General features: G+C 37.8%; 2 protein-coding genes across 4 annotated transcripts; one reads left to right on the top strand and one right to left on the bottom strand.

Moving 5' to 3' along the window:
* Window positions 1–6605: 6605 nt before the first annotated feature.
* Window positions 6606–17727, top strand: LOC103722945 (zinc finger protein ZOP1). Of its 2 annotated transcripts, none has more exons than XM_008813699.3 (5): window positions 6606–7072; window positions 15692–15892; window positions 16177–16288; window positions 16888–16983; window positions 17135–17727. In XM_008813699.3, the coding sequence occupies exons 1-5, from the start codon at window positions 6749–6751 to the stop codon at window positions 17506–17508; spliced, it is 1107 nt and encodes a 368-aa protein (XP_008811921.2). In that variant the 5' UTR covers window positions 6606–6748; the 3' UTR covers window positions 17509–17727. The 2 variants fall into 2 exon arrangements, with proteins under 2 accessions (XP_008811921.2, XP_008811920.2); XM_008813698.3 differs by having other exon boundaries at window positions 16873–16983.
* A 16683-nt stretch (window positions 17728–34410) lies between these two features.
* LOC120106490 lies at window positions 34411–39478 on the bottom strand. Of its 2 annotated transcripts, none has more exons than XM_039119416.1 (11): window positions 39192–39478; window positions 38940–39059; window positions 38209–38322; window positions 37965–38081; window positions 37359–37841; window positions 36882–37243; window positions 36687–36786; window positions 36185–36244; window positions 35949–36032; window positions 35755–35871; window positions 34411–34814 (listed from the first exon to the last, which is right to left on the bottom strand). In XM_039119416.1, exons 1-11 carry the CDS (start codon window positions 39216–39218, stop codon window positions 34512–34514), a joined length of 1887 nt encoding a protein of 628 aa, XP_038975344.1. In that variant the 5' UTR covers window positions 39219–39478; the 3' UTR covers window positions 34411–34511. The 2 variants fall into 2 exon arrangements, with proteins under 2 accessions (XP_038975344.1, XP_038975345.1); XM_039119417.1 differs by lacking the exons at window positions 38940–39059; window positions 39192–39478 and adding exons at window positions 38511–38613; window positions 38755–38915.
* Window positions 39479–54442: the final 14964 nt, after the last annotated feature.

Raw genomic sequence — 54442 nt, 5'->3', positions numbered from 1 at the left:
GTATTTCTTTGGAGCTAGTATCATCATTGTTGCTCCTAACTTTTATTTTCTTGCTTGACTCTTCCTTGGTCAAGGCTTTCTTCCTTTTTATCTCTTTCTTACTTTCTTCTTGCTTCCTCTTCTTCTTTGTCTTTAGGAAGCTTTTGAATTTTTCGGTGTTTGGGTATGGATCCTTGTTTTCATCACCGAATTCTTCATTTGTTGTTCTTTCTTCCGGATTGGGAGATTCAACATCGTTTTCTGCAGGCTCACTGTTAGTATGTAATTGAAGCATATGTGAGCTAAACAGAATATTGTCATAAATATTTTCTAAAGTATCCCAGATTTCCTTAGCAGATAAACATGCAGAGATTTTATTAAATTCAGTTTCATGGATAGCACAATATAGTATATTCATAGCATTAGCATTCAATTGTGCTAAGTCTTTTTCATTAATAGTGTGAGAGAGTGAGTGAGGGCCTCTAGTAATGATGTACCATAATTCATAGTTTGAAGCTTGAATGAATATCCTCATTCTAGCTTTCCAATAAGTGTAGTTTGTGCCATTAAATAGAGGTGGTCTATCAATTAATTGTCCCTCTCCTATAGAACATTTCACTTGGGTTGTCATGATCTTTAACTCTTGATTGTGAGATCAATGGGTACTATTAGAGCACCTTGCTCTGATACCACTTGTTGCCCAAGGTGACAATCCAAGAGGAGGGGGTGAATTGGTTTCTTCTAAATTTTTGGTACTTTTAAAACTTTCTTAATTAAGTGCGATGGATGCTCTCTTAGGTTATTTAAGTGAGTTAATCTAATGCAAGAAGAGAAGATAAAGTAAGAGAAAATGAAAGCACAAACACAATGCAAACACACCAATATATAGTGGTTCGGTGCTCTCCTTAGCACCTACGTCCACTCCCCAAGCGTACCCTTGGGAATTCACTATAATCTTGCGGATTACAGTTGGATTGTTTTCCGGGCACACAATCCAAAAACCTTGTTGGTTTTACGGGCTCACCAACGAACCTATACACTTGGTTTTCCGGGCTCACCAAGAACCTTGTTGGTTTTGCGGGCTCACCAACGAACCTATACAACTTTGGTTTTCCGGGTTCACCAAAAACCTTTGTTGGTTTTGCGGGCTTACCAACGAACCTTTGTTGGTTTTGCGGGCTTACCAACGAACCTTTACAAAGTGTTTAAACAAATGAAAAGAAAAGATTTAAACTCCTAGATGAGCATATAAAGCAATATGAACAACAAGAAGAGTTAGAAAGAAATTATCGCTTTGAAGTCGCTTTGCTCTTCTTGGTCAAGGAAGCTTCACTCTTCAATGGGGGAAGGAGCTCTTAATGCCTCTTTGAATCTGCTCAATCCCTTTCTTTGATTCTTGAATGAAGCTCTTGATGAAGCTTGTCTTGCTAGGGTTCTCTCTTGAATGCACTTGATGTATTTTCCCCAAAAGCTTGCTTCCTCTGATGAATACTCCCTCTTAAATACTTCTCCAACCTCCAAATAGTCCTTTCTGACCGTTGGATTGAAGAAACTAGCCGTTTATAGCCGTTGGGAGTCCAAAAAGTATTTCTACACAACTAGCCGTTATGTTCAGCCCGTGTTTGGGTCGGCTCAACCTGTCCTTGGGTCGACCCAACTTGGCCTTGGGTCGACTCAAACATTCCTTGGGTCGACCCTCTCAGAGAACACAGAAACATGAATTTCAACCTTCCTTCACTTGGGTCGACCCAACCATTCTTTGGGTCGACTCAAAGTTCACTTGGGTCGACTCAACTTCTTCTTGGGTCGACCCTCTCAGTAATTCCAGAGAGCCATTTTCTGTCTGTCTTTCTGTCTTCCATTTGGGTCGACCCTCTCAGGGTTTGGGTCGACTCAAAGTTCACTTGGGTCGACTCAACTTCTTCTTGGGTCGACCCTCTCAGTAATTCCAGAGAACTATTTTCTGTCTGTCTTTCTGTCTTGCCTTTGGGTCGACCCTCTCAGGGTTTGGGTCGACTCAAGCTTGGGTCGACTCAACCACTGTGTGGGTCGACCCTCTCAGTAAATCCAGAGAGCATTTTTCCTTTGCATTTTGAGGTTCTTTGGAGGTTGGGTCGACTCATGCCTACCTTGGGTCGACCCAACTCACTATTCATTTGTGCTGTTTTTGCAGGAGTGTGCCAGATGATTCCTTTAAGTCCCGGGGTCGACCCAATCAACCTATGGGTCGACTCAATTCACACTTTGCTGCATTCTCAAGATTAGATCCATCCAAATGAACAAGACCATATATATATTTTCAATTAAGCATATGTACTGAGAGTAATGAACTTATAAATGAAGTATCAATTTAACTTATAGCATGCTTTGGATAATTGTTTGTTAATCATCAAAATAACACTATCATCCTCACCTCCGCTCCCCCGAAATGAAGAGATCATAGACTCTGCGACCCTCCAGCCCTCCATGGTCGATCATGGTGGCCAGCTCTGCAATGGAACCTCAGAGAGCCACTTGTCCTCTAGGATGCTGATTGCCCGCCTATCCTCGATCTCCCACCTGATCCTTGGTGACACCATTGAGGCGCGAGCACAAATCTCTCTCCATATGAAAGAGTACTCTTGCCCGGCATGGAAGGCAGACGGATGAGTCGAAACTCCATACTTCGCCCTTAGTAGTGCTCCTAAGAGACTCTCCGACTCTAGGAGGAACTTGACTGCCAGTATGGTAGCTATAATCTCCCGATGCTCCACCAAAGAATGGACCCCCAATCCCGCCTTTGCTGGTCGATTGGCATATAGTCTCCCAGGCTAGAAGATGGACACCCCTTCTATCACCCTGCCGTCCTAGATAAAGCTTTTGAACAGTTGTTCCATGCACCATAAAGCTGCCATAGGCACCATGATGTTGGATAATAAGTAAATAGGAATGGAGCTCAGGATTGACCATACTAGCGTGACCCTGCCCATCATAGATAGGGCACTCACCGACCAACCCTCTAGTCATTGTCTAATGCTTAGCTCCATGGATAAGCTCTCCCCCCTATGTAACCGTCGTCCAGTAATCGAAACCTCGAGGTAATGTAGAGTCCCCTCCAGCTCTCCTATCTCCAAGATGCTCATAATTGAGGTCTTCATCCCTGGATTAGCCTTCGGGCTGAAGGAAATAGCTAACTTAGCCAGGTTCACCTGTTGGCCTAACACCCCATAGTAGACCCCCAAAATTTTGCAGATGGCCAGCGCTGAATGCCTCGTCGCACGGCCAGCAACAGACAATTATCTGTGAAGAGCAGGTGCGATATCTGAGTCAGGCTTGCTGCCGATGCCTTCACCTCATGTATCACCGACGCATGCCGGAGAGCTCGAGACAACAAGTCCGCACAGATGATGAACAACAGCAGTGATAGGGGACATCCCTGTCTTAGCCTCACCGAAGACTCGAAGAACTGCGACGGGGAGCCATTAATCAATAAGGCAAAAGATGGGGTCAAAATACATCCCTGAATCTATCTGATCCACAGCGGAGGAAAGCCGAATCCCTCCAAGCATTGAGTCACAAAATTTCACCACATTATGTCGTTTGCTTGCTCCATATTGAGTTTGATGCCCATCAAACTCCTGCACCCCAGTGCTTGCTGGAGATCTGACATGAACTCGTGAACAATGAGGACGTTGTCGGAGATGGACTGCCCTCCAACAAAAGCCCCCTGCTAGATAGGGTGCCTCTCGTCCTCCGGACCAAGAGCTTCGCCACTACCTCATATAAAGTGGTACAACAGACAGATCAGTCGATAGTGGCTCGGCTCCATCGAATCCTACCTCTTCAGGATCAATGTGATGTATGTCTGCTTCCACTTCTCGGACATTAATGCCGACGAGAAGAACTATCGTATAGCCGCTGTCACCTCCTGTCTAATGATGAACCAATATCTCCGGGGGAAGACTGGGAAAAATCCATCCGGACTTGTGGCCTTATCCTCGCCCAAGAACCAGAAAGCTTTCTGTACCTCCACATCTATCACTGGACTGACCAACGCCTTGCTCTCGTCCCCCAATATCCTCCGCTCTGGTCTGACCTATAGCCTCCGACCGTAGTTCCCCCTAGCCCTTTTCTCTCTTTTCCTCTTGTACCTCTCTTGCTCTCTATCTCCTATATTTTTTATCTTTATCTCTCTCTAGTCTCTCATTCTCTCTCTTCTCTCAGGAAGCCTTAACGGGCACGAGGAAAGGACCAAATATCTTGCAGATCAATTGACCCTAGGAGGGTCCCAGATCAACGTTGCATGACTAGGGTTCTTGGGACAACATTATGTGATCAGAGGCTCCAAGCCAATACTGCAAATTGGGGAGGGTCCCGAATCAATATTATGCGGCCCTAGGAGTGGGTTTGGGTTAATCTTGTTAGGATCATGTACTAAAATCAATGGATGGTTATAATTATTCTGATGATTAGATCTAGCTCTGTAGGTGAGCAATCGTCTGGGTAAGAAAGTTTTGAACAGACCACTTTGCCTTTGAGTTCATAGATCGAGAAGAGGATTTGTGTACCCAATATTTAAGTATGAGATCAGTAGAGATAAGAAGTCCTATATTCAATCACTTTTATGAATAATATATATATTGTAATATAATGATTTTGGGGTTTGTATCGTTTTTTATATTTGCTTAATAATTTCTGACATATATATTTCGTTAATATATAGACATATAAAAAATCGTTGATTATGGCTATCTGGATTATGGTTTTGGTTATTGGATATATGTTGATTATTTTAGAATTTGGGCAAGAAATATAATATAAAATTATATTTTTTTTTGGTATTAATGAAAATTGAATAATTTGATTGACGAGCAAAAGGATTCAAACTAAACATATTATGGATTGCCTATTACGGGCCAAATCATGACATATTTTGGTCTGCCACTGCGAGCCGAAGCGTAATTATCTTAGATTGCCACTGCGGGCTGAAGCACAATTATCTTAGTTTGCCACCATGGGCCAAAATGCAGATATTTTGGTTTGCCACCATTAGCCGAAGTATGAAATTATGTTTTACCAGTCACGAGCCAAAGCATGAACATGAATAGTCTAAATTAGAAACATAAAAGTTGATTGAAAATATGGAAGATTAAAAATATAAAACCATTGTATGATAATATCTTACATATTTTCAGAAACAGATTATATGTTTGATGACATATATTTATGGATGCATATTTTCATGGATTTCATTGAGCTATGTTGGATAATCGGTGCGAGATTTTTATAATTTTTGTCTATATTTGATGTGGTTTACCACTAATCTTTATTTTAAATTTATTATATCTTCATTCGTGTGAATATGTGAGATTTTTACTAGGCTGTAAAATTCACACCATTTTTTTCTTTCTTCTTTCAAAGTCATAGGATGCGTAGTTTCGGATGGGTTGGGGCATGGAGTTCGAGCATCAAACTTATGAGTTAGTTAGTTAGTTTATTTTCTGATGTCGATGAACATTTGAAGATCATGTAACTAAATTAGTTATTTGAATATGATGGAATTATTTATTTGGATTATTCGGCTATTCATAGTTGAGTTATTGGATATTTGTTCACCTTATGCTTTGTATGATCTTTAGAGCATCACTCTAGGGTTCATGTGGCTGTGTCACGTGGTAGATAGAAGTGATGGGTTCGGGGCGTGATAGAAGTGGTATCAGAGCGAACCTGGCCCTAGCCCATGTGGACTAGGGAACACTGTAGTATGGGCTTATTGAGACTGAGTGGCTGACCAGAGGCTTATCGTGTTGTTTGTGATAGAATATGAATGGATTTAGACTCTTAGTCTGATGTGACATCAGGACTAAGGGGGGCCCAAATAATAACTTCTAGCCAGCCTTTTTGGGTAAAATCCTGGGTTGTTAGAAATGGTATCAAAGCATAGGTTTAAGATCATTGGGGACTATGACATAAGTCAAAGTTGCATAGCGAAAGTGTGGTGGGTTAAGTTATTTTGAAACCAATCAAAAACATTAACTTGAAAGGTCTTATAATAGATGACTTGATTTTTTAGCCAAGAAGGCTTGATTTGAGTATCTTCAAAGCCTTAGGTATGTTAGTTTCGAGGACAAAATTATTTTAAGGGGAGAAAACATAGAGACCCATTTCACAGTGGGCCTGGTCCAGCTCGATTTGGCCTGGGCTGGCTGTTTGGGCCACTCAACATGCCGGCACGTGAGTTGGGGGAGGAAGACTCCCGATGGGAGTCTTCTTTCTTTCCGAGTCCAACGAGAAAAGGAGTATTCAAGTAATGAATGGTTAGAATATAAATAATAACTATCATTTTCATTTGCATGATTTCTCTAAATATGATTTAATTTTCAAAATTTAAAATCTTTTCATCAATTTTCTCTCTAGAAGAGATTGTGCTGTCAAAATATAGTATTTTTGTTCAAGTAAATAATGAGCAGAGAAAATAGTAATATCATTCTTTCTATATCGCCCATTATTTTTCATTACAGCATCATTGTAGAGAAAATCGAGCCTGTTGGCCCACCTAGCCCGCTCCTCTGAGGCTCGTTGAAGTCCTAGCCTAAATGGCAACTTATAGGTCCGTTGGTCTGTAGGGAGAAGGAAAGAACCATAGAGGTCTTTTTAATTCGGACCGGAGAATGATGAGTTGTTATCGGCCATACTCAAGTGGACTTTTCAGTCTATTAATCCAATAGGAACTCAGTCCAAATCTTAGTAGATTATCCAAAGTCTGGAACGGTATGTTTTGAGGGAAATAATGGCAAGTTGTAATTGTTACGATAGCCAACCTTTTATTACAAGGGATATCAAACCGGTCCTTTCCGGTCCGGTCTGGTCCAAGTTCAAACAGAATGGGAACCGGTTTTCCTGCCTTCTAGACCTCTCGTTCCCCCTGTTTCCTCTATTATTATTATTATTTTACTTTTGTGATTTTGGAATTTTAAAACCCAGCTTTCAGCTAGGGTCAGATTCCCCCGAGCAAAACACCCAAGAGGCCCGCGATCCCGGATTACGACCCCTCAAAAGTCCTTCTTTTTCTCGCCAAAAGAAGAAGAGCTCAATCCTTACCAAGATGACAGAGGTGATCTTTCTCTCACGCTCTATCTTTGCATTTCGATTCATGCTATGCTCTGAATTAGGGTTTTCTTTTTGTGCCTCTTTGCCATTTGGATTCAATTATACGGCATTCTATAAAAGATTTGACTTCAACGTACTTCCTTTTTGCATGAATTGACGCACAGGAGTCTTGGAATTTGAACGTTTTAAGAATGGTCGATTAGATTAATTTTTTTTATGGTTAATCTATGATTAGTGGCCATAGGAATGACGAATTCTTTTGTTTAGTGGGATTAACTTCTTGTATGAATGTAAAAGAAGTGAAACTTTTGTCTGTGTTGGGTTTTTTGAAACATTTGTCCTACCGAAGACATATATTAGCTTTATAGTCCTCATTGCAATCTTTAATTCATTGCCTTGAAGAACGTAACTGTATTCAGCTGTTCAAATGAAATTCTAATGTATCTCAGAATCCATTAAAAGTATAAGAATTGTCAATCTCTATATTAGACGAGAACAAAGGCAGGATGATCTTCACTTCTGAGAGACTCTTGATTCGGTTGTAGTTGTCACCTTCTAGCTACGGAGATGAATACCTAATTATTCCTTTAATATCTGGTATGAAAAATAAAATATGTTGTTTATGTGTAAATTACTTATTTTACCACTATAAAGTGCCTAAGCTATGACACTTTATAATAAAAAGGAGAAAAACCCATCATCACTAAAATTTCTTTCCAAAGATTTTATGTGCCAGAGCATGTTATAGAAAAAACAATATAGACAAGGAGATTTGGCCAGAAGAGTAAAACTTGAAACAATTTTTACTGAGATAAAGATGCTAGCCAGTAGTTTGGATAAAAGAATTAGTTCCTATGAGAAAATGTCTTTGTTCTCAATGTTGGAAAAGTACAAAAATAGTACCAATTTAAAAGTTAGACATATCGGAAAAATAAAAAAATATAATACAAAAGAAAAATCTAGACATTAAAATCATTATGAACATGATTTTCTCAACCTTTTTAAGTAATGCGGAGAAAATATATTAATTTCAAGCTGAAACACTTTTATTTGGTCCAAATTATGCATAATGATATGGACTCAATAAGCATTACCAAAAAGGTGCCAACTTAACAAACTGGTAATGTCCTTGGTAGTTGGACCAAGAGATCAAAACCCCACCTTCACCAGGGTTTGGGGGTTTAGAGTTTTTTGGTGGAGGGCTTCCCTCGTTGTCTAGCTCATTGTTACATGCCCTTCTATGAAAAAAGAAATGAAATGAAAAGAAAAGAATAAAAAGAACCTGTTAGAAGTGCTTGTTTAGGCTGTTTGTCTCGATTAGAGATTTTTTTTTGTTGCGGAATCCCATAGTTTGCTTCTCAAATCACATTTATTAGTTCCTGGGTGTATCTTTATTGAGATTTAACCACTTACTTTGGAGTCCTGTTAGGTCCATCTCATTTCACCTTTTCCTCCCATCGTAGATTTTGTTGACCTGTTTCCTGGAGGTGTTTGACTATGTTTTTGATAGCTAATCCTTTTGAGTTTGCATCTCTTAGGTATCTTGCTTTCCTCTTGCTCTCCAACATATTGTTTTGGTCTCCAAACAACCAAACACACCATGATGTAGTGTGATGCTACCTCATGAGCAATTGTTACTTGTAACCAGATCTTTTGGTTAGTCACCCCTTCATGTTTATCTTGAGTTTCACATTAGGAGAGTCTACTTTGATGGATTATATATAGGGTCCATATCTTTGTTAATCATCAATATTTCCTCATCCATTTTTTGGCCTTTCCCAGATTCAACGAAAGTTAGACTATACTAACAAGTCTCTCTGAGGTGGGCTGTTAGCCTATAGGTCAAGCAAATGACTCAAATGAATATTAAAAGAAATCTTCCTTTTCCACAAATTTTATGTTGTCTTCAAGGGATAAAAGAAGGTACTGATAAGATGCAACAATTGCACCAGATGTGATAATTTTTTCTTTTTTTGAAGTATAATTTTGCATTCTTCTAGATTACTAGATTCCTTATTGATAATTTCATGGTCACACAGTTTTTCTTGTGTTTCCACTACTATGACTTGTGGATCTTGTTCCAATTCTGCCACTTCCATTCCTTTAATGAGAAGGAATTTTGTCTTTAAATTTGTAGACGAAATGCTAAACAAATTCCTTTTGATCATATTTAGACAGGCCAAGATAGTGAACCTCTTTAGCTAGCAAATCCATGAGAGTGTTGGAGAGTCAATGGAAACCACATCTTCTGTCTTTGTTTCTTTGATCGAAGTTCTCTTCTTAAATTTGATCATTGGCTAAGAGGTTTCGAAAATAAATGCTGTTTTAGTAATTGTGTGGTTGGTAACAAATTGCCTCATGAGCAACAAATTCATTTATGATAACTCCACAAATCATTCACTCTAACCACCTTTAAAAGATTTTTTATTAATATTGGGTCTAACAAGACTTGTCAACTCAATACTTTACCACGTTTGAGTCAACTTGCTAGCAGACTGAGTTTTTTGCTTGTTGAAAATCATGCTCATATAACTCGAGAAAACCTATTTTAGTTGTTGAACATGAATTTTAGTATGTTTTGAAGGAGAGTAGAGTTGCCTGCTTCACCTTAAATGCTCTTCTGACAATACTTTAACACCTCTTTAAGAATTTTGTGGTGTTATGAGGTTGGATAAGCACTTATGGAAAACGAGTGTTCAGAAGTTTTCTAACCAAAGTGGTGGCAATTGATTGAAGTTTAACTTTCATGATCTAGTTTTTAGTTATTTTATTCTGGATCCAAAACCCTTGATTAAGCCTTCATCAATCCTGCTGAATAACTGTAGATTGACACTTCAGTTTACTTGTTTTGTATAATATATTAGTGCAGTTTTGTAAGCCAAATGATTGATTTTGAATACCTCATTTCCTTTAAATAGTCCTCTTCTTGTTTAATGCAAGATCAGCCACATGCTTGAATGCTCTGTCAAAGTCTCACTCTATTTTGCTACCTATACACATTCTCTTTATAACTTCTTTCCTTGATCTTGCTGCTGATGTAATTTTTGCTACCTTTACACAGTCTCACTCTATTTTGCTGCCTTTACACATTCTCTTTCTAACGTCTTTTGTTGATCTTGTCGCTGATGTAAATTTGTCCACCTTCTTAAGTAATGCAGGCCCTATTCTAGTACACTACATCCAACGTGATAATGCTTTTTGTTACTATGTTTAGAATTCAGTTTGATATTTGAGGCACCATGTTTTCCTTATTTGTGTGGATAGTACAAATCTTGCACTTATTTTTTTTTCTTTTGTTCACCTAGGTATACTTTATGCATCAAGAGTCTCATATTTCTTATATTTAATTTCTTATGGCTGGTTTAAAACTTGTTCGGACCTTCATTTGATATGATGCTTGTAAATTTGTCTTGTATAGTTTTCATGACATAATTTTATTTTTTGGCACCCTTTCTCAAAACATTATTACATGTTCAAGAAGACCCAAAAAGTCCTCAAATCCTTCTTTCTGCTGTTTTCTTCCTAGTTCTCTGACTAGTTCATTTTGACTCCTATGCACCTTAGAAATTGCACATTCCCATAAAAGTACACTTCTCCCTACACTCTTCAGTGAGGATTTTAAAACCACTGTATAAGCCTTACTGGTCACTGGCCGATATGGGACATACTGCAATACAGGGCCCACCAGGACACATGACTTGTACACTGTATGGTTAGGTAAAGGCTGTACATTCGACCATCATGGACCGTAAGTACTAAAGGTTTTTAAGTCCTTGCATGTTCAGGTTAGGCAACCTTTCTTCCTTTATTAACCTAGTAGCGTATTTGGATATACATGCTCTATTCACTTTCTTGGTAAAGATACCAAGCCTTCCTTATGGTTTGCCATATGTCCTTTCTAGGATGAAACTTTAAGCAGTAAAAAATTTGTTATTTGTATACTTGTCCAGATAGATGTCTTTTAATACCACATTCTATTCTCAGGGGCTTCTTGTACTATGGCTCTCATAAAGATAAATCATCGTGATGGACTTTCTTAGCTTTCTGTGCGTATTTTATCAAAATAAAATGGAAGTTCAATTCTATATAAAACAAAAATAAAACCGTTGTAGTCAAAGTTCGCCGAACTAGTACCGGGGCTCGTACCTGTTGGTGACTAGTTTGGCACAGTATAGGTCTATACCTTGCCGTTCTGGGGCTTACCAAAATGGAGGGAGGGAGGGGGAGGGAGATGGGGGGAGGGAGAGCAGGAGGAGGAGAGGACGAAGGAGAGAGAGGGAGAGAGGAGGGAAGAGAGACCGAGGAGACTCGATCTGTCAACGAGGAGCTTTGAGAGCTCCGAATACGGTGACGAAACTGAGAGAGAGGGAAAGAGAGAGGGAGAGAGAGGATGAGGATCTTTGAGCCATTGTCGGGGAGCTTCGAGAGCATCAGATTCAGCAATTAGATTGAGAGAGAGGATGAAGGCTTCCCTGGCCGGGGCCATCGTCATCGTTGTATGGTGGTGTTGTTGACTCGATTGGGATGGTGGCTTCAGGGATTAGGGTTTCTAAATCCAATTGAGAGGAGAAGCTTCGAGAGGGAGGGGCAAAGCGTTTATATCCCGAATTGAAATCTTGAACTGGTCTGGTTCAATATATCCTCGAACTGGCTGGTTCAGCATAGTTCGGCTAACCTTGGTTGCAGTGGTTGAGTAGTTGGCATCATACTTTAGGGATGTAAATAAAACTAAATATGTGACTAACATATTTCCAAAGGTCAATTAATAACTAAATACTGGTTAATAAAACTGTTTGGTTTGTCTAACACATTTCTAAATTTCAGTTAATAACAAATTACTAGTTAATAAACTTTCTGATGTATCTAATGTATTTCTGGGATAGGATGTGTCTATTCAGAAAGACATGTATGTTTCTGGATGTGTGTGTTCAGAAAGACACTTATTAGTCTATTGAAGCCAAGTATCCACAGCCAAAAATGAGATGAACTTTGATACTTCTACCAATCACTGGTGAATCTCAGTGGTTTGATTTCGTTGGTGCAAAATGTAATCAAACATTTGGCTTCATTGTATCCTAGAGACTTATCACATATTCCCTTTTACAGACCAAATTGGTGGAATGAATAAAGCCTTAAGGAAAGTGGCAATGCTACACATCTTGAACCCTTTCCTTAAGAATTATTGATTTTTCTCTCATCTGATCACTTTGAGAGGATTCATAGTACCCATCATCAAACATCTTGCACTGTCAACCATTCAGATCATGCTGAGAGAACTCATAGTAGTCATGGAATTGCTTGCTAAATCCACCAGTAAGATCATCCTGAGAGCACACAATACTCATCATGGAATGGCTTGGTAAATCGATCAAACATCTTGCACTGTCAACCATTCAGATCATGCTGAGAGAGCTCATAGTAGTCATGGAATTGCTTGCTAAGTCCGCCGGTAAGATCATCCTGAGAGCACACATAATACTCATCATGGAATGGCTTGCTAAATCTACCAGTCAGATCTTGCTGAGGAAACCCAGGAGGAAGCCATAGGCTAGAGCTATTAGTAAAGACTAGTGTGGGTGGAGCAACAATATTAAAACCTTGGAGTCCATTATTTTCATTGGAGTGGTACTCCTTGACTCCCAATTTTGATGACCTGATTGTAAAGGGCTTGATAATTTGACAATTCTAGAATTTGGCAGTGCATGGATTGTTTGGCTTCCTTACTAGCCTGCCAAGTACATCAGTCAGATCATGTTGAGAAAACCTATAGTACTTATCATCAAATATCCTACCAAGTCCACCAGTCTAATCATTTTTAGATAATTCATAGTGCTCACCGTTGAATTGTCTGCTAACTCCACTAGTTAGATCTTGCTGAGGAAACCCATGAGGATGCTGTATGCTTGAGCTATCACTGAAGCCATGTGTGGGTAGAGGGCTGATCCAAAACCTTGGATTCAAATTAAAATGGAAATCCAATTTCATATAAAATAATGGTTGAGAGTTCAGCATCTTACCCTGAGCTAGCTTATTCGGTTTCTTACAAAGGTAATTAACCAGATTGATTTATTTAAAATTATTTTAAAAATTTAAATTTAAAATATCAATTAATAAAACTCTCTGGTTTGTCTAGCGCATTTCTAAATTTTAATTAATAAAACTAATATCAATTAATAAAATTGTCTGATGTGTCTAATGTATTTCTAAATATTAATTAATAAAACTATCTAATATGTCAAATGTATTTTTGAGATGGGATGTGTCTATTCAAAACGGTGTATGTATCTTGACATGTCTATTCAAAAAGACATGTATTAGTTATTAGTCTATTTAAGCCAAGTATACACAGCCTGAAAATGAGATCAATTTTGATAATTCTGTCGATCAGCGGTGAATGCTTAGTGGTTTGATTTCGTTGGTGCTCGATGTAGTCAAACACTAGGTGTCATTGCATCCTAGAGCCTTATTGCATGTTCCCTTCTGCACACCAGATTACTGGGGGTAAATAAAGCTTTAAGGAAAGTGGCAGTGCTACATGCCTTGATGCCTTTCTTTAAGAATATCTGATTTTTTTCCCATATGATCCAACATTCCCCTTTCAACTGTAAGTGTTTTCATTCATCAAATCCTTTCCCCTTCGTTTCCCTTCCTATTGCTCTTGCATCTTCTTGAACCTTTCTCCTTTGACCTTTTAGTGCCTGCTTATCATTGTATTCAGGAGTTTCTTCTTCAATCTATCCGTGTCCAAACATCTTTTATATTCTCCTAACTCTTGATGTCTGTTTAGAAGGTTCCTTTTCTGCTGATGCTTCCTTCAATGTTCTGCTGCAGCCTTCACATCTTAAGTATATACATCGTTACGACTATGACTGCGGGCATGCAACACTAATTGCTGTGGATTTTTGTTCAATTTGTTTTGTTTCCTAGTGTCTTTTTTAGCTCCATCATGCGTTTTGTTTCCTAGTGTCTTTTTTAGCTCCATCATGCATGATCATGAGTGGTATAATTTATAGAGGGGAAAGGAAACATGGGTAGCAAGCTTCAAGCTGTTTAGCAACCCCGTACTTGGGATCATGTTCCTCAATGAATGAGTGGTACTCATATGCCATAAATGGGTCAAGAGAAGTCAATGTTAGGATTTGCTATAATGTCCCAGTAGGAGACTATAAATCTCTTTCTTTATGTGGTTTTACTCAGGATAGTTCATTAGATTACAATGAGTTCTTTGCCCTTGTAATGACAATGACTACTATTCATGCAGCAGTACTGGTGCTACTTGTGATTAGTTTCCGTAGGAGGTGGATGTGAACAGTCATCTTTTTGGTGTTCTATTAGAAGTCTACACGCAACTTTTGGCCTTTACACTATTCCTGTTGTTCCTGTTGCACCTACTGTAGTTCCATGGGCTTAAACAGGTCCTTTATGTTTTGTTTAGCACATCCAAAGCACCGTCCTATGTCTTAAGTTTATCTAGAACCATTGTTGTACTCTCCTTAATTTTTGCTGTGAAGATTGCTTTCTATGGAGGTACTTACTATCACCATAGATTCCATGTTTGTCTATTTCTTTTGTTTATCCCTGTTACCTTGATCAGACTCTAAGTGAGGTTTCATTCTATGCTGGTCCTTTTTAGTTAACTATCTTTTAGCTGAACATTGTTTTTAAATGTCCACAATATATTTTCATCAATTACCTGCTCATGAGTTGTCCAGTTTGTAAACTTTGTATCTTCATTAGTTTTTATCTCCCATCTTTATCATTCATTTTATTCTAGTTCATACTTACACTGGTACTGCTTGGGTTCGTAATCTTGTCAAGTATTTCTGCCATTTGTTTCTCTATCATCCTTGATGATAACAAACTTCATCTTGTCATTTTTTTCCTTAATAATCTACATATCAATTGACACATCATCATATATGATAGAGGCATGCTTACATTTAAAGTAATACTTTGGAACCATTTATTATTGTTAATAGGTATACGTTGCTTTAGTTTTATGCTATGGTTGTTATTAAAAAGCCTTAATAGTTTGCTAGATTAGGTTCCTCATTTGTAGTTTTGTGATGGTCTTTCTTTTCCATCTATATCCTGGTTCAATCATGGTTCTTTAGTCCTTGGAAGTAGTGATTGCTAATTTATGGTGTCGGACCTGTTTCATAACTTCATCATTGCTCCTTTTGCTCCCATTCATTGAGCAACACAAAGTATTTTTCGCTCCCTTTACAGATTTCTTTTGTGACTTCACTTTTATTTCTGTTGTTAGCTTGTAATTTTAATTTTGCTAGGACATTTATGGTGAGTTCATCCTTGATGTTCTTCACTAATGCTTTTCATTGCCTGTCTTTGCTTCTTGTTTAACCTTTTCCTCAGATGGTTTTAGGCTCTTAATTTACTAATAATGTAATTTTACTTATTTGATTCTTGCTTCTTCATCATCATATGTGATCAGTTTTCTGGCTAGTATTTCCTGTCAATTATTTTTGACTTCTATTTCGTAGCTTGAGCTAACTACTAAATTCCATGTAATGTCTTCAACTTTATATTTTTATGCTTCTGTCTGTGTCAGCTTTAGAGAGGGAGTTCTTCCCTATTAACTGTTCCTTTTGTATGCATATTACAGTATTGGGTGAGTCAGGGAAATAAATGGTGCGACTTCTGCAAGATCTATATATCCAACAATCCCTTGACCATCAGAACCCATGAACTTGGTCAACGTCATAAGGACAATGTCGCTAAGAGGCTGGCTTCTATGAGAAAGGAAAGTGCTGCCAAAGAGAAGGAACAGAAAGAAGCTGCCCGAGCCCTTGAGCAAATAGAAGCTGTAAGCTTTGGGTGATCCATAAGAGAGAGTTTTTTGAGTTCTTCTTAGATTGCATTAGATTGCATGCTTTTGATTGGTCAGAGAAAATATTGCCTGTTTAGTTATGTAAAGTAGCTTGCTTGTTGCGGAACAAAAAGAAAGTTATAATAATGTTCCAAGTGCAAATTTTTGCTTAAAGATCCATCATTAACTACTGCAATTATTTTTATGTAGAACATTCAGAATAGAGCAATTGTTTGAAATGCTATTGCTATTTTCTTTTCTTGTCTGAAAATTTTCTGCAGAAAGCTAAACGCAGTTATCAGAAGGATTTAGCAACTTTCAAGGAAGCTGCGAAATCTGCTAACCATGCATTAGAGTCCAATGATGCTGCCTGTTCAGCAGCAACTAGAGATGGTAATGTAACCTTTTGTTTTTTGTCTATTTCTAATAATAAGTTAAAGCCCTAGTAATTTACCATGACATATTGGGGGAGTTTATTGTTTTAAAACACAGATCACTACCACTTGCACAGCACGTAATGGGAAAAAAAGCTTGCCTTCTTCTCTTAACGCCCACCATTATTGTAGGGTATCTTAGGGGTTTCTCCTTCACGAGCTTAAATCATTACATGGTAGGTTTTCCTACCTCCCAACTGTCTTTTTATTTCATGGTCGGCTGTTCTCCTCCCCAGAGTTATGTTGCTGTGTATTGGCACCACTCTATATTGTTGACTTTAGTTCAGTTAGAGGCTGTTGACTCTATAAATTTTTATTATTTATAGTTTCATCCATTAAAGCCATATCAATTAGATAAGTTTCAAGGCTTTAGTTATATTACTTCCTAGTTAAAGCTGCTGCTAGTAGATGTTACAAACAACTTATTATCTTCCCTTCATGTTATTAAGTAGATATCAGTAGTGATGATATATTTGCAAAACCAATCTCGTAAGTGACACTTGTCCTGCTGGCTTGCTATTGGCAGTAATACACTTAAAACAGGTTTTCTGGTTGCAGAGTGGGAGTATGATGCTACTTCAGGATATTACTACAACGAAGCTAATGGGTTTCACCATGATCCAAACTCGGGTTTATATTATTCTAGTAATTTGGGTATTAAAATCACAACTGAGCTTGCTTTCAATTTTCTTTAAATATTTGAAGGTTCATTTTTTTTCATTATCATTTTAATCCTTGACCTAAATACTGTTTTTTTCTCTTAATTCTAACGATAATTTTTGTTGCAATGATGTTGCGGAAAAAGGGAAGTGGGTTACACAGGAAGAGGCATTTAAATCTTCTCAAGTTTCAAGACCTGATATGGGCCATTTATATGAATCTAAAAGTGACAAACTTACTTCAAAGACATCACAGACTAAACCTGTTGCTGAAGTTGGTGCTGCTTCCAAATATAAAGGTGGCCCAGCTCCAGGACCGGTCATTTCAACATCTCTAAATCCTATGCGAACCGTTAAAGGTGCTCCATCGTCACTTGCTATTAATAAGAGAAAAAGAGGGGATGAGAAGACAAAGGCGATGACCAAAGAGGAAGAAGCTGCTCTTAAAGCAAGGGAGGCTGCAAGACAGAGAGTGGAGAAAAGGGAGGCACCGTTATTGGGCCTCTATAGGTCATACTGATTTGCTGGTGCAGGAAAATACCTGTTAATACTTATTAGAGTGAATCGAAAGTATGCCCTCAAAATAATATTGACCTACTCTCCTTAATGAAGCTGATCAGAAGTGTATGATGACTTTTCCAGTTATGTTAAAACTTGCATTGCATTTATATTTCTCTTAAATGTGTTTTGTCTATGTTTCTTAAGGAGAATACATTTATTCTGAATGACGATATATGTTGTGAAAATGTTTGCATGGTAACTTGCAATGCTTTTTTTGTCCTCTTTTGACAAAATATTCAGATTTACCTGAAGAATTCAAATGTTTTTAGGTACTGGGGGAGTATGGTTGGCCATCCACACCATATCACACCATAGCAACAAGGGATATCGATTCCTATGCCATGGTGCAGCCAATTTGTGCCTGTACTGCATATTTTGGCATCCATTTTTGTTTTTTGTTTTTGTTTTTTTTCTTGTCTTTTATTGTTTCAATGCTATTTGTTTTGCCAAGTATATTGGATTCTTGACTAGGATGCCATGGTCACATGTTCTGATTTTTTTTTTTTTGTTGCCTGTTTATTACATAATGTCACATAACTTGCAATCAAAAGTACATGCATTAACAATTGAAACATAATTAAGTTACTAGAAGTCATGGGGCCAATAAAGGATAACAACTATTATCAAGATTCAGATGAAAGTCTTACTACTAGGGCTCATTGGACAAGTGAACTAAAGAAAGTTTACATTCGTCATATTTTTGAACAAGAATAAGCATGTTCTGTGATGGTAATGTAGTCCCTCATGTCAATACGAAAAGGAATGCTTGGAGTGCTTGGCAAGTTCATTGGTAGGGTTAGTCCCATCATTGATTTTTTCGGACAAAAAAAGAAAAGAAAAAAAGGGAGGCCTTTAGCTAAAGCTTGTCTAGTTGAGTTCCAATTTCGTGATTCCTCATTTTTCTCACCTCCATAGTTTCTTTTTGGTAGGACTGAAATCGGATCGGATACCAGTATATCCATATTAATATTTGTTTTGTTTGACAGATATAAATATGGATGTTAGTCGAATGCAAAAATTTATAGCTACATTTGTTTTAAACGGATAGAAATACAAATCGTATACTAAAAGTATCGGACAATTAAACTTTATAACCACATAATTAAATATATATTACTAAGTGGATAATAAATCAAATTAATAACATGTCAATATAGTCATTTATTTTTTTTAAAAGTTCATAAGTGCTATATTAAATTAAATAGGGTTACAAATGGAATCGGATACAGATAATTATCTATCCATATCCATATCCTTTTTTTTTTTGACAGATATGGATATAAATACGAATATTAGTCGGATACTCAAATTTCTATCTATATCTAGATAGATTTGGATACGAAAGTGGATCTGGATAAATATTATCCGATCCATTTTCACCCTTACTCTCTAGATTGTTCCACCTTCAAACAGGGGAAAATACCAGTTTGGGCCCACTCTACCCTCACTTGGCATGATTGGGGAGCTTGAGCCCAATTCAAGCTAAACCAAGGTGCACCAGCCAGGTACCTGCACTCAGCCGGTACAGAGCTGGTATTGCTAAGATTTCAATCATGAAGCTGTTGTTCCTCAGCATTTATATAGTAGAATAGAAAAACTTTAGGGTGCGTTTGGTTCGTGACCAAATTGGAATCGGAATCGGAATTGAAATTGCCATTAGAATCAGAATGGATTGGAATAAAAATTAAAATAGTCATATTCCTAAATGTATTTGGTTTATGACTGGAATTGAAATAGAATTCAAATACTAGAGGAGAGTCAGAATTGCCTCCTTGAACTAAATGGCTGGAATGAGACTCACTCATTTCTATTCCCATTTGAGAGTCCAACTCCTCCCACCCAAATATCCCTTTTGCTCTAATAGAGTGCAATGTATAACATCAATTTAAGCTGAGTAATGTTGCGGGCACCATAAATTTGCTATTGAATTCTGTCTCAAGCCTCCCTCGTGGTGCCTAATCCGCAGCATACTTCAGTAAGATTCAAGTAATAAAAATTGAGGGAATGCAATCCAAGTCATTCACGGCAACAAATTTTTGTCAAGGCACCATGACTATAACCATAAATATTGAGCTTTTCCCAACCATTTGAGATTGGCTTTATGAGTCCTGATTGACCATGTAATTTGCATTAATACCTTGATGCCGGCCTATGATTTGTTAAAGTCCTATCAAAAAAAAAAAAAAAAAACGAATTTGGGCTTGAGTTGTTTGATCATTTTGCACTGGACGAGCCTTGGACTAATTATTATTAAAAAATCAATGACAGAGGTGAGAAGAAGTAGAAAAAAGTTCCACAGATGCCTCATGTTTCTTTTAATTATATGTCACTTTTCAATGCCATGTAGCAAGAACATAGGCATGGATACTGAATAAATAATATTAATGAGGTGCTAACAGGTTTACTACATTATTAATAACTTGTTATTGAAAACATAGTAGTCCATTAATACCATGTAGTTTTATTCGAAATATTTCTTAGCAAAAAAGGAAAAAAAAAAAAAAAACAATGAAGCCTCTCATGCTAGAAGGTAGTGAAGTCTGATCAAGTGTTTCTTCCCATGAAAGAGCATCCAAGCATTACATAAGAGTTAATGCTGGGAGCAGTAAGCTTATTAAGAAACCCATAGGCATGAGTGAGATGAGAAACAAATGAAAGAACAGTAAGAGAAAACATATGAATAATTCTGAAGAAAAAGGTCTCGTGTACTTATTCCTTGCAGATGAACAAATTGCATGTGTTCCCATTAGGTTTCAAATATGATCAACATGAGGAACGCAACTTTGATGCAATAAGTAATTCAGATCTCTTTTCAATAAAATTTGCTTTTTGTCACAATACCTGATCCTTTTTTCGCCTACTTAAATTACTCTTATGATATTTTTGCCCATGTAATATCACTTTATCTGCATCATATTTGAGCTTTAGTTTTTCATCTTTATTTAGAAAATAAATAAATAAATAAATCCCTCTTTACTCAACAAATAAATTGGTTTGCCACATCATGCTATCTTTATTGAAATTATAAAGCAAAAGTATGCCATGAAGAGTTTAAGGATTATCATTTTCTTTTTTAAAAATATGAGGTCCTGTGCAACCTATGTTTAATATCACATAGATTATGTGCTGGGAAGATCTTATGTTGTACAAGACCAAAGAATCAAAACAATAACTTCTGCTACTCTTTGGTGAGGTCTTAAATTGCTACAAATAGTATCATAATTGATCAGGCTAATCGCCCAGATGTGACTAGAGGATATAATATCATAGGCTTATTTGGAGCTGACCATGGGATGCTAGTAGTATGTCTAATTGGATTTGATTGGATTTAGACTCTTAGCCTGATAAAGATGTTAGGATTTAAAGAAAAGCAATGTAAGGATCCATATGAGCATATGTTTAAGCCCATAATAGTTGTGCATTGGAAAGATATTGGATACTTATTCAAGACCAAACAACCTAAATAACGACTTTTAGTTAGACTTTTTTAAATGTGCTCCTAATCAACAAAAAGAATAATTTAGATCAATGAGAAATCTCCTTATGTTTTCCCCCCTTTTTTTTGTGCACAATGACGTGTCTACACGTGCGCGTGTGCTTGCGCACGCATGTCCATGCGTGTCTGTATGCATGCCTATATACGTGATGGAGATATGGATAAGATACAGTGATAGATAGAGTGTCAGGAAATTTAGAGCGAGAGGTTTGATAAAGATATGGACCAGGTAGTATAGGATGTGGATTTGTGACATAAGATTATTCAAGGTCCTCGTTATGTCCAATTTTTTTTACATTATAGAAGTTTTTCCCGATCCTTGATCGTACTTCTCTAGTCCATCTTTTCAATCAAATGCATAGATGAATCGATGTAGCTGTTTTGCCTGAACTTAGTGGAAACTAAAAATTTACTTGTTACCAATAAGCGTTTCGTTCATATTATTTAGATCAAAACTAAAGGGTTTTATGCTGGATAAGTGTAGAGGGAATTAGCTGCGAAATGGTTGGAGCTGAGACGCTATTTTTGCATGGTGGGGATAATGGTTTAGCAGCTCAGAAAGCACTCCAAGAGTGGAAGACAAGTGGGAGTTCAATTATATATTTGCTGCCCAAAAATTTAACCAAATATAAGCTTGATTATTATCCGTCAATGAAGACAAATATCCTCCAAGCAGAAAAAGCTATATATATTCACCAGCTCAGTCCGCCAACAAGACGACAACATGTGTCCAATGAAATCTTTTAACGTGATCAGTTACAGCTTGACGCAATCTCAATGCACCTGAAAAGATATCGTAATCAATCAACAGATAAGAAAAGAGCCCAATCACGAATAAGTCCATCTGTCGGGACGGGTTTGATGTGGCAAGAGAATTGATGAAGGATGACCTGATAATGAATAGATCTCATATACGGTATTCCTTTCTTTAGGTGGTGTACCAACCAAAGTCCTCAAGTGTGCAGTTAGGGTTGTTTGAGTTTAACTTTGCACCGATTTGTACCTCAAAACTGTTGGGGGAAACATGGATTGCCCAGAACACATGGGTACATCGCCGGCATGTGATGACGGGCGCAGTGGCAGCAACCCTCGAGGTGCCCGACCTCAAGAAGTCCGACCTCGAGGCGCCCGACCTCAGCGCGCCCGACCTCAAGTCCGACCTCAGCATGCCCGACCCCAGAGCTCGCAGCCTTGCGGCCTTGGTCTCAGCTAAGCTGAACCCGATCGACCTCAAGTCCGAAGAAGATCCAGTCAAAGGACGAAGCAGACTTCTCCACCTCACCGAAAATCAAGCCCCTCTCCTCCTCATCCGAGATCCAATCCCGCGATTTCCGCCTGAACAACTGTCAACAATTAAATGCGCACGATCTCCACGGACCTTCGGCCAGCTCAAAGTCTCAAACCATCCACGGCAACCCATTGACTCACTCAATCACGTCCAGTCATCCACGGCAACTCATTAATTCACACGATCACGCCCAATCATGACAGTAACTCATTAATTCGCACAGTCACATCACGGTAATCCTGACACCCCTCCTATAAAAGGGAGGCTTCTGGCTTTTGATTTCGACATGCAATCTCTCTCTTTCTCCACAAGAGCCTCCCCTCTGACTTAAGCATCGGAGGGCTGGCGCCGGAAACTCCGGCCACCGGCTTCTTGCAGGTCCTCCGGAGGCACAGCCCGCCGACGCACCACCTGCCAGAGCTCCTCCTTCTCAGCCAGTGGTCGCCCCCGGGTCCAGTTTCCAGCAACAGAAACTATTGTCATTTAAGTCTTCTGGTTCATCAGAAGTGTATCACAAATCACTAGCATTAAAGTGAGCAGTATTCAATCAGGGACCACTAGATAGAGATCTAACTATAGAGCATTGCATAGGAAGGCCTGGCTGTGCTTATATGCAGATAACTTGGGATTGGTTTAGGTGTGTGGATAATGCTCCAGTGGGACATGAATTGGGCCTTGTCACCAAAATCAAGCGAGTTTGTTCGAGGTGCAGAACACCTTAAGAGTGCCTCATGTTGTTTATCCCATTCCCTAAAGATTTGTTCCATCCAATTGTCAGCAACATCATGTGAGCTTGTTCTACTTCAAGGCACAGAACACCCTAAGAAGGCCTCATGTGTTTATCCCATTTCCTGGAGATTGACTCCATCCAATATGTGAACTTAAATTCATCATTATGGATTCTCCATAGGTCGAGCTTTCAATTTGAGTTTTATTTTCTAAGCTTTTAAAGCTGTGTCCTAAGACTAAACCTAATTTGGTCAATAGGAATCTATCATACATCTATAGGTTATTGTTACTGCTCAAAATCCGACCTGACAGGTGGATGTGCTGATCTATTTAGTTGAGCTGGAAAAGCATAGTACGATGGTGGAGCTATTCTACAACCATAGAAAATGATCAGGGGGTCTCAAAACGTGTCCGGCTGGGGACCCTACGATGCTTAAATTATATAAAATTTCAAGAGAAAATAGGGGAGATAGAAGTATGAGACTGTAGTATTCGGATTTTTCATACTGGAAGGATCCTCATGCCTGGTATTTATAGAGGAGAGGATGAATCTACATGATTAGGATTGCGGAATGGATCTCTTTCTATATCCATTGATCGGAGCGGTTAAGACATTTCTTTTCAGGTATGCTGGGATCGGGCATTTTTATTATTTACTGGCTGGTCATGATATTTCTTTTCGAGCGTATTAAGATCATGCCAAGTTGTAACCGATTATGATAATTGTTGGAAGATTTGATTGGTCATTAATTGCGCTGGATATATATCATTGTCTGGTTGATGGGCTGAGCTGTCAGGCGAGATTTTAAGGATGAAAAGTTCGAGCTATATCAATTATATTTAGGTATTCTTTAGGCTTGTTTTTCTTATGTTGGACCTAATCAAATTATACAAGGCAAGAGCAAGACCTGATCTAAATATACACTGTTTATTAGTCCAAAAGATTGCCTCCATCTCTCTCCTAATGCCTAGGCAAAAGTCGAGCAAAATTTTAGTTGAGATTTTGCATATTTGTAGAGAAGCGAACAATGTTGATATTTGAATAGTAACATATGTGGCAAATCATATGGGATCTACTTTATGGGTGTCTATGGTTGATCTCTTTTTTTTTTCAGATTTATAATATTTTATTTTTTTAACTTTCATGGATGTTTTTTTTGTTTAAATTAAATCATCTGTTGCCCAAAGGTGCAGCACAAGAGAGGGAGATGAATTGGATTTTTTAAAAATTAATAATGTGAAGTGAATGAATCACTAAAAACTTTTGATAACTCGAAGATCTGGCAGTGGAATTAAAGTAGCACAAATAAAGCAGTAAATAAGGTGAGAAAAACAGTTAAAAACATGTGGTGGAAGAAGAGAGGCAAGCCACAAACAAACACAAGAATTTATAGTGGTTCGGTGCACCCCAGCACCTACATCCACTCCCCAAGCCACGCTTGAGATTTCACTATAACCTAGTAAATTACAGCTTGATTGTTTTCCGGGCGCACAATCAAAAATCCAGTCGGTTTTTCCAGGCAACCAACCAAAAATCTATCACCGTATGTTTTTCCGGGCTTACAAACAATCCAGTTGGTTTTCAGACAAACCAACTAAAAACTTTACACTGTTTATTTTTCCGGGCTCACAAACAACCCAGTTGGTTTTCAGACAAACCAACCAGAAACTTTCTCCTTGCTGAATACTCTCAATCCAGCAACTTCCAATCAAGGCTTGGAAGTGTCTTTACAAGTTTTAGATGATGAAACTGTTACAGCAACAAATAATCCAAATAAAAAATTGCTGCAACCATAAAACTAAAGCTTCATAACATATAAAATAAATCAATAGTAGTAATGCTGAAGCCAATGAAGAGGTTGGCCGATGATGTGAATCTTAATGCCGAGCACCAACTCTTCTTGCTGCAATGGATGAGAGGTTTTGACTGTTTTCCTCACAGGAGCAAGTTTCAGAAGAATACCGATGAGGATGATGCACTTTCTAGCTTTTTCTTTCTCCTTTCTTTGTGGAAACTTCTCTTTTTTGATAGGATATTTTTCTCTTTCCTTATCGTTTCCCTTCTAAGGTTTCCTTGAATTTATAGACAAGTTCTTCAAAGGGATTCAAATTCCTTTTTTGCCATTCTAATAGAAATTTTTTTCTGTTACAGAAAAGACAAAAGTTGTTACAAGGTTCCCATTGTGGTCCCAGCAGTGCAGGGATCGACTCATGTAACTCAGGAGTCGACTCATGTTTATCCTGGGTCGGCACTTCAAAATATTGAGATGGCTCTTGCTGTTGTAACTTCAAAGGGTCGACTCTTTAAACTTAAGGGTTGACTCATCTTCTTCAGGAGTCGCCTCTTTAACCACAAGGGTCGACTCATCCAATAAATTTTTTGGCCAACGCTGAGACTGAACTGGGATCGACTCTTCAAAGTCGGAGGTCGACTTATTTGGAACAAGGGTCGACTCTTTAAATCTTGTCTCAGATGGTAAAAGCTCTCTGTTTAATTTGAACTACACAAGGGTCGACTCATGTTTTGTGGGGGTCGACTCATTGACTATGCCACTTGAAGAAAACGTGCCAGAGTCAACTCAAACTTGTCCTTTTTGCTTAGGGGTCGACTCAAGTGTCTCAAACAGAGTTCTTTAGTCTTTATCTTTGATCTCCATGAATTGGATTAAGACCATTTTTCTTTTAGAACATATCAAATAAAGTGTTTATGAAGAATTAAGGATAAGGATTTTGCAGTGCTTCATTTCTTCTAATTTTTCTGACTTATAAAACTTCACAATTAAGCCAACATCATTAGTACACAACATTATCTCAAGTGTTTTGTAATTATCAAAATTCATCCTTTAAGATTGACATCATCCAATTTACAAAAAACAATGGCATTCTAGAAGATCGATGAATAGAAAAAGCCCAAGGCGTAAATCTTCATAATAAACATCATCAATCCTCCAAAACCATTTGGCTAAGAGAACCTAACTGAAGTCCCTTTGGTTTGGCACACCATGACCCTCTTGCTCGGTGCTTCTACAAATCTGTCCTCATTGTACTAGTTGGCACGGTCTACTCTCCTCGTTATTGCCTCACTGTTCACCTAAACTAAGTACATGGCCCTGGGCTTCAAGAAGAATAACGTACTGACAGTGACATGTCTGCTGTTAAATAGGCCCGTCACCTGATCCCTTGGGTCTCCTAAGCATCAAACTCCATGCTTTGCTTCTCCTAGCTCTCATTCACCGTCACGGTGGATGGTTTATGGCTCACCGTCGATTAGGTTTTGGACCCAATCGATCCCGGCTCCGAACTGGTGGGGTCCGGCCTGCATCAGTCCGTCCGTGCCCTGGACCAAAACCTCCATTTGTACCAAAAACTTTGACCTTTGTAATGTGATGGTATAACGGCTCTCCAAGCGGATAACCCAGAGAGGTATCCAGCTCAATTGTGGATAAATCCGGCTCCTTCACAGCTGAAGATATCCCTGTCAAAAGAACTACGCTTTGTTTAAATCCTGACATTCTCGTCAGGCTAAGAATTCAAATCTATCAAATCTAATCGTAAGTACCATAATCGACCCATGGTTAGCTCCAAAGAATCCGTGTTATAGTGTCTCCTACTCCATATAGGTTATGGGCCAAGTCTGCTCTAATACCATTTGTAACAATGCAGTTCCTAATCTAAAAAGGCTGACAAGAAGATATTATTTGCGTTTCTTGATCTAATATAAGTACCCATGATCTACCCAGGAAATAACCGATGTGAAATGCACCTGCATAGGTTCTCACATATTTTTCCTCACATAAATGTGGCACCCTATTTTGGAATGGGCTAGCTGGGGGGCAATCAACCCAGTTGGCCATGATCCTCACTAGAAGGGAAGGTAGGGCCGCGTGATATAGCCGGAACCCCACCCCTCTTCTTTCCTTTTCAGCGGATTCTCCTCGCTAGCGAACCTCCAATTTTTGGAAGGATAGCGCGAGGAGATCACGAAATCTGCGGTCTCCTCCCTCTCTTTCTTACCTTCCCTGTTTGCCAAGGCCGCCAAGCCCTTCTTCCTCCTCCATCTTTCTCCCTTCTCCTATCCCTCCCTTTCTTCCTTCCTCTTCTTTCCTTTGCTTAGCCTTGTTGAAATAGTCTCCTCTTTCTTATCTTTCTTCGGCTCACTGTGCCCTGTCTTCGTGCCACCGGAATCACGGTCGCAACGCCTCCTTGGAGCAAAGTAAGGTCTCCATCTCCTCCACTGTCTCTCCCTCCTCCCGATCAACCCGGCAATGGCTGGAATCCAGCAAAATATGGCTGGAATTCGGCAAAGTCACTAGGATAAGGAAAAAAAAAAGAAAAAGAGGAAGACCCCATACATGGTGGTCGTTCCACCATGCTGCCGGTCCTCAGCCACCCTCGTCGTTGAGCCGGAGGTCCCTTCCTCCCCTTTCTTGTTTTTTGGTGGGGTGGCTTCAGACTTGCCCCTCTCTCTGCTAAAGAAAAGAAGGAAAGGGCGATGACGAAGAAAGGAAAAAAAAAAGAGGAAAGAAAAAAAAAGAGAAAAAAAAAAGAAGAAAAAAAAAGAAAGAGAGAAAACAAAAAAAAAAGATAGAGAAAAAAATTAAATAAATAAATAAATATATAAAAAATGAGAGAAAGGTTTCACCCTTGGTGCAACCAACCATCTCTCTACCTGATTTGTATATACTAGTCTTATTTACCTAGTCGGAACTTGAAGCCTGCTCGAGTCTATTTTAAGTTGCTTAGAGATTTTTAATTTATATTTAAACTTTAAATAGTGAATAGCAAGTAATTTATTCTTTTTAAACGATTTTTAGGTGCAGCGAATTTACCCATCTAAACTTAATGATTTTTAAAAGAACAGAGGTAAGTGACCTTGGTACAAACCTTATTAATTTTAAATTATCGATCAAATTTAGGTATAAAATTATGAATTATATTTGATATGATTGATCCTATAATTTCTTAAAAATTTAGGATCAAGCATATAATTGCAAATGTTCTATATTTTAGGCTAAATATCATGCTTATTGAATACTTTATTGTAAACGATTTATGTATAAAATATGATTATAAAAAAAATGCATGAAAATGATATATATAATTATGTATTTTAAACTTTTGTGATGCCATTTAGCATTTTCATCCTATTTATAAAGGTATGATTTATAAAAATATGAAATAGTTTACGAGCTCTCAAATAGCTATGACCGCCTCTAGAAATGGAGACCAATCGACACTATGGAGCTAGCATCCAACGAAAATGACCATCTACCAAAGGGTTATAGTTGGTAATGGATATAAACTATAATATCTTGTCGATTACGAAGATGGCCCTGTCATGGGTAGTGGCCGTAGCGCAAAAAATCTGTGAGCATTGTTTTGAATAAAAGTATGGATAAATGGCAAACATTTGATGATAATGAATATTTTAAATTGCATGTTCAACTTTACGAACTTGCATGATTTATGCATATATGATTACTTTGCTATGATACAGTTTGTTATTATCTTTATGAACATAGTTCCCTCTCTCTCTCTCTCTCTCTCTCTCTCTCTCTCTCTCACTCACTCACTGACCCTCTCTCTTTGTGTGCGTGTGCACGCATGCGTGTGTGTGTGTGTGTGTTTTATGCTACATATGTTAACCAACCAATAAATCTTTTTGAGTTCATCCAAAGAAGAAGCTTTCTTGGGAAAAAACTCAATCCATGACAAAGCATTTAAAGCTTCTGCTTGACAATGTTCTCACTGAAATTTTAGATTGATGCTTCAACCATAAATCACCATGCCTATCTATAACAACAATTCTAATCTCATAATGATAGAAAATCTATCCATGTACACCTACCTTCTACCACACATCACTTCCTATTAGAGTATAAGGAGAAAATCCAAGGGAGTTGCTCTTGGTCCTCTTTAAACTCAGACAAAATTCCTTGCATTGTGTAATGCATTTACTTGGTGTCTATAAACTTATCAAAAAACGAATAATAATAATGCTAGGCTTAACCATTTCCTCATTCCAACTCACAAATGGTGGAGCCTTAATTCAAAGAGTCCTAATTCTTTGAGGCTGTGTTTGGAAGCAAAATACTTTAGCCTCAAATAAATGAGTTAAGTTACCCCTACTCTTCTTTACTAGATAATAAGTTACTCCATTTTATATGTAGTAATGATGCATTTGGAAGGCAAAAGCTTGTATTCCAACTTACTAGAAATACCCATTTTGCTATTTTTGAAAAGTGATTTAATCCAGGTAATCAAAGGAGTATTGAACTGAAAAAGGGTGGAATAAGTAGGTTAAATGACTTACACCCACTTGTTTGACTTCCAAATGCAGCTTTAGGAGAGGAACCAAATCTTCCGTACAAGATCACAATCCTTTGATGCATGCACTGTAGTTTATTTTCCCTGTCATATAAATCAGATCTCTAGTTATTTATTCTCTTAGAAGGTTGTTCTTGACAAGAAGGATGTCATTTATCTTCAAAAAGACAAGTAGGATGTCATTTGCTACCTTTCATATAAATAGTTTTATTTTGTCCGAGATTTAGTGCTCTAAATCTTACTCTGCAATTGAACCAAATTGTGTTACTTGCTACCTAACTAGAAAATATCTTAGACATTTTAGTTTAAGTACAAAAAAAAAGAGCCATATAATATGCATTGCAAACAGTAGAAAAACGGCTAGTTTGAGCAATGCAGCTGATTAAACTGCTGCTTCTACACATTTGTATCATGTCAATCAGAGCACTTACTTTGGGCGTCTCTTGGTAATACACTGGGAGAATAGGTTGCATTAGAAGTGGTTGGACTTAATTAATAACCGTCCCTCACCCTAAATCCTTGTTGATTCCCCATTGCCTATTTCTATAGAATAGGCATTTGAGGATCCGTGCAGGTGTGTGTTAGTCCCACATCGGTTATTCGCCAAGAAGATCTTGGGTACTTATACAGGACTAAGGAGCCCAAAAATATACCTTCCGGCTAGCCATTTTAGATGAAGTCCTGTATTGTTACAAATGGTATTAGAGCAAACTCGGCCCATTACCTATATAGACTAGGGGACGTGGTGCTTGTGATTAGATTTGAATAGATTAGAACCCTTAGTCTGACAAGAACGTCAGAGTTTGAATAGGGAGAGTATGTGAGGATCCGTGCTGGCGTATGTTTAGTCCCGCATCAGTTATTTGCTGAGAAGATCTTAGATACTTATACAGGACTAAGGAGCTTAAAAAAATACCTTCCGGCTAGTTATTTTGGATGAGACCCTCGGTTGTTACAAGATACTTTTAAAATTAATTTGACTTCCCATATGCCTTTTCAAGCGTACAAAAGATAAGCACCTAGCTAAGCCTCAAGAAGAGAACTTAAATCAAATACTTCGACTTGAATGCTCAGTAAAGCATTAATTTGCGGTAGATGCCAACCATGCTTAGCTAGAAAAGCATAATTAAGGACTTTTGGATCTGGAAAGTTTCATCCTCCTGTTTTTTTTTTTTTTGCTTTACATAATTTTTGCCATCTGAACCAACGAACCCCATAAAAACCTACTCTCCATAGCATTGAGTTCATCCGACACAGATGTCGAGAGTTGTTGAAGCAGCCCATAGTATGAGCGATCATAGATTGACCAACTAGTTTGACAAATGATGTTTTACCAAATCTCATCATTCTTTTCTCCTTTTTTTTTCTAGAGAGAAAATAAGGGCGACCTACCTATTTTATAGTTACCTAGGTTCAACTTTTTGAAAACACACTACTCAGGACCTAAACAAAGAATCTTTAGATGGAGGGGTGTGAAAACTGAGGCAATCCTAGTTCATAAAACATCAAAACTCGCATGAACAGTGACTTATATTGTGAATATTTCAGATAAATCCTTTAACAAATTACAAGGCCTAGTATACTAATGTGTGATTTTTTGGAGGGTATGATTGTAGAGGGTTATTCTTTGATTTTTTTCTCTCTTAAGTTACTCTCTTATTTTCATCTCATTATAAATTTCTTCTCTTCATAGCCGAATCTTTTAGTTTATTCTTCCTAAATTTAATTGATTTTAATTAACATTATTTTCTTCACTTCTTAAATGAGTATCTTTCAAAAAAACAAAAAGGAGTGATAGAAATATAATTTTCTTTCAAGAGCATCTAATTAGGATATGGAAAGTGGTAGAGTTTTGATAAAGTACATATTTGTACCTTCTAATATAGATATTTTTGACATTTTAGATTGATAAGTTGCTCTCTTAAATTTTCATAGATGTCGTGATAATCCCATGTAAAATATAATATATCATGTTATATATCCATGTTATATACTCTGTTCATAGCGGACTAGCATATTGAGAGACCTCATCTATATATACATATATATATATATATACATATATAGATATATACATATATGTATATATACATATATAGATATATACATATATGTATATATACATATATAGATATATACATATATAGATATATACATATATAGATATATACATACATATATACATATATACATATATACATACATACATATATACATATATACATATATATATATATATATATATATATATATATATATATATATATATATATATATATATATATACACATATATACATATATAAAATAAAGCAATGATGGATCAGTATTAGAGGCATTCCATATATGCACTCAGGTGCACCCTGTAAATTTCTGGTTCACACTTTTCTAAAAGCTAACTAAAAGTAAATCACAGCTCACTCCTAATAGTCGTATGTGGATGTCTTTATGACGATAATAGCTAATGATTGTTTTGCAACAGAAATATTCAAACTTCCACATAGTTGCTATTCGGCACAAATAATTCTGATGACCTTTTCTTTTGTAGAATTTCATGTAGAATCTCGAACAATGAAAGGGATGGTAAATTCTTCTTGTAATTTTCTCCTAATGTATTACTTCTTTACTGCATGCTTTTTAATTTATGGTAATTCTTTTTCTTACACATCCGAGCAGGTCCCTGGCCTGAAGCAAGCTCGTCAAGGAATTTGAGTTATAGAACCAAGCATATGGCCCCTTCACCAACTATTCTTGCACCTTGTGCACTAAGCCGAAACTTACTTGCAGGCACCAATGGAAATTGCACTACTGCAAGTTATCAAGCTAACCATCAATTTAGCAGTTCGAACACCCTCAATAAAATCAATATTTCGAGAATAAAAGTATAGGCATTTATAAATTTGAAGGCTATTATGAAGTTCGCTAGATATTTGTTTGAATAATATATTATTGATGTCGGTTCCGGGGTTCAAACCCTGGACCGCTGCAATATGGAGAGGGATGCCAACTAGCTTAGCTAAGATGGTTGGTTGTCCTAATTATGAATTGATTGTCGGAATGGTAAATGAAAATATCAATTTTTTTCTGCTGATATCTAACTTCTTTTAAGTTGGCAAAGAGTCCAAAAAGATATCTAACCCATTATACTGTTCAGAGGTAGCAAGGATCCTAAGGAAAAATTACCACAAGCAATCATTGAGAAGCAGAGTTAATGAAGGTCAACAAGGATGGACCAGTATGTGGCATGGATGCCCATTACAACCTGTCCTATAGAAGCTTTACAAAGACCAAGGAGGCAACACACCTCCCATTTGACCATTCAATAACAAGACAACATGAAAGACAGCAGAAACCCAGTGGTTTCCCTCAATCAGATAGAGTACAAAATTGAGTGTTCCACAGCTAATATCCAGCCCTGAACCATATGGTGACCCCAGTGAAAAGGACTGTCTCTAGTGTTAAGCAGAGCTAAGATTAAAGAGTCCATAGACTGCGAGTTTACTAGTTGCCAAAATCAATTAAGTCCTCCCAAGGTACTCAGTGAACTGGTATGGAATCTGGTTGGTGTCGTTATACTTTTTAAGATGACGTGGACCCTTCCCTTCAATTATTTCCTTAGTGCTTGTGATTTTTGAACCACCACCTGATCATGGACACCGCATAGGAATTGCTAGAGCTTAAGTATGCGCAGGAGAGCAAACTTCCAAACCTTAGTTTATTACTTGCTTCTGTGATCTAGCTGAAGCAGTAACAATAATTAGCCAATATTTGCCCATGATTTTGCTTAGTTCCAAAGCACCTGATATATCTAGATGAATATTTTAAGAGTAGAGCATAATTAGTTGTCTGTTGACAACATCTAATATGATTTATGTATCCTAATTGTCAGCATAACATTTTCTTTCAATATTTCCATGGTGTTTTATAAGATAATTATGATTGATGATAATTTACCTCTGAACCATAAGTACTTATTGCATGATTAAGTCAAAGTACTTCCATGAAACCAATTATATTTGCTTCATTTTTGACATGTTATCTTACACAATAATGAAGCTAACAAAAGAACTACAATTGCTGTTGTTTACCAAAAAAAAAAGGTGGTGAACCTAGCCTCGATGTAGATCATTTTGGCCACTACAAGTAAGGTTGGACAGGCTCCAAGAGCAAGATCTACCACATCGAAAAGTCAGATCACTGGCTAAACTTCCAGAAGCCATGACAAATCATACGACGTCCGATTGAGATGATTTTTTTCTTAAACCGGATATTTTTTTTTGAGATCGTGATGCCCCACTCTTTAAAGGTGGTACCCCTGGCAATCGAGCCCAAATTTCATCATTTGAAGCCTGAAATGGATCAGTCAAACTAAAAATTTTCTTCTCAAATAAGACTTTGACCGGATGTATCTCTCCATTCGAGAAGAATTAGATGAAGCGATAAAAGTCAGAAAATGTAGAAGTCGAAATCTACCTCTTAAAAAATTTTAGCTTTTTTCAAGTTTATTTCCACTGTAATATCTATTTTAGCAAACAGAATTCTATTAGAATTATGAAGAGGAATGTGACCAGAATTATGTAAGGATGGATCTCACTATTATAAATAAAGGTTGTATACCTTTTTTTTTTTATGATCAATAAAAGAAAAGAGGAATGTGATCTGAATTATGTAAGAACGGGTCTCACTATTATAAATAGAGGTTGTATACCTTATTTTTTTTGATAATCAATAAAAGAAAAGAGGACTTAAACCCTATAATTCTTCTATCGTCTTCTAATTTTCTTTTGAGAGATTTGAGTTGAGCGGGTTGAAAAAATTCTTTGTTCTTCCCAATCGGATCAAAATGGGCAAAAAGGATTTTTCTGACAATTAACTGAATTTCTATTCAGCAATAATTTAACCGCATTGATGATATATCCACATTTTTTTACAAAGGTAGCATTCCCAAAATGGGTGTGCACAGTGAAATCTGAAGAGCTAAAACCCCATTCTGATTTACCGGTAAAAAAAACATTTGCCAAATCGGACAAATAAATAAGCTCTGCATTTTCAACCTGTTTTATTATAAAGATGTGTACAAAAACCTTCAGTCCATGAACTATGGAGGACGCAGAGAGAATACTCTATGGGGCCAATAGGTACCTGAACTTGAACTCATATGGAAGGACTTGTATAGGCTGTGGAATTGCACTTCTTCTTCCCATCTCAAGGCATTTAACTGCATCATTCCTCAATTCACTTGGTAGTTGTAAGCAAATCCAGTCCATCAGTGACTCCACATCCTTTGCGAAATCAAGCAGGTACCAATCTAGCAGCTTTGGAATCGCCAACTTGTTTGGTGTGGATATACCAACTGCTGCTTGTAAGTAATCCCTTTTGGCTGTTTCCAACTCATTCTCGACCTGAGACGCGGTGTAAACTCTTACCTATATTAAAACAACATTAGTGCCACCAGAATAGGACTAATCGCAATCCTAAACTGTTCCAAAATCCTACAAAAAAACTGATTGCATGTATTGACATAACAGGAAGCATATTAGTTTATTATCTTTTCCTGTTTATTATCTTGGATTACACTTGTCACTGCATTTTATTTTAGTAAGTTTACAGAGAGAGAGAGAGAGAGAGAGAGAGAATAACATACATTGGGGTCACCAGGAGAAGCCACGGAAAACATAAATCAAAAGTGTCATTGGAATAAGACTAATCACAGTGCTAAACTGCTCCAAAACACTGTACAAACTAATGCACTGGCACAACAGCATATTAATTTATTACTCTTCCATTTTGCCTATCTTCAATTACCTTGCCGTTGCATTTTGTTTTATTACATTTAAAGAGAAAGAAACAAATTTAGGCCACCAGGAGAAGCCACTGAAAACATAAATCGAAAGTGTCACTGGAATAGGACTAATCAAGTGCTAAGCTGTTCCAAAATACTACAAAGGAACTGATTATGTGTAATGGCACAACATAAATCATATTAGTTTATCATTTTCCCATTTTACTCTCTTGGATTACCCTTGTCATTGCATTCTTCATCAAGTGTTGCGAGAAAGAATATAGAACACAATGGGACCAACAAGAAAAACCACTGAAAACAGTCTGCACCAGCCCAAAATAAAATAATGTACAGCACATCGTGTTGTTATTTACTTGCAATTTATTATACTAAATATTATGTCAACCACTTATATCAAGTTGAAAGTACAATGCATGTCGAAATGTGTTTAATGAACTGAACAATATACACACAAAGGGCATGCTGTCACTCTTAGCAGCAACACCATTCAATGAAAAAAGCTGCAGAAACAACTACAAAACCTTGCGCAATTTATAACAATTCAATGTGGTTAAAAAACTTACAGCAGGGGAGGACCAACTTCCACATGAGAGCGCAAATGTTACCAAGGGTTCAGGCCACTCCAAACCAAATATGCCTCTTGTTGTAATGTCGTCACTTTTTGATCCTTTTGGGTGGGCCTGTTGAATTTATGCAAGCATCGGTTAAAAATAGAGTACTCAGCCCTTCGGGGAAACAGAAGAAGAGAACCACTTACATGTTTTGAGTGATAGGGAAACCTCAAAATGAAATGCTCGATTGTCATTGCACTGAGCAAGTGGCCACCCACATTAATCAGAGCCTGAGATAATAATACAGGCAGATGGATAACAGAGTTGTTCATCACTTTTTAGGGGCATTCCAAGCTAATCAACTGTATTGAAATACCTATCCCAAGTATGGATTTCAGAAACAAAAAAGAGGGAGGAAAAGAAAACAGTGAAGAAGTCACACCTTCTGCATCAGAGTGACAACCATCTGAGGATTAGTAGGTATCCCTTGCTCTAGAAATGCCTGTAACAAAATAATAATGAAAAGCAGAAAACTATCTATCAGACACTTTTTTTCCTTCTGATGGCTACAGAGCTCCTATATAATTCATTAACAGAGATTAGCAGATGGTCAAATATCTAATTGAAGGCATAAATAATATTGATATATTCTTTTGCTAGCTGTACGGAAGCGGCTAGCATCCGATGACATGATTTGTTAAATGGATGGTACAATGTGCAGAAACGTCTTTTTAGAAAAGAAAATTTACTCCTAGACCTCAACCACCAAACCATGTAATCTGAGCTATAAATCATAATATAGCTAAAGACTGTCAAGCAATTATAAATTTCTATATGTACCACCCCAAAACGCAACAAGCCTTGAACCTTAAATATTAGTAGAAATTATACAAAAATTGCAAGGTTACTTCCAGTTTCCAAAAGGATTTTTATTAACAGCTTACATTCATCATGCATGAATTATAAGTGTTGATCCAGAAAGCAAGCCTCTGCTGGTGTGTAAGCCTCGACAAATCCACCAATGCAAGCTTTCTGAGTAAATGACTGAATTCAAACAAATTAAGAAGTAAATATCACATATATATGCCATCAAATTTAATAAAATGACTGTTGAATCAAATTAAGTGCAGAAAACTCACTTTAGTCTACGAGTAAGTAATGGAGCACTCGTGATAACATTCGGTTCGACTGAGCTTGCTTCAACTGCACGGCAATGTTTATATGGGCCAATATCCCTTCTTCCAAATTCCAAACAGATACCATAAGGATCTCGAAAGTCGGTCTCCTCTGAACTTACAGAAGAACCAGAAACAGATGGAGACATCTCCAGGTCTTCCATTGTGTTCTTTGGCGAACTCATCCGTGAGAAAATATTTACAATACAGTTTAGGATATCCTCAGATAATTTGTTCGGGCCGCTGGAATCATCTGATGCTGCCTTATCAGAAGCAGCACGAAAGCCCTCTTCAACTCCTTCTCTAGTCATCACTTGGCAGCCTGTCTGGAACCAAGCAATGGCATAATAGTCAATACAGATATCAGATTCACCAAAAAAATTATGAAGGAATACTATCAGACCAGCTCTGGAAGAATTTAGAATTCATAAAGCTATTCACCTTGGCATCTGAATGCTTTTCCACCGGTGCAGGCATTGTTATTTTTGAAACTTTCTTTACTGGTGATTGCTTGCAATTCCCAGCAGAGTTGGTATTCAACTGGTTCTCTTTTCCACGGCAATCCTCTGGCAAGGCCAAAGAAGACTTTGGTTTCTTGGGTGCCTTTTTGCCATCGGCAAACCGATTAGAGGAAGGCCGATTTGAATCCGCATCCAAAGACCACCTCATCGAGACCGAAGTCTTGCTGATGTTTGAATCTTCAGCATAAGCTAAGCGGGCAAAAGGTTTCGCCTGCTCCATGGTTTTGGAATTCTGATATGGGTTTCGATCACAATACGAATCAGAATTGCTTTCCCTGGTTTTCTTGGAGGATGAGATGTAAATGGCCTCCTGATAGAGGCCTTGCCGGAAATTCACCACCTGTTCTTCAAGCCGAACCACCTCTTCCTCCAAAACAGCTACTTCAGCCAGCAGCTCTAGAGTCTTGATTGAATGGGAAAAGAAAACCAATTCAAAATTGAACCTTGATACATCTATTAAAACTGATAGTTTGATAGATACACATAGGAAACCAGAACAGAGTGAGGGAGAGGAAAGGATAATTACATATGAAGGGAGATATGGCGGAAGTCGAGGAAGAGCACCCAAAGGTCGAGTGAAAGCCCTCTCCAGAGCTCTGTGGACATTCTCTTCATGTCTAAGCTTCTTTTTTAGCTTATCAACCTGCAAATAAAGTGAGAAGAGGAACATGAACACCAGCAACATAGAGAAACAACTAAATCAAATTTAAATACAACATAATTATATCAAAGAGATCTCTTTATAGATGAAATGCACTAAGAAAAGATACATCTTGCTGCAATGCAATCTTCCTTTCTCTTCTGGACTGGCATTGATTGAGCCCCTTCCTTGCATCCATCAATCTACTTCCCTGCACCTCAGTCTTCTTCTCCTTCTCCATCTCCTTCACCAGTGGAAGATTCATATAAGAAAGAAGGAATCAAATTAATGAATTGGAGAGTTTTCTCAACAAAAAAAAAAAAAGAATTGGAGAGTCAAAAAACTAGAAGTTCTGACTGAATTTTCCAGCTTAACAGGGAATCTACGCAAGGGGGGGGGAAACGGCATTTTTTTCGAGAAATTAAAAGATACCAATTTCGAATTCCAATCTGAGGCCATTTCATTCCTCAAAGGAGTGGACTTTGCGATCGAAATCACCGAACCCATTTCGAATTTTGATCAAAACCGCCAACTTCTGAAACATCCAAAGAAAAACAGGGCCACTTCCATCGGTTCATAACCAAATTCTTCAGGGAAAAAGAAAAAACATTTTTTCACAGTTCCAACGACAAAATCTTTTTTTTTCTGGGTTCGTACTTCGGAAAGAGATGCTTACAATCTATATTCCACAAACCATTAAAGAAATCCAATCTTCCTTTCAGAAAAGAACCATCGGTGACCGAGAAAAAACCCAGGGGACGTCCCTCGATTGCATGAAAGAAGCCACTTTTTTCCGAGACAAAACGCCACAAAACCCAAAGAAAAGACAGACCAACTCGGATTAGCGCCAAAGAAGCCTACTTTATCGTGCTTCGGAGGAGCTCTCATGCCCTGCACCGCAGTCCGAACTCTAGTATTCATCTCCTCCTCTTCCTCGCTCCTCTCTATGTCCAGTCTCCACCGCTTATCGCTAAATCCTCTCTGAAAAAGAGAAAGCGTAAAAAGGCTGCAAACCTTAACAACCCCATGCCCACCCTCCAATGCCACAGAAACTATATATATATATATATAAAGCGCACAAAGTATTAAAGAAAGAGCTGTGAAATAGTTAACCTGGAGACAGGTCTCGAACTCATTCATTCCCTCATGGGAGCCGGAAAATTTAATGCAATGGCGAAGAGGATTTCAAAGGTACCATCTTAAACTCCAGAATCCATTGAAGGAAGAAGAAGAGAGACAGAGAATAGAGAAAGATTCAGGAAAGCTTAACGGGTTTGCTCTTCTAGTGCTCTTCTTCTACAATCTCATAAGAGACAATGGCGAAGGGGACAGGGGAGGGGGATGCGACAGTCTCGTCCATCGGAAAACGCTGCGCTTTTCTCTCTCTCTCTCTCTCTCTCTCTCTCTCTCTCTCTCTCTCTTCTCTCTTGCTCTCGAGCAAGCGAGCTCTCGCGCTGAATTGTAATCTTTCTCTTTTTTTTCATTTTTTATTCTTACCGCGAAGGACCGGAGCGCGGGGGGAGGGGGGATGGAGTTAAAGTTACTCGCGGCGGCGCACTGTAGCGTGGCTCGCGGTCCAGAGAGCCTGGGCCAGCGCCCCATGATTCATCATGAGCTAACGTGCGCGTTCCCCGCAGCTCCTTTCCAGCTCCTGGCCGTATCAAGGGGTAGTTCTAAATACACCCCCCCTATTGCTCAGGACACCCCCCAAAAATTAAAAAAAAATTAAATACTCTCTACACCCCCCCATTTGCTAAGGACACCCCTAAAAAATTAAAAATTCCTAAATTACCCCCACCCTCCCCACCCCCCACCTCCCCACCCCCGCCTCTGCCTCCTCCTCCTCCCCCCTCCTCATCCTCCTCCTCCCCCTCCCCCTCTTCCCGCCCACCTCTGCCTCCCCCTCATCCCTCTCCCCTCCTCCTCCGCCCCGCCTCTGCCTCCTCCTCCTCCCCCCTCCTCATCCTCCTCCTCCCCCTCCCCCTCTTCCCGCCCACCTCTGCCTCCCCCTCATCCCTCTCCCCTCCTCCTCCACCCCGCCTCTGCCTCCTCCTCCTCCTCCCTCCTCCCTCCTCCTACTCCTCCACCCCTCTACCTCCGCCCCCCATCCCCATCCCCTCTTACTCTGCATCCCCCTCCGCCTTCTCCCCCTTCTTTGCCTCCTCCTCCACCCCCTTCTCCTCCACCTCCCCCTCCTCCTCCTCCTCCTCCTCCACCTCCCCCTCCTCCAACTACCCCTCCCCCCTCCGCCGCCTCCTCCCCACCCTCCTACCCCTCCTCCCCTCCCCTCCGCCGAACAGAAGGATTCTGTTCGGTTGAGGGTTGCCGAACAGAAGCCTTCTGTTCGGCACTGGATCGCCGAACAGAAGCCTTCTGTTCGGCACCGTTCAGCCGAACAGAAGCATTTTGTTCGGCGATCCAGTGCCGAACGGAGCACGAAACGGAGGAGGAGGAACGGGTGTACTGAGAAAATTTCAAGGGCAATATGGTAATTACACTAAAGGTTAGTTTGGGTATTTTTTTTTTTAATTTTTGGGGGGTGTCCTGAGCAATAGGGGGGTGTATTTAGAACTACCCCGTATCAAGCTGTCATCACATTGGATAAAATGACCAACATGCCCTTCAACATGCGCATATTTTCATTTGGCAAGAATCTATACCAATTATTTAAAATAAAAAAATTTCAAGTTCCTACGATGGAGTTTTGGCTGAAATGAATTTGTTGAAATTATTTGGTCACAATTATACAAGCATTCGATGAACAAGTACAGACCTTTTTTTCATGTACAAAGTAAAATCTATGCTTATTTATATGATCGTTGCTCAATTATGAGTGATTCAACAATATTTTGATAATTTGAAAAACATTTTGTAGTGATAAATCATTGCAATATATTTGATCAGGGAAGGAGAAAATTTATATGGAGGGAGATATAATAGATACCTTACCTCTAAAAATTGTGGCGAATCCAATTGGAATAATTGCTTAGAATTTAGATTCAATTTGTTAACAGAAATAATATATTTATATTTTTACTTAAAATTTAAAAATTTCATTTAATTTGGTTGGTTTCTTTTCTTTTTAATTAGAAAATTTTTTGTTTGTTTTATTTTGTGAATTTCTACTAAAAAGTTTCCAATGGATTAATTTGATTACAAAGAGGCATTATGGATAAAAATATATAAATTTAAGAAATTGAAATTATATCGGTATCACCATAACCAACCTTATACTTTCCATTTCTATAATTTTTTTATAGCATAGATATCAGTAAAGACAGTGTCAATTTTAGCTCAATTATACAATTATAATAAAAAATGAGTTATGGTTATAATTTTTTTTCGACCAACTTGTTTATTATTTTTTAATTAGATGTTAGATGATTATATAAACTTCCACATAGAAATAAGTCAAACCACAACAATGGTCATGCATGATAAATAATTATTTGATTCATGATTCCATTTTGAATATACCTTTTTATATTTTTGGAAAGATTGAATATACCTTCCAATCCCTATGTTTATATCATAATAGAAAAAGCAAACCCATTAAATGTTGCCTAACTGTCTTGCATTATCCTTATAAAATCATTCTATTGTTACAAAGTCATTATAGATAAAAATACACAAATTTAAAACACTGAATTGTATTAGTAATACCATGACTAAACTAACACTAGTAGTTTCTATGGCTTGGCTACAATATAGATATCAATGAAGATAGTAGCCACACTAGCTGAATTATGCAATTACAATCGATTTTGGTTATAATTTTCTTCAATCAAGTTGCTTATTGTTCTTTAATTAGATGATTAAATGATTATATGTTACAAACTTATATAAAAAACGAGTAATACTATGCAAACGGGAGCACTTCAAAAAAAAATATATATTTGATCCATGATTCTCTTTTGACTATACCTTTCTTAGCCCTTTATTCTATTGCTCTATAGTTCTTGGTATTTTTTTTCTCTGTCTTCCCATAACATAACCAACATAGAATTACAGTTGGACGCCGGTGAGAAATATTAATTGGTCGTTGATTAATGTTAGCCATTTGTGCAGGCCCTGCAAGAGTAGAAATGATCCTAGAGCGTGAACTCTGGGTCAATTAGAGGAGATTTGCCTTGTCCCTATAAATTTTCCTATCTTCGGAAAGAAATAGGGGCATTTTGGTAATCAAATGCCTAAGACACCTACCGGCCACATGAAAACCTTTGCTAAGCTATGCCAACAGATTCCTCTCCCACCTTTACAAAAGCCAGTCATTGGAAGCTACGATTTTGGAAAAGAAAAGAATAAAGGAGACCAGCTCAGAGGAGAAGGGCATTCTTGGAACTTGGAAGAGCAGGGGGCATTACAGAAACAATAATAATTTCAAATCAGCTTTGTAGCTCTTTTGCGTGTAAGAGACCCAACCGACAGGCTGACCCACGCACGAACAATCCATCTTAAGTAGATTTTGATTTGAGATAAACTGATTTTAGTGGTGAACGGATCAACTAATCTAGATCTATTTATTAAATATATTGAATTCAAATTTATATTTTTTTCTCATTTAATCTATTTTTAATATTTTTAATTATCAGGTCGGATCATTATCCAACCCATTTAATCTATATAAAACTTATTTAATCTGTTTAAAATCTACTTAATTTATTTCTGACATGTTTAATTAAACAATTCACTTAACCTGTTTAATTTATTTAATTTATTTAATTCATTAAAAATTAATTTAATCTATTTAATCTATCTAGTCTGATTTGATCCGTTTAATAAAAAAATTATATGAGTTAGATAAAATTATCTATTTAATAAATATGTTAAATTCAAAATTAAATTTTTAATCTATTTAATAAAAAGATCTTGTCCGAATTTAGGAATTTTTGATCCATGCAGTAACCAACCCAATCCCGATTACCACCCCTAGTTTAGAGCCTTCTTTTTCCCTATTTTTTTTCTTCAATCCTTTAGTGCTGTAAGCGAGGCGAGAGACAGAGAGAGAGAATGGATCGCATGCACATGTGCATGACCGAGGAGACACGTGATCAAAGCTCGCTTTCCAGGCCAGCTATGGAAAGAGACTTCTTATTTACTTTGAGATCCGACTACTGTCCACGCGACATGGACACATTTGAATATTATAATTCAGCATAACAAACATTACGTAACATTGTTAATGTTGCTATGCTTTCAAATTTGATTTGAGAGGGCTTCTATTGGATTCATTATGAAAATAATTCTTATTGGATTCTAACACTTGCGATTCCTCGCATTATATTTTATAGCAAGGTTTCCAGTGCAAGTACTTGCTAGGCCTTATGAGCATATATATACATGCATTATTGTCCAAAGCGTGGCTTATTAGACTTGGACTTATTAGTTGGAATGTTCCTTCATTAGGGCAAAAAAATCCAAGTTCAAATACGAAATATGGTACTTCTATTATTTTTTGTCAAAGAAAAAGGATGTGTTGGATCATACCGGAACAATCTTCTCGGCAAATGAAGAAATGTTGTGTTAGAAAGCTAGGCTTAGTAGTATATGTATCTCAAGAGACTCGAAGCATCATGGACTGAAACCACAACGGAAGCAATTGCCCAAGTTAAAATGATTGCTCAAAAACATGGCAAAGAGGATCAATCAATGTTTTTCTCCGAGCAAGAAATTAAAAAAAAAAAAAGTACTCATTTCAGCTAAATACATCTCTCACTAACCAAATTGAATGCACGAATGAACGATGATTGGTTATTTCTGCTCGGAGTGTTCGGATTGACCTGCTTAGATGAAGTGATCTGCTTAGAGCTATAAAACCGACTTGAAAATAAAAAAGAAAATATCGAAGGTTGCCTAGCTTTATTCGATAAAGAAACTTTCGATTTCTAAGTCAGACAAGAATTTTAAGAAATAGTGAAAGCCTGAGAGAAAGCAGAAGTCTACATAAGGACCTACATACCTGAAGGTCTCTCGGATGTTGTTTATATAGGATGAGACTTGATGTCTGTTGCAGAGAAATACGAATGTGTGCCTTAACTGGTTGATAATCACCGACACGTTGCGCACGTCGCTGAGCTTAACTATACGGGACATACTTTCCTAGGCCAAGCTATAATGGTCAACCATTAAACGAGCTTTAACGGGCTTTATGGACTCTGTAACGGAGGCTACGCGGCGCACCTTCATTGGTCAATTAGATTAGGCAAAGGTCGAAATGTATCAAAATCTATTAAGGATGTTTACCATGTGAACTACATGTAAGTCATCATTGTACTCACTGATCAACAAGAAGCTCCTACCATGTTTGGGGTGGCTGAGATTAGACATGGTATGCATGCGTGGGGCATGAAACAACCATTCTATGTTGAACTGATTGATCTTAATTGGAAATTTGGAATGCAAGGTGTGGGGCCCTTAGGCTTTGTCAAGTGAGGTTCGTATAACTCCGGGACCTAAAGGGGCGTGCCATTTCTTCTGTCCAAGTTAATCCACCCAATCTGTCACTTGGGACCAGACATATCAATTTTGTTGCAATATGGAGCAGAACAAATGAGCTGCTCCCAGTATTTGAGGTAGTCATCAAGTTACCACTGGAACCCGCAAATAATCTTTTTTGATATATATAAAACCCATAAATCGTCTTTTCCAAGAAAAAGACCACAAATCATCTTGGCATCTGGTTCCCACTGATAGCCTGATAGAATCTCTAAAAGGCTAGTTTGGAGACAGAATTATACGAATAGAATTTATTCGGGGTAGCATTTAATAAAAAAAATGGGTTTAGTTGAGATTGGCCCTTATTTTTATTTAGGATTAAAGCTTTTATTCCATATAATAATTATAATTTATTATTCTTTAATGTAAATGCTCTTTAAAGATAAGCAAATGGTATTTGGATGGATTATAAATAGAGGATGGTTGTGGCGGACACTGAGTAAAGAAGAGGCGAGCAAAATGAGGGAGCAAGGGTAATGAAAAACTACGAGTCATTTTTCGGAAACTATTTTTTTTCTTTAAATTCTATCTAAAATGTTTAACCATCTTACAAGTTTAACTTGATTCAACCTATTAAGATCAGATTAGATTACCTATTTAATAAAATGATTGAGTTCAAATTCGAATTTTTGGCTCGTTTAATAAATAGATGGGATTCAACTTGATAGATTTTTTATCTATCTTGTATTCGATCCAACCCATATATGGTATGATCCAATCCAAATGCCTTCTTTACTCAAAACTCAAATTGCAACCTAGGCAAGGATAACATCCCCCAATCCCTCTCCAAGCCGGGCCTTATTTTACTTGGCTCGAGCCGCGTCTCTAGTATGGATATGGCTAAGTGCAATGGCTTGCATTGGATCCAAAGTTGACTCATGCACTCAGCCAACGTGCTTAGTGAGTCCAAATTAGTCCCACCTTTTCTTTCATAGATACAAATACAGAGACGTGGGAAGGAACAGCTTAACTAACCACACTGTCCAAGCTATTGTGACCAAAGCCAGATTTGGATTCCCTACAAGTCAAATTGAAAGAATTCATGTTCCAAATTTTATTGGAGGGGGAAATCTCCAACCTCTATGTATTCTTATTCAGGTGCCAATCTCCTATTCAAATTGAGGTATTGCAGGACAATCTCTTCAAATTAGTATTGCATGGACGCAGTGGAATGCATTCGAGGATCATGGACCCCTTATCAGGCATGCATGTCCCCAGCAAGGGACCTCCAAAAGTTTGTTCCCCATGTCTCTCTCTCTTTCTTCATATGAGGGCATTCATACTATGTGATTGGCCAGTTTACTTCTAGGGTTTGGAGTTAAAATCCACGAGATTGCAGCATAAAGTGGAATTGATGACAAGTTGCAGACAGTGATAAATAATGAGGAGGCTATGCCAATATCATATATATGCAATGGTAGTAATAGACGGCAAAACTTAAGAAGATTTAATAAATTGAGGCTTCTCGGAATCAGCCAAGGACAGCAACTTTCTCCAAGCCCCAAAAGAACTAGTAGGCTTCGTCATCGAAAGCCCTAATGCTTCCTTTGTGGCTGTGATTCCTATCCATATGATACTTCAGTTCTTAAGGAAGAGCTGAGAGGTATGGGAAGGTCTCATTTATGCTTCACTCACTTTGTATTAGAAAGAGACTGTAAAAAAATATAAAATATATAAATAAATCTACCTCATTTTATTAGTTTAAGTTTTTTGGACAAGTGGTGATTTCAACATGGTATCAAAGCAGAGGTTCTGAGTTCAAACTTTGTCTTTGCACTCTTTAGCCTTATTATTAAAAATTTTACATGTTGGGCTCATTCATTAAAGGAAAGTTCGGCCTAAATATGAGGAGGAGTGTAAGAAAATACAAAATATATAAATAAATCTACCTTATTCTATTAGCTTAAGCTTTTAGGACAAATGGTGATTTCAACAAACTCAAAAATTGTATTCAACTATATAACCAAATCGGAGGACTGAGCTGTTGGTATTCATCCATTGTTTTTTTTTGGCATTTGCAAGATTAATGCTGCTCTTGTTTTAATATCGCAATGGATTGAGCAGCCACTTTTTCAAGTCACAGTGTTGTCTAGGGCTCCATCATCTCTGTTCCTATGCAGCTTCAAGATAACTCGGAAAAGAAAAATGTACGCACATTAAAATTGTTTGGTGTCAAAGAAAAAAGCTCTAAAAGAAATAGAGGACTCTTTTTAAATTTGTAATGGAAGACGAGTCGTTCGCAGTTGGCACTTAAAAATGCCTCCACACTCCATTCCCTTGCTTATTTTTGTGAGAACAAAATATTATTTCCCTGCCCCTTTTCAAGAAAGGTACCAAGAACACCGTAAGTATCTAATAGCATGGCCTTGGCTTCCTTTGTTCAACGGGCAATAAAATAAATACCATAAGAGGAAGAAGAGAAGCATTCATCCATGGCATCATATATTCTACACCGCAAGTAGCCATTTTTTAGCTAATCTTTGAAGTTTGAATGAACATAGGTGGACACCGTACCCTATTAAACTGTTCCTTGTCACGTTCCTAATGATAAAGATATGTATTTGTAGATTTCATATCAAATTTTGGGAAGTTAAATGTATTAGGATCTTGATGGGAAAGAGGATATGATGGTTTTTTTAATATATGGGCATGTGATTGAACTGTGTTCATGTAACTAATCTAGAAACATGTCAGTGTTATGCAGACAATGTCCATTTTTATAATGGCTAATATGCTATGATATTCCACCTTAAATAAAGCTGCACTGCATAGTAGAGGAGGGAGATGACTACCATATAATTAACTCCTAATGCTTACACCCTGGCTAATCTTATTGCCTATAAAATTGCTAGGTCTCTCTAGTATCCCTGCTATGCTTGTGAGCCCCACAGTGGTTGCACTCAAGACAAGGAACTCACCAAATGCCAAGAACATTAGTAAATATGATGCTTGCCCTAAGAATCTGCAGTAAATGCCGATGCTAATCGCTAAGAGACCATCTCTATGACACCAAGGATGTCCCAATTACAATAGATAGGGGAAGGATTATTATAATTCTACTAGACTTTGACCTAGTCAATGTTGTAGCAGCTCACAAAGACTACATTGGTGTAGGAGATGCCTTTAATCATTAAGTCATTATAAGTGAAAATATTCTTAATCCATTCATTAGATTGTACATTTTCATATTATTAAACTTGTTCTTATGTTTTTTTATTATTTAGTGTAATTGATTAGTGTAGGCTAAACATTTTCCAGACGACAGTATGTCAACTAGTCCAGTGGCCCTTTGACTACCAATATCCCTAAATCTAGAACCTAGATCATGGTATAAGAAGCCTCATTAAATAGCCAAATAATGCTTGCAAATGGTGTACAATATTCTTGTTCAAATTACAAGAGAACCATGGTGATGGTGGGGATGATATGAACAAAGAAAATATTTCCATGTTCTCTTTTTAGAAGAATTAGGTTGGTTTAATTATGGGCTTAATGAAGTTTAGAGAAATCGTGACTCCATGGGAAGGCAAAATTTGGCAAATATATATCACTTGAGGGGAGTTAAGCTCTCTCGTACGGGAACCAACAGACTATCAAGAACTTTACTACTGAATGAGGATGAGTTTGCTGTGGTGGTATGATACGGCGAATAATTTGAAACTAAAAAGTTAATACAGTGGACTCTTGAGAAAGACAAGAAGTCTGCTTTCAGGCCAAACTTAACAAGAATCATCAGCTTGCTTTTTGCAGGGAATGAAAAGGAAACTTCACCTTCAGTACCTAAGAAAACAAAAGATTACTCCATCCTGCAGCTTTGGTACACATTTATAGGGACGTTGGAACTGTATTTGCTATTGGTTTTAGTTAGAGCCTCGTCAGATTATTCTCATGACATTTGAATCAAGAGTCCCTCCAATTGGAACCAGCCAAGGGATGGTACAAGTGAGCTCACACTTAGGGCTCGTTTGGTTCGCGGGAAAAGAAGGGGAGAAAGTGTGGTCAACGGGAAAGTAATGAGATGCCTCTTGTTTGGTTGGAGTTTTCAAAGGAGAGAGAAGGGAAAGTTGTATTCCCATGGGAATGTGATTCCCACATTTCATGGGAAAGTCTTTCCCATGAGAAACATGGGAAAGTTACTTTCCCATGAGGCGGGAATCACTCCATTTTTACTTTTTCCCAAAAAGTCCCTTCAGCATTAAAGAAGCATTAAAGAGGCATTAAAAACCTAATTTTTATTAAGGGCATAATAGGAATTATATATAACTTTCCTAGGAAAGTGGATGGCCAACCAAACATAAGCATCTTGGAAATTTGTCACTTTCCCATGGTCAACCAAACATGCCAAAAGTACTTTCCTAGGCATCCTCTTCCTAGGAATTTGTTTCCCAGGAATCATATTCCTAGGAAGGAAAATGCTTCCCGCGAACCAAACGAGCCCTTAGGGTTGGAGCCCTGGAGGGCTTAATTTGTAATGCACCAATTGTTGGTAAACTAATCAGTAAGGAGACAAACTAAGATATAATACATAACATTAAAATCTTGTTATATTGAAAATTTTCAAACTAAGATTTCAACATGATAATAATCCAAGAAAAGCATTGTCCTCCTTTTCCTTTTTTCCAAAATAGAGGAGACTAGAGGTACTCCATTCCTTGACCCACCCAACCTTATCTAAGCAAGAACCCAGACCCGTGGGAGGACAGAGCCTAAGTTTGTGGAACTAGGACTCATGCAAACAGGCCAAAATGAGGACCAACATCCCTTGGAAATTAGAATCGAACCTCCCGATCTTTCTTTTAAGAGGCGAGAGATAATATCATCCAAGTTAATGCTAGGTGGTAAGAAAAGCACCATTTCCTACAAGTAAATAGCATGGAGGGGTAGGGTTAGCACAATTCTCTCTCTATTTAGTGTTTGCAGATTAGTGTTGTTTCGTGCTACTTGGTTTTGTTCTGCTGTAATGTCGCATGTACTTGAGGCATAATTGTCTTTAATCAAAGTAACCTTAGCATTTAGTACTTTAAGTCCTTGGAAGATTGGGTATGGTTTCAGTTGGTGAAATGAAAAAAATTCTTAATCCAACTTATGATCAGAAGTAGCAATATGACTCATGCAAACTTTTCTTTTGCACTTTTGTTACTTTGATATCTAATGCATAAAAGCTAAAGAATTTTATATTCTGACATTTTATATGTCGACGTTGAAATTCTTTTTGTAGCTTTATTGCATGTACTTTAAGAGTTTGATTTGTTAGGGCATGCCATCAGATTATGGGATAATATCATGATTTCTACGAATCATTTATGTAGAAAAATGTTTATGGGGGAAATAAATTTTACTATATTTAGTTGGTAGAAAAATTAGTTAAAAAATAACACCAAATTTTTTTTTACTATATTCAGTTAGAGATAACTTGATATAAGAAAATTGCTAAAGTTACAACAACACTCTTGAATAAACAATTGAGGTAATGACATTTTTGTGGTTCAATCCACTTGTTAGCTATTTATAGCCCACTTACATAAAAGCTATTAATATAGGCCATTTCGAATATTAAAATATATTTACATAAGTTAATAAATATTTTTTAATTAATTATACATATAATAAAAAATATATTCCTTATTATATTTTAGATTTATTAATAAATATTTATTGTATATTAATAAATATATTATTTATAAATATATTAGTTATAGAAAATAATATATAATTAATATATATATATATTAAAATTAGTTTGTTTATTAATATATTAATGAGTAACATAAATATTAATATATTATATAATTATAATATATTATTTATATATTTTAACTATATATAATATTGATATAAACAATATATTTAATGATATATATGTATATTAATATTTATTATAATCAATATATAATAAATATATATTGATATAATTACTATATTAGTTATGTATTTAATTTATATAATATCCCATCAAGCAATGACAACATGAGAGAAAAATACCACCTCCCTAATCGTATTTATTTTACGATCTTTCTCTATAAATTGGCATGGGACTTATCATTTATTTGATCATATGTCTCATACTCTTTTTGTACCAAATATGGTAATTTGATATATAATTTATTTTTGCGCCCTAGATTTCCTCCAACCAAATGAGCCCTAAGGTGAATTGGAATAATAAAAAAAAAAGAAAAAGAAAAAGGTCTAGCGATTTTAACTATTATATTAATAAGCAAATCTAAAAATAATTTTCTATTTATATGATTCAATTAATGCTAACATCTCTTAAGATAAGACAATATTACTGCCGCAAAAGAGATTTGGAAAGGGTCCACCAAACGAATTGATTAGCACCATGGAGAAAAAGGTGGCATGGAGAACACTAGTGGGCTGACAAGAATGTGGGCATTTGATGGTGTGCAATGATGCCTTGGAGGAGGATAAATAGGATTCAATGCTTTGGAAAAATGAAAGCACGCGGCCATCTCTCTTTGCCTTTGGTTGGGCGCCGAATTCATTGCGTGGAAGCGTGTGTGGAGAGCATGTCCTTTGCTTTCTTCTATACATCATCTCCTTCATATTAGCACCCACTCTTGATTTGTAGACTATCATATATGCCAGCCTAGATGCAAAGAAGTGGGGATGAGAGAATGCAGAACAAAGGTATAGTTGGTGAGATGAGGCAGGTATAGCTGATCTGTAAACCCCGGACCAGATGGACCGGCATGGACCAAAGTCGGCGGTCCATCTGGTGATTCCGGAAATAGGAGGTGGAGAGCGGCAGCTGTTGAGGCAGTTAAAACTGCCTAACAGCCGCGGTCCCCCACCCCTCCGAGGTTGATGGAGGGCTATAAAAGCCCATGGAGTCACAGAGGACTCCATCATCCATCCTTACCTTCCTCACTCTTTTCCTCTATGCAAGGAGCTGGATCGGGAGCAGTGGCGCCGGAGGAGGAAGGATCGCCAGTTCGACGCCGTACTACACTGCCGGAGCAGACATAGCAGCTCGCCGGACGCCTCACAGCTTCTCGGAGCTAGGTAAACCCATAACCTCTCCCCTTTTCATGATTTGGCTTAGAGCTAGGGCATCGGTAAAATAACAAACAGAGAATGAAGGATTGAAAACAAAGAGAAGAAGGGGAGAATCTAGCCTAGTCGGTCCTTGATCTGAGACCGGTTCAAGTGGTTGAAGATCACAGCCGGTCCAGGCCGTGGATCCCCTTCCCTCACTCGGTCACGCCTTACCCTTTCAATCAACTTCAATGCATTAAACCCTAGATCTAAAGATGTAAAGAAATCAACCTACCTTTGATGCACGGAAGGGCCCTCGGCTCGGACAGATATGGTTCCCATGGGTGGAACCGGCTTGATCTAGGCCGGAGGTGGTCGGAGCGGAAGAGCCGAAGGGGATCTCCCTGTTTTGGCCGTGGACGCCGCCGGCTCGGGCCACCGTGGGCGCCATCGGGCCGACCAAGGACAGCGGCCGCACGTTATACAGGCACCACCGGCTTCGGCCGGTTTCCTTGCTTCTCGAGGGTTGCCCGTGCCCCATCTCCTCCACCGGTGGTGGAGACGGAGAGCGGCCGGTCGGGCCGCGGCTGCTGCAGGTGGGGCCGCGGCTGCCGCAGCCGCCGCGGGCTGGCCGCAGCACCGCCGGCTTCGGGCCGGTCTTCTCCCGAGCGCCTCCCGAGCTCCGACGAGCCTTGCCTTATGGGGGGAAGGGGAAAAGAGGGAGAGGAGCTCGGGAAGGGAAGAAGGGAGAAAGGGGGAAGAGAAGGTTCGGGAAGGGAGGAGAAGAAAGAAAAGAAAAGAAAAAAAAAAGAAAAGAAAAGAAAAAGAAGAAAGAAAATAAAAGAAAAGAAAAATATAATAAAATAAAAATAGAATAAAAATTCAGTGGGCCGAATTGGGCCTGATTTTAAGTTGGGCTTCAAACTAAAGTTGGCTCTGGGAGCCCGAAACCAGGCTAAGCCCTGGTCTGAGCCCAATAATCTTAAACCCAGCAATTGGGCCAGACCTGAACCAGTATATATTTAATTCAGACCTGAACCAGTAATTAGGTCAGATCTGAACCAGTATACAATTGGCTCAGACCTGAACCAGAAACTTGGGTCAGACCTGAACCAGAAACTTGAACCAGAAACTTGGGTCAGACCTGAACCAGAAACTTGGGTCAGATCTGAATCATAAACTTGGGTCAGTCCTGAACCAAAAAATTGTTAGACCAAAAATCAGACATTGGGTCAAATCCAAATTGAGAAATTGAATAGACCCAAATTAGAAATTGAACCAGGTTAGAGACCTAAGAATGAAATTGAGTCCTATGGATAAATGGTAAACTGGGTAATTAAGAAAGATTGTAATTAAATGAAGTCGAATGTGTAATTAATAAGTAATTTAATGATGTTGCTAGGTACTTGAAGAATTGGCACTCAAACCTAAGGTTGGTGGGCGAAATAAGGTAAGTAACCCTGATATAATCTTATGGTTTATCAAATATTTGTTTATGAAATTGTATATGATTATTTATGTTTATACAAAAATTAGGATCAAGCATGTGTTAGCAATAGTTGCATGATTTTGGATATATAGCATCCATCATGTTTATTATTATATGTACGCATGATTATGATGATATAGAAAGATGCACGAAAACCAAAGGTTTCAGCATGAACATCAATTTTATTTATCATGATGCCATTATCCATTTTCCAATGTTTCTATGAAATGAGATTTATGAAAAGCATGATATGTTTTAAGTACTCTCAGATCGCTATGTCTGACCCCCGCCAGTGGGTAACAGTAACTTGGCTTTACGACCCCCGCCAGTGGGTAATAGTAACTGGAAGATGACCCTGCAGTGGTAAAGGCTTTGCCGTGGGAATAAGAGCGGCCATAGCTGCACTACTATCTGAGAGTACGGATTTCAAAGCATGGAATAATGGCAAAAGTTTTATGATGCATGATCATATTTATGAAATGGCATGTATAGTTTTTATGACTGGTTTGATTATAGAAAATGCTTTCTTTATTACAATTGTCTGTTCTTCAAATATTGCATTAGCATACAAAATATTATGCTTGATCCGATAAGATTATGCTTGTTTACTTACTGAGCTTTTATAGCTCACACCATTTTATTTATGTCTTTACAGATGAATAGAAGATGCTAGGAACAAGGAGCGTAACATGCTCCAGGATTATGGTAAAGACAAATGTTAAATGTTGATATTGTTTTTAGAAGTTTTGTATGAATTTTAATACATGAACATCTAATGACTTTCATGAATATAGTTGTTTATAATTTGAAGTTTTAAAGTGGCTGCATGTTATTGTATGCTTTACTTGGCAATAACATGGCCGTGTCATGAACCGAATTCGGGGTGTGACATTTAGTGGGTATCAGAGCATAAGTTTAACCATGATTTACAAAATTTTAAATTAATCATGGAGATGGGTAGCTAAGTTAGCTTTTACATAATTGGAGTCACAGTAGAACAATAATGACATTTTAAATAATACCTAAATAAAAATAATAGCAATAATAATAATAATAAGAGAAAATTTCTATATATATATTTAAATACATATATATATAATGTGATGAAATGGATAATGATTAACACTATATTTTGATAGGTGACGATGAGTGATAGCGAGAATGAAGTTCTGGCTAACTATAAAAGGAAAGGAGTAAAAGCATCAACCCAAGAAGCTACCAACATGCCAGCTAGGCCAGCCCCAAATGCTGTAGCTACTCAGGCAGATCTTGCTGGGGTATGCCAAGTGGTGGCACAGCTTCTTCAGCAGCAGCAGCAGACGCAGCTCTCCTTCCGACCTGTGTCGTCTACCGATACCTATTATGAGAAATTTCGGAGGCTGCACCC

The sequence above is a fragment of the Phoenix dactylifera genome, unplaced genomic scaffold (assembly GCF_009389715.1).
Source record: "Phoenix dactylifera cultivar Barhee BC4 unplaced genomic scaffold, palm_55x_up_171113_PBpolish2nd_filt_p 000546F, whole genome shotgun sequence".
Taxonomy (NCBI): Eukaryota; Viridiplantae; Streptophyta; class Magnoliopsida; order Arecales; family Arecaceae; genus Phoenix; species Phoenix dactylifera.
This window is presented reverse-complemented; position numbering and strand designations above follow the sequence as displayed.

What these genes read in the sequence shown, in the direction of transcription:
- LOC103722945 (XM_008813698.3), top strand. Translation starts at nt 6,749, where the DNA reads ATGGCAAGTTGTAATTGTTACGATAGCCAACCTTTTATTACAAGGGAT. An exon ending in TCCTTACCAAGATGACAGAG is followed by an intron (nt 7,073 to 15,691) that starts GTGATCTTTCTC and finishes TGCATATTACAG; the next exon opens with TATTGGGTGAGTCAGGGAAA. An exon ending in ATATTATTCTAGTAATTTGG is followed by an intron (nt 16,984 to 17,134) that starts GTATTAAAATCA and finishes TTGCGGAAAAAG; the next exon opens with GGAAGTGGGTTACACAGGAA.
- LOC120106490 (XM_039119416.1), bottom strand. Translation starts at nt 39,218, where the DNA reads ATGAATGAGTTCGAGACCTGTCTCCAG. An exon ending in TTGTCACTCTGATGCAGAAG is followed by an intron (nt 36,033 to 36,184) that starts GTGTGACTTCTT and finishes TTATTATCTCAG; the next exon opens with GCTCTGATTAATGTGGGTGG. An exon ending in TTCCCTATCACTCAAAACAT is followed by an intron (nt 35,872 to 35,948) that starts GTAAGTGGTTCT and finishes TAAATTCAACAG; the next exon opens with GCCCACCCAAAAGGATCAAA.